General features: G+C 35.6%; 2 protein-coding genes, 1 non-coding gene and 1 pseudogene across 3 annotated transcripts; 1 reads left to right on the top strand and 3 right to left on the bottom strand.

Moving 5' to 3' along the window:
* Window positions 1-4446: 4446 nt before the first annotated feature.
* LOC112775078 (peroxidase 65-like) lies at window positions 4447-6431 on the bottom strand. Its single transcript, XM_025818546.3, has 2 exons — window positions 5712-6431; window positions 4447-5152 (listed from the first exon to the last, which is right to left on the bottom strand). The coding sequence occupies exons 1-2, from the start codon at window positions 6221-6223 to the stop codon at window positions 4684-4686; spliced, it is 981 nt and encodes a 326-aa protein (XP_025674331.1). The 5' UTR covers window positions 6224-6431; the 3' UTR covers window positions 4447-4683.
* A 23439-nt stretch (window positions 6432-29870) lies between these two features.
* LOC112780347 (small nucleolar RNA R71) lies at window positions 29871-29977 on the top strand. The gene has a single exon (XR_003191190.1). It is a non-coding gene; the product is annotated as a small nucleolar RNA R71 (small nucleolar RNA).
* Window positions 29978-32398: 2421 nt separating this feature from the next.
* On the bottom strand, window positions 32399-33130 carry LOC112775661 (putative disease resistance protein RGA1; annotated as a pseudogene).
* Window positions 33131-34160: 1030 nt separating this feature from the next.
* LOC140182371 (putative disease resistance protein RGA1) lies at window positions 34161-34601 on the bottom strand. Its single transcript, XM_072228553.1, has one exon. It carries the CDS (start codon window positions 34599-34601, stop codon window positions 34161-34163), a length of 441 nt encoding a protein of 146 aa, XP_072084654.1.
* Between the last annotated feature and the right edge of the window lie 37488 nt (window positions 34602-72089).

The raw sequence follows: 72089 nt of genomic DNA, 5'->3' as shown, positions 1-72089 counted from the left end.
ATTTTGATATTGCATCTTAAAATTAGGAAGATATTAGTATAGTACCCAAGAGAGCTAAAAAAGAATTATATTTTTTTTTATAAAATTTACTTGCATTCAATGAATAGTTGTAGATAGTAACATATTTGGGTTATAGTTAAAATATAAATTTACTTTTTAATTTAAAATTAAATGTAAAGTATAAACTACTATTGAATGAGTATACAATCTATACATAATAGAAATGGTATCTTAGACTATAGAAGAACAATATTATTTGGTTACGAATGTGAACTCTAAGGAGCTTTATTGGCATTTAAAAGTCTATTTAACTAATATTTTATTGATTTTATTTTTTCAATTTATTTTGATATTGTATCTTAAAACTAGGAAGATACAAGTGTTATGAGAATGTGATTTGATGATTCTCCATATAGCATTCGTACAAATTTAATGATTAAAATAAAATGATACATAGAATGGTTAATATGCATTTTTTTTTTGTTATAAAAAAATTAAATTTGAGTATATGATTAGTTTCTTATGTAATTTGAATATATATATATATTTTTTTTTGTGGATTCTATTAAATAGGTAGAGAGATTCAAGAGACATGTAAAAATTGAATTAGAATAAAATCATTTACTTTTCACTAATTTATTATTTTTTTTATAATTATTATTTTTTATTATTAATAATGATTTTTTTATAGAATGAAAAAATAATATTTGACCTTATATATAATTGATTTTTATTTTTTATTCTTTTTTTAATTTTAAGATTTGTGTAGTTGATGATAATGGTGTATATTACTATTAATTTTTAAAGAGTATTTGTTTTTTCATTTTTAGGTATTATATAATTTTTTTTATAGAAGAATTAAACAAATAAATAAAACAGTCTTAACTGTTATCATGATAAATAATAATTCAAATATTATTTAACAATATAAATTAAATATGATCTTTGAGATTGTATCTTTTTGTTAAGCGCAAGAAGAGAAAATGAATTGTATTTAAATATTATGAAAATAATTTTGTAATCTCATAAAATATTTTTTTTTTCAATAAATACTAGCGGCTCAACAGGCACGACAGCCGCTTCTCTATTATTTTTAAGAAATTAATTTTATTTTTTTGTTAATATATTACATTTTTTAAATTTATTGATAAGTATTTTTTTATTTTAATATTAACGTAATCTTATTTATATCATATTTTGTTGAAATTAAAATTGCTATAAAAAAAATCTTTAAAATATTAAATTATAAAAGCACACAACAAAGAGGTAATATAAAATTGTCATAATTTAAAGTTCTAGATAATATATGAAGTAAAATATTCGATAGAGTAAATTTTTATTTTCAATTATGCTTAAATATACAAAGAGTATTTTCAAAGTAATAATACTTCTATTGTATTTCTTTCATTACTAAATTATATAAAATTTTCACGTTTTTCCTTTTATATTAGTTAGATTAGATAAACAAAATCACTTCAAATATAAATTTTTAGTTTGTTTAATAGTTTTTTATTTTAAATTGTTATCGTTAGTTAGTTTATGGTAATGACTTAATTAATGCAATCTAGCATTATGTTTATATTTTTTAGGATTTCGTTGAAACCAATGAGAGGACTATAGTATCTTTGTTTCTAAACTTATTTAATTTACTACTTTTAACTTAATTCTCTTAAAAAATACCGTAAAAATTTAAAATGGTCATACATATGATAAATTATTTTTATGTTACACTCATTTTTTACTGTTTGATGTTTTATTTTGGGTGAATGCTATCCAACCTCCTCTAAAATAACATGTAATGTGTCACATTATAATTGGTCCTTACTTAACCATAGTTGGGTTATTTTATAATTTATTATCATTTTAAATAAAGTTAGAAAATGGGAGTACTCTCACGCAATTTCCCTTTCTTTATCCCTTAACAACGTGGTTGAATTCCCGTCATCAGTAACTTTGCCGTCCTATTTAATATAGCCGTCCTATTTAATATAACCAACGCCGACGTGGTGGTTATCTCCTATCCTCTCACTTGATCCCTCCTTCTACCGTGGATCACTCTTTACTAACATAAATAATGTTTAGTTTGGTTATTAAATTTTTTTACTAAAACAAATTTTTATTTAATTACACGATAAAACATATGAATGTAAAATATAATATAATATAATATAATAACTCTATTTAGAGTACTTAAAAGTATAATTAAAATTAGGAAAAACATATTTTTTATCGTACATAAATTATTTTAAAAAAATAAATTGTTAAAATTAATAACACAAGTTTAAAATGATAAAATCTAACTTTCTTACAAGTATTTTTTACAGTATTTTTATTTTTTTAATTTTTAATTTATTCGTATTTTATTATTTAATTAATGATTAAATAAATTATTTTTATGAGAAATTATTTTTTTGTATTATCTTAAAGAAGAGACCAATATAACAGTTTAAAAAATAATGTAAAAATAATTTTTAAATAAAAATAGATAATATTAAAATTTTTAAATACAAAAATAAATTATATAGATAGATATTTAAGAGATAAATATAAAATACATGCCTAAAATAAATAAAACAGACAAAAATAATTTTCTATTTCTCAAAAGTACTCCTATTTTGTCTGTTTTATTTATTTTAGGTATGTATATCATATTTATCTCTTAAATATTTATACAATTTATTTTTTAAAATGCTATATTGGTCTCTTCTCTAATATAATACAAAAAATAATTTTTCATAAAAATAATTTGTTTAATTATTAATTAAATAATAAAATACTAATAAATTAAAAATTAAAAAAATAAAAATACTATAAAAAATACGGTAAGATAATTGAATTTTATCATTTTAAATTCCTGTTATTAATTTTAATAATATATTTATTTTTTAAATAATATATGTATGATAAAAAAATATGTTTATTTGTTTGAAGTACAAATTTTATTATTATATTTGTATGTTCATGATTTTAATTATACTTTTAAATACTTTGAATAGATTTATTTTATTATATTATATTTTACATATAAATATATGTTCTATCACGTAATTAAATAAAGATATATTTTTTCAATAAAAAAATTAATAACCAAATTAACCATTAATTATGTGGGTAAGCAATGATCCATGACAAAAAGAGGCGCTGGCTATACTGGGAAAGATGGTGAAGTACGGACAACAGAATTCAACGACTTGACTAAGGGATAATGCACTAAACAAAGAGAGATTGCGTGGGAGGGCAGTAGATGGCGACAGCGTCGGCGCTTCTTGTCACGAACGCGACGGTGCTTGGAAGGACCGAATTTAGGTGATGAAGTGATGAAGAAAGAATGGAGGAGTGGAAATGTGCTTCAATTAACGGGAATGAAGTTTTGATATTTTAAGAAATTATATTATTTCTAATCTCAAATAATAAATTATAAAATAACCTAACTATGGTTAAGTAAGGACCAATTACAATGTGACACGTAACTTACATGTTATTTTAGAGGGAGTTGGGTAACATTTACCTTTATTTTAATATTTAGAGTAGAATAAAATCGAAATTTTCATGACCTAATATCAAATATTCATATACATAAAACTACAAACAGTTGTTTACTTACGATTATAATTTATAAAAAGTTGTTCATGTGTTAGTAAAGAATTGATATGATCTAATTTTATACTTTACGTGTACATCAAAATTTAATACAAGATCCGACTAATAAGTGATTTATGTAATTATATAAATAGTGCGACATGTTTAACTTAATTTTTGGTCTTTTATTTAATGTTTTAAATTTAATTATAAACCAATTTTTAGAATTTTAAAAATTTCGTGGATGACATTATAGTATAGATAAATTTAAAATTTTTTTAATGACATTTATGTTTGTATACTTAATAAAAAATTTACATGATTGATAGATTTTAACTAAATATATATAAAGCACTAATAAAACAGAAGCCAAAAATATATTTATGTTTTTTACATTAATTCTTATAATTTTATATAAGGAAAAAGGTATTATTATTTTTGTGATTTTTACAAATAAATTTATATCCATTGTTTTTCGTAACATTAGGTTAGTTTAAATATAAATTGGTTACCACAATTTGCTGTTTTTTAAAAATTGACACTGCAAAATATTATATAAAATTCGTTTTTTAAAAGATACATTACATAAGAGTTTTTCAAAATAATTTGTTGAATTGAAATTAGAATTATATTTTTTATTTATTAGATTTTTTACAATTATGAATAATAAAAATATGTCTTTATACCAATATACTTGCAGTTAAATGTTATATATTTGTAACAACAACCCGCGCATCGCGCGGGCATTTACCTAGTATAGTTTATGCATTTGGGAAAATCATCAACAGCAACACCAAAGCACAAATATAATATTAGACGGGTATTTGAATATAAAACTGCAATAAAAAAAAAAACATAAAACGGACATTAATCACATAATTAGATCTTAAACATATATATAGGTCATTCAAATTCTTCTTTTGACTAGAACAATGTATTGTCATATCTCGTTTTACATCCTACTAATCAAATTTTTTATATTTTCGACTTTTGTTTCGTACATTCAGTAGACTCATAGTTAAATACGAGTGTATTGAATGTCCAGAAACAAAATGGAATTTACAACAATTGTGGGGCGCGCGAGAAGAAGAAAGAAAAATTGAATTAAGCAGGAATGTGGTTGAACTGGTCACACCTACTCCTGATCTCTCCAGCATTACCAGTCTTGACACCCAAAACAGCAAGCTTCTCCATGGCCTTAGCAAAGTCTCTGAAGAAGGCTTGTTCATTCTTAGCATACTCCTCCACAATGGGCCTTGTTCTTGGGTCGGCACCAAGAAGGTAGTCGCTTCTCAACAAGCCTAGACCCTTGAGAACGTTGCCGAAGTAGGCGTTGTCAAACTTGCTTGGTGATCTTGGATCGTTGAATGCAGACATTGATGGGTCCTTTGTGTAGTTCCAGCACACGTGTCTTAGACCCTCCGCGAACTTAGGGTGGAGGGTTGGGTCTACTTGGGAGGTTGGGCTGAAGTTGAAGATTCTGTTGGCGAATTCCTTGCAGTGTGTGAACCCAATGGTGTGTGCTCCGGTCAATGCCACCATTTCCCTTACTGTGAACTTCCTTGCAGCAAACCTGTTGTTATATATAAACACAATCATTCTTTTTTTCTTTACGAAAACATTGTCAAGATCGTATATTTATTAATTAATATGAAATACGTTGGGAATGAATGACTTCCATGTATATATAAGGTTATTCAAAGATTTGTAAATACAAAAAATTATCTAGTATATTAATTACTATATATTTGTGTATGCATATTTGTTTTTTTATTAAAATTTGAAAAACGATTTAGAAGAGAATGAATTTAGATATATTTTGTTGCATTTTTATATAGTTGTGTTTGTTCTGACATTTATATATAGTATACTTGTTATCAAAATTTTTTAGATCAATAACCGGAAATAATGTTTGGAATGTGAGGAGAAAATACCAAATTGAGTGTAATTTTAATGGTTATAACATAAAATATTTAGTGTGATTCGTTAAAAAATATTTGACTCTAAAATATATGATTATGTGATAATTTGACAACTTTTAAACATCATAATCTTTTATAAAAGTTTATAGGTTGCAAATTCATTACTTGTCTAAATGTTGTAAATAAAACTAATATATATCTGCCTCTTACTTGTTAATTATATCATCCATGGTCATGGTTGGGGTTGGAAGGCTAGCAGGAACTTTAGATGCGTCTGAGTTGAGGCTATCTTTCCGCCCTAACCGGACCGGAAAATAAGGGCCGCCGACCATCTTGATGAGGTCTCGGGTGGCCTGTGCAATGATATCCGAGCAAGACACTACGCCGGGGCATGTCAGCTCCAACAAATTCTTGATCTTGATGACGAGGTCGAAGGCATCGCCGGAGAGGGACAGGTTCAGGTCAGCATCACGCTCTGCATGGGGGGTGTATGCATTTGACGATATAAAGATCGAGGCATCACAGCCGTCTGTGATGCAGTCGTGGAAGAAGAGGCGGAGCACGCCGGCCGCGGTGGCCGGGACCACGCTCTGCTTCGTGAAGACTTGATCCCTCACAATTTTGGCGAAGTCGGGACACGTGGCGTTGTAGTAGTCGGGGTTGAGTTTTGCTGAGGAGAAAGGGACGGAAAGGAAGAGAAGGAAAAGAACGGCGAAAGCCATTATTGGTGGTGAAAATCTACAATCCTTCTTCAAAGAGAAGGAGTTTAATTTTCTCAAGGACACTACTCTCTTCTTGGTTCTCCTCTCTCTTTTTTGGGGGGTTTTGAGTTTTTAGAAAAAGAAAATGGGAAAAGAAATGCGCAAGCCCCGTTTGGGGAGAGGGAAAAGGACCAGGAGGAAAATAGGGTATGGAAGATTTTGCCAAGTTTGGAATAAGAATAAGGGAATAAGAAGGGAGAAGAAATGGTGGTTGAGGTGCTGGAACATGTGAATGGAAGGGAGGGGTTTGAGGATTTAAATTTTTAAATTGCTATTTTTGCATGTGTTGGTTGTTTGGTTTATTTTGTTTAGATAATTATATTCTAGTTTGGTTATTGCACTATTTTTTTTATGAGGGAACAAACAAGAATTTAAACAGAGAGATATCAGAACCCTTTTGAAATGGTAAAGAATGAGTCATGCTAGATTGTTTTTTAACAGTCCACTATATTCTCGCGTGGATGGATATATTTATCCTAATAGTTTTTTTAATGATTATTTAAGTATAATTAATTAGTTTTGATATTTTGGTTCTGATTTGTGAATATTCATCAATCCATGGTTTTTATTTGTAAAATGGTTAATCCCTGTGAGGATAGAAAGCCAAGTACAGAGCATAACACTGAGGATTGTTTGCTTTTGTTAATTGTTATCTCTTGTCGCTTGTTTCCTAGGACTAGGAGTTAATCAAGTCTGCACGTATATTGTTTTCTTAAATAAATTAGAGAAAACATTTTTTTTTCGAGATATCTAAATAATACCTTTTCCTGAAAAAATTAAAATAAAATATACTTTAATCAATTTTATCAAATAATAATAATAGAAAATATAAATATATATTATGATTATAATAATAAATTTCATTACACAATATAAAATATTTTATATTATGTGGTAAAATTTTAAAGATAAACAATATTTATTATTATAATATATATTATTTGAATCAACCAAATCATTATCACTAATTTATATATAATAATTATAATAATTATTGATGAGAATTTTAGTCAAATGAGTTTAAATGTATGATATTTTTATCTTACAGAAAAACTAATGTATATTTTATAAATAATGAGGAAAAAAAATATTATTAAACATAATGTAGGAAAGAATAATTAATGCCATTTTTTTAATAATATTTAACATTATGGTTATAAAATTAAAAAGTCTTCAACCAACTTGGATTAATAGTTAAATAGTTAGTTTATTCGTTTATTTAAGTGAGTGATAGAAATTTAAATTTTGTTAAGTAGTAATTTATTTACTTATAACAATCCTTTAAATAAAACCTTTATTTATAGTGAATTAATCTCTGACATGTTTAGATTGAGAATTATTGAAAAATAAAATTAAAAAGTCTTCTAAAAAATTGTTGTTATCATTTTTAAGATTTGCATATCATTTCTATTTTTTATTATTAACAACGGACATTATTAAACGCAAAAGAATAATGAAATTAACATTATTTATATTCCAAATTATGTAAATATTTGGGATCTACTGGCTAGTCAAGTAAAACAACAAATATTGTATTAATAACAACACTGACAAGAATAACGACAATACTTTACCTAATAATATAGGAAAATATTATATTTGATTATTTGAAACTTAGTAAAATTTATTATATTTTTTTCTTATTTTAAGATATATTATAATGTTATGTTTATAAGAATAATTATGTCATATTTTATAAAATATAAGAATATTAATTATAATATTATCTAAATTTTAATCGAGGTAAGATATAGAATAAATAAATAAAATGATGATGATATATATTAACAGCAGGGGTGGAGCTAGGTACAAAAAAAGAGGGGCAATGGTCCCCCCTAATTTTAATTTTTTTACATGTAAATTATATGTAAATTTCAGTTTAGTCCCCCTTAAAATTTTATTTTAGTCTTATTTTATTGTGTAAATATTTTTTGCCCCCCTCTAATATTTCATCTAGCTCCGCCCCTGATTAACAGTAAATTTTACCAAATTTCAACTAAAAGGAGTAACTAAAATGAGGTTATGAGTTAAGAAATATTTAAAAGTATTGAAAGTGTTGACTAGATTAACATGTTCTGCTAGAATTTTTTCAACTTTAATGAAATTTTTGTGTCTCTAAGTCAACGTTATCTTTAGGATCATTACATCACACAAATTTTAACTCTTATTCATACTAGTATGTATGTTCTCTCTAGTGCTTAGCAAAGAATAAAGGGAGTTGGCATGAATCCGGGAGTGATAATAAAAATGATGATGTGGTATAATCGGAGGAAGAGGATATAAAGAGAGGTATTGATAATTGCATTAATAGTCTCATTGAAAAGCTATTTACTGATAAAGCTATTTCAACAAAAACTATGGAAGAGGCGACATTGTGGGCTATTTGGGGATGATCAGAAGAATTATGGTGATGGAGATCGATCACAATCAATTCTAATTCTTCTTTGATAAGGAGTGGACGTGATGAGGATTGAGAAAGGTTTTTTGTAGTTTTTGAAAGACTATACTCTTTATGTTCAACAGTGGAAAGAAGAAATAAGGATTGAAGATCAATTAATCACCAATCTCTCAATATGAATTTAATTCTAGAGGATCCCAGAATCTTTTAAAATGTTGAAAGTGGCACAAAAGATGGGAGAAAGACTAGGCAAGGTGCCGAAGGTAGGTAGGATTGTTTGATGTAAAGTGGAAGGAAACTTGGATAACGAAAGTGAGAGTAGTGATGGAAGGAAGTCAAACTGTTAAAGACTCCATTAAGCTTGTTGTCCCAAACAAAAATCCAATAGATGTGGTGGTATGGTATAAAAGGTTGGGAATGGTTTGTACGTATTGCGTAAAAATAGGTCATGACCAGAAAATGTGTTTGCGTTTATGGAAGATACAGAAGGAAACAAACTAAGGGAAGACAATATAGGTGAATGAATATTGGCTAACCAAGTTGGCATAAGGGTGGAAGACAAGGAGAAATTGAAGAGCAAAGGGAAGAAGAGAGTCTAATTTGGTCCTCGTCCTATGCATAGAAAGAAGCCACTGCCAAACTGTTTAATAGAAGGCCTTTCGAAGTAGAAAGGAAACTAAGGGAGTGACTGATTATGAAGAATAATAAGATGATAAAGAAATGAGTGAAATTCGAAGGGGATAGTGATAAAAATCTCAAATCAACGCCAATGAGTAGACTTCAATGTTTTCCAAACAAAAACAAATAGCAATAAAGTCCTTATTGAAAATCAAATGAACATTGCTAGTTAAAAAGCATACAATGGTAAAGCTTATGTCTAGTGAATTCAATATGATCATGATAGGAGAATTGACACTCTATTTTGAGCTGTAAATTAAACAAACTCCTCAAAGTATCTTCATGTACCAAGAAAAATATGGAAAGGAGTTGATAAAGAAGTTTGAAATGGAAAATGCAAAGCTTATGGGCACTCCTATGCATCCAAACATAAAGATGTTGAAGGATGAACATGACAAAGATGTATGTGAATAAGATTCAGTATAGAAGGATGATTGGATCTTTGATGTATTTAACCTCATCAAGGCCTAACATCATTCAAAGTGGAATATGTTACTTCCTAGGCAAATCCCTCAACGCTTTGTGTAGCAAGAAGTAAGCTACAATTGCTCTTTCTACTGCCGAGGCAGAATATATAGTAGTTTCCCTCTATTGCTCCCAGGTTCTATGGTTGAAAATTCAACTAATTGATTATAAGATTAAGGTTGAAAATATTCCCCTTATGTGCAACAACATGAGTGTCATTAATATTTTCAAAAATCCAGTTTTGCACTCTTATATTAAACATATAAAAGTGAAATATCACTCAATATGTGAATATGTACAAAAAAATATTGATGTTCAGTTCGTTAAATCAGATGATCAATTAGCTGATATTTTCACTAAACTCTTAGCTAAAGATAGATTTTGTAAATTAAGAACTGCTTTGAGAATTTTAAGTGTTTTTGATATATTTTAATTGAACTGATAAGATTTTTTGAGTTTTTGTCTCTCAGGTCAAGATAAGATTTTCTGGGCAAATGATGAATAAGTTCATTTTTCAACCTGTCACCTTTATATCTTTTTTGAATTATTACGTGATCTCTGAATTTATTTAAATAATATTTTTAAATTGTATTAAAATAGATTTTATTCAAAGTATTTTCAGCATTAATCATCTTATTTATTCTAAATTTTTTTCTATTTTAAAAGAATTTTATTTTTGCATCAGTTATTAATGCTTCTAACCTTTCACACGTCATTCCGCTACCATTGTTGATGGTTGTATCTTTTTTTATTTTCCTCTTTGATGACAAAAGGAAAAAAAAATTAAAAGGATTAAACTTTTACGGCTTATGCCTTATAGATATTTTTTGGTATCTCTTGTTTTGATATTGGTTTTATTTGCTTTGATATGTCTTATTTTTTCTGCTCTAGTTTCTTATATTATAAGCACCATATTTTGTTATGTTATTTTAGTATATGGTCAAGTACCACAGTTTTGTGTTCTGACTCTTGATTGATGGATGCTCATAAATAGGGAGAGTTTGCTGAAATTCAAAAAAGTCATTCATACACTCTTTTCTTAATTTAAGTTTAATCATGTTTATCAATAAGGAGGAAATTGTTGAGTTAAGAATTGATTTGATACCTTATGATGACAAATATAATTAACTATTTCCTATTATAATTAACTATTATGATGAGAAATGTAGGAATCAATCAAGGATGACCAAACTAACAAGAGAAATTGTGCAAATCACTATCATTAAGAGGAATATCATTGAAGATATCAAGCCAAACTTGGAAATATATTATTTTGAGTGTTTGGACACCTGCTAAAGATTATCAAAATAAAGAAGGAAAATATTTCTACGAGGGTCGCACAGCCTATCCTCCTTGCATTCTTCGATGGTCGCTGCCGTCAACGGGAGTTAACGCCGCCAGAACACCAAACAGCGCTACTCGTGAGTACCTTCCTGCATTTACCCAAGTGTCGCCACCTCTATTGCATGTCGCCGTCGGCCCCTCTTTGAAGACGCATCTAGTCGTCCGGCCTTGAACCCTCTGCCTCAACACACGCCACGGCTGAAGTCTTCCAGCATCATGGAGTCACTAGCAAGCCCGCTGCTGTTTGGCCTCTGCCTCCCCACCCAGTGCTGCTCCTTGTCTTGCGTTTGAGCCCGCCACGCAGCGTGTCTTCCCTCCGGCGCCAGCGCTGCATAAGAGGTAAGTGGTTCTTCAAGGTTTTCATTAATTGCTGGTACTGGGTTTCATTTGTGAGTACTTCATAGGGTTTGAGATTGAACAACATGGTTCCCTGAGTCTGTGGTTTCTTTTAGAAAAGGAAAAATGGTGAATTAATTTGTATGTGTCTACATCTCCGGGTTGAAAATGATTTGAATGTGGTCAACGTATAATTGGGTTTTGATAATTTCTGGTAGTTACTGCACTGTAAATTAAGAGTGATGTTTTGTACTGCTGAGTTAAAAGGAAACGGAAAAAAGGAAAGTATTATTTTAATCGAAGCTATTGAACATTACTTCAGATGTGTCTTCAGAGTGATGGAGTGTGATGATTTATATTGCCGAGTAAGAGTTAATTTTCATGGCTATTTCTCGTTTCAACTAATATGTATGGTTGTCACTGATTGGTGTTTTTTTTTCTATACGTGAGGTGTTATTGATGTGAATATGGTTAATGGATGTTGCTTTCGAATGATTATATGTAGAAAATCAATTAATCCTTGGACCTTTGATTGTGTTGATTAAGCAAGAAGAAGTAGTTGGATGTTGGAATTTTTTCTTGCTGAGTTGATCGGTTTATGGTCTATCGAACAACAGGTGCAATTGTATGTGTAGATCCTATATAAACTTGGTGTGTCTTCTGATCAGATTTAGTTTTTAGGCGCCGTTCCATAGTTCAAATTAGTTGTGGATTATGAAAAATTGTTTTTATTTTGTTGATTTTGCCTGAAATTAGAATCAAAGCTCCTATGTTGCCTGCTGTCCATGCCCATATTATCGTTGATTTGATACGTCATAATCATCTCATTGAAGAATGTTTCAACACGACCTTAACTACATTAGTGTATCCATCGTAACCCTTTTTCTTTTTATGATAGATTCTATTACTAAACTTTTCTATATATAGGTGGTTTCTAGAAAAAAAAAACACTCCTTCTTGTCTTTGAACATTAATAAATTCCATTATCTAAGTTTTCTTTTATTATGTTTGCATTCTGGCACAATTGCTATTATCTGGTGAAGTATTATATTGTAGTTCTCCTTTATCTGAACTCTAATAATATAATTTCCATGATTGTAATTCTAATTCTGGTCATATTAATGTGCGCGCCTATATGTTACTTGTGCCTTTAGTGTTATAGTAATTCTTTGATTAATAGAGGTGGTTATTAAATTGCTTTATGTCTTCTAATCGTTGTACTTGAGACCTAGTTAATTTAGAAAAAACAACAGCTGAAACATGGTGTTTTTGTGGCTGAATTGTATTTTGTTGATAATGTTGCGCTTAACTTTATTTCATCCTGTTCTTGTACTGCTGACTTAGTTGAGTTTGGAGAATAAAAGACAACTTTGTACCTGGACATAATTTTTGGCCTGTTGCCAGAAATCACCTTCAAAACATGGAAAAGCCGGTATTACATCATTCAAAAATTTGTGTTTTTATTCTAATTTAGCATTTTGTTTGTTTCTAAAGATCTTGTTTTATGTTGATAGAAATTATTAAAGACAAGGTGCTCATCATGCTACATCGCGGATTTGTTCAAAGATCTAGAAACAAACCAGGCCCAAACAAAGCTAGATGAGATAGAAGCAATGGGTTTTGGTTTCCTGAAGCTCCCGAAGTGGCCTGTTAAACAAAGCATAATGGTGATGTTGGCCAAGGCCTACGACACTGAAACGAGCACCCTGACTGTAGATTATGGAAACATCCGCATTGGTCCCAAGCTATTCTAGTGTGTTTTCAGAATCCCGCCCGGTGGTGAGTATACCTTTCTGTGTTACACAGCATTCAATTGGTTAAAATGGTTTCGGTCTCTAAGGTTTTTCCTTTTTTCTACCTTTTCCACTGATCATTTTATACTATTTTATACACATCTATGTTGTAGTTGACGATTTCCCACTGTTCGATAGTGGGAATGCTACCCATGTCTCAAAAGAAAGAAGATTTCACCGGTTGAAAACCATACAACTAAGGCGTTTTGTCAACTAGTGTGCTATGGATATTGAAGATGACAGGATGGAGTTCAGGGGGCATTTCATCCTGCTCGTGCTGAAGATGTTTCTGTGTCCGACCGTGCAACACATCATCTCGCCATGGCACAATGATACAATTCTTGATGTATCTGATCCGGGGAGATACCGTTGGTTGTTGCATATTTTCAAATCGTTAGAACAGGCAATCAGGAAGTACCAACGTAAAAAGAACAAGTCCTGTGAGGGTTGTATGTTCGCTTTACTGGTAACCTTTTAAATTCAAAATGGTATTTAATCTGACTAACCCTTGCATCCCAAAAATTAAGTTGTGTCTACAATATCTCTAGGTCTTGTACTTTCAGAAGCTAAAGCATGGTAAACTCGAGAATTGTCAAGAACCTGAGCCGTGGCTTTCTGCATGAACTTCTGAGGAGCTCAGCGCTATGGCATCAACTGTTCAACCCGAGGTATTCATTGAAACAATGCTAACAGTTTCCTATATCATGTAGAATTTTTTTTTATTTTTTTAGTTTTTATTTATGTGTTCATATGAGGTATTTATAATGCGAACGTCGTTTTCTCTTGTAATTAACTGCACGTTCCCTTCAGAAGACTTGACATTTGTGGTTGTGCCTTGAATTATTAATTACTCCAATTTGTCGAAAATGGGTGTGTCTTCTATTTTAACCGTGCTTTGATGTGTTCTTGCTGGATGTATCTTTAGCTGTATGTATCTTCTGATCAGTTGATGGTCCAAATAGAATTGCAGCGACACCGGTGGGAACGACGGTGGGGTCGTCGAAGGTCCCGCAAGAGAGGTCATAATGGACGTAGGTCCTGAAAGAGAAGATGCAGACCGCACAATAAGACCTGTAGGATCCACAAAAGTAAGTTAAGATTACCATTTAAAGAACCTTTTAGTTACATGTTTTAAACATAAATCAAGAAAACAGTACAGTTTATTTTTAAACTTTTATTGCTAATACCATGTTTAATATTCCTTGAAGAGATGTATATATTTAAGTTGTGTTGTTAGTGTGATTTGAAGGCACTTCGTACTTCTTGGGTATGAATAGTTTGGTGTTGTGAATTCATGAATTTGATCACAGAGGGGGTGTTAGAAACGGATCAATGCACACGGATGCACATGCAGTTGCATCGGACGGTGAAGACGATGACGACGATCCCATTGCAAAGAGACTGTGCCAAAAATTTGATTGGACAAGGACACCTAAATCTCGTATGACAAAAGGGGAGACCAACATGACCAGTGAAAGAGACAAAACAGAGAAACCAAAAGTGAGTAAAATGTTGCGTTTTAAGAATTTGTAAGTTGCATGTTTCCAAGTTAGAACACGAGCACGAGTCAACTTATGTTTAAACAAGTTATTGGTGATGCCATGTTTTAAAAAACCTTCATGATATGCTGTATTAGTTTATCTTGCGTTCATTGTGTGGTTTGAAAGCACTTCGAGGTTTTTGTGTTCCACTAGTTTGATGTTGCGTTCAGGGATTCGACAACAAAGGGGAGTTAGTAGCTCCACAGTGCGCACAAATGCTCCTTCATTTGCATCCAACAAGGATGACGATGATGAGCAAGAAACTCCACAGCAAAATGCAGTGGAGAAAAACACCTCAGCATCACAGGACAGAAGGGGACACCGCCACAACCTGCCAGCCAGAAACAACAAAGCAACCAACCGAGACGGATGATCTTGAACCAAAAACTCCGTCAACAGCATTGGTTCAGTATTCAGGAATTGATGAATATTCTAGTGAACTTTTTGACAGGCGAGTGAATACTAAATAACTTTGCTTCCGGTAATAGTATGCATGGTTTTTGTTATCGCCTCCTTAAAATTCATAAAGGTTGACCACCTTACAGAGTTATTTTTGAAACAGAAATCCTGACATCTTATCATAGGGAGATTCGGAGTGCGAAATCTATGGGCAGATATCAAACAGCGTTACGGCTCGAAACCCATTAGCGTCGATCCAATCTAAACCATTATTCCAAAAGGTTCTTCTTGCCGCACACCTAGTCCACAGTGCCCCTCATTCTCACTTATGATGATGCAGATCTTCGTAACACCCACACCATCCCCAGGGCCCTTTTATCCGTTACTTCGGGGATGAAAACTCACTGAGTGGGATGAACAATGAATCAGAGGGTGGGGTATGGACACATCTCTTGATAGCCATCAAATAGTAGCGTCGTATGAGCGTAGACCACACCTAGTGCTGGTAAGGAAGGACTTGTGCACGCTGAGACCACGTGCTTGACTCAATAACAATGTATGTAACCCAAATTCATGTTACTCCAATTTGTTTTGATCTCATATTTTGGAAACATTTATATTTTACAAGATGGTTATGTAGGTCGTGCACTGGATGTGTTGCGCATTCAATGTCTCAGGGTTAAACCGACTCACGCATGACTTCTACTGTATGTGTCCGGGGATTCTAGTAAGGATACGTTTATATGAATCATTTATGTACGTTAAAACTTATGAACACTTGCAAATTCATCTTTAGACAGGAAATGGTATTAGTTCCAAAAAATCTTATGCACTTTGAGGACGGGCCAAATCCAGTGTAGGGTAGGATTGGGTGAACATTTTGGTGTCGATACAAAGTATTTTGATAAGGTAGCAGTTTCAAAGAGAAAATGGGTAAGTCTGTTTGCCATATGATAAGTTACTAATATCGTTACACCCAAACAATGGATATGTATTTTTCTTTATAAGTGCACGTAATCTGCCTAGTTACAATTGTATATTGTTGTAGTGATTTTTCCTTGTATGTATGACCCATCACTAGTGGGTGTATGCATTTGATGTATCCGGAAAAGGACTGTTCGTACTAGATAATTTAAACACTAAATCACATGATACAACACGGATGAGGCTAGATGCATATGCGGTTACCATGATATCTTATCACTCTGTTGCTCTATTTAACCCTTGTTATTGTATTCCGTTTAAACTTTGAATGTGTGTCAGGCGAGGCTCATTGAAGACATGGCACATGTGGCCCTCCCCACTTATAAGCCCACTCAAAAAGGGCTACCTTGCACATATGCCTTTGTTCCAATACAACCAAATGGGTGAGTCCCCCTCAAAATCTTGCAATATCTTAATTGTTAGTGTCATTGAGTTGCATACTGGTTCTCCTAATACATTCTGTTGTTTCCATTCACATAGTTTTGATTATGGTGTGTACACAATAAAATTAATAGAGTATTGGACTAAAGGCAGGATACTGAATGACTGGGATTATGTGAGCTTCTAAATTCTATATCTAACTAACTGATTTTTTGAAACACACGTCACTGTCTATATCTAAATGCATTCATTCAACATTGATTTTCACATGCAGGACACCATCAAGTTATATAGGTTGGAAATAATGCTAGAAATCATTATGTGTCATAAAAATTCAGCCATTGGAGGTGCTTTGAATGCCTTTGACAGCCGTCCTCGACCTGCTTTGCACCGCAACCAACCAAGGAACAAATGTAAGGAGGTTATGACACTGTTCACAGCACCTGACATAAAGAGCATGCTTCAGCAAGCTACAGGATCGCTGAAGAAAAAGACCATCAATAGGAGCTAAACATGAGAATAAAAAGGCTGTTTATTACATTCTTGTTTACCTAGGCCAGGAATACCCACTCGTTCTTATCTATATTTTGTTGGGACTAGATATTTTCCATGTCTTACACAAAGTCACTGTTTGTTTTGGGTTCTTATATTGTTAGCAGGTACTTGTTCTTGGACCCTTGTTGAACTTTGTTGGTTAATTCAACGAGAATACATGTACTATGGATATGAATCTTGTCTTTCGGAGATTGATTTGTGATAATTTTGTGCACAGGTTAAACACTTGCTACGTTTTGAAGTATTTTTTCCAGTGGTTAAACATGTTGAGGTTTCAAGGTGTTATTTCTGGATGTATCTACTTATGTTAGTCGTGTATTGTTAGTCATGTATTGTTCACAAGTGTCTGAAAATGGATGTATCTTCTGTTGAAAGTGTTTTGATATGGATGTGTTTTCTGCTAGAGGTGTCTATGTTAGTCCTGTATTGTTCGCATGTGTCTGAAAATGGAAGTGTCTTCTTCTGAAATTGTCTTGATATGGATGTGTCTTTTACTGGAGGTGTCTATATCAGTCCTATGTTGTTCGTAGGTGTTTAAAAATAGGTGTCTTCCGCTGGAAGTGTCTTGATATTGATGTGTCTTCTGTTGGAGATGTCTATGTTAGTTCTGTATTGTTTGCAGGTGTCTAAAAACAGATGTGTCTTCTGATAGAATTGTCTTTAACCGATGTGTCTTTCGAGTTTCCGCTTAGCTATGGATGTGTCTTCTGAGGGACGTGTTTCTTTTTGCCGTGACTTCTTCGGAGGTATCTATAGTTTAATGTGTCTTCTGATAAAGGTATCTCCTTTCAATGTGTCTTTCGTGTTTTCATTTAATCATGGATGTGTCTTTCGAAGGGCGTGTCTATTTTCGTCGTGTCTTCTTCAGAGGTGTTTATATATGTATGTGTCTTCTGCTGGAGGTGTCTTAGACTAATGTGTCCTTCGACATGAGTTGTTTATTTGGTTCGTGTCTTATGTGTATGTGTCTTTTTACAGAAGCATCTTCCATCGGATATATGTTTTGTTTCACGTTGCTTTTGTGGGCTTCTATGTCACTGGATGTGCATTGTAACAGAGGTTTCATTTTTTTATCTTTTTTTTTTTCATTTTCAATAGAATCAAGGTTTCAAACTTAGAAAGCTTATAACATTATAATCATATCATATCAGTGGATCAAAAACCTCAATAAGTAATGATATAAACTCAACTTAAAATTGTTTATTACATAAAAAACCTGAATACTTTGTTAAAGACAAGTGGAAAAAAATCAAAAATAAAAAAAAAGAGAAATCTCCTTACAAATCTATAATCAAAAGTCTTCTAAGTATTTCGAAACGAGTTTAACAAAGACATGAACCCACCATGTTCCTGTTATTCATTCGCTCTCACAGCAGAACCCACCACTAGATTTGGATTGATTGCTTCATTATTTTCCTAAAAAAATCACCACGCATAAAAAAATAGTTTCAACTTTATCCATCAAGTCATGTTAACAAGTGGTTCGAAACTAACCAAATAGTAAAGACATACCGGTGCATTCTTCTTCTTTCTTCACTTGGATTTCTTGATCGAGGTGTCCAGTTCAAATCCAAGTCTCTTCACTCTCGACCGACCCTTCGTTGCCACCTTTGAAGGACCTTGAATGTCAGATGCACCACGAGCGGGGTCACACTGTAACACTATGCTGTTCTGTATAGTGGGAACACTTTTAAACCCCAATTTGGCACGATAATCAAACAACTTAGCTGTTAACTCGTCAAAACCCGAATGTAACATGGCCGCTTCTTCTTCACATGTCACGAAATCCTGGGCAACATTAAAGAAGTGTGAACACAATCCTCTGAATAAGTTGTGGCTTTCATTGAATCGCTTCTCGTCGTGGCTGCTCTTGATGAAAGTGTGTTTGTGTTGTACATTCTTTCTCCATTGAGGGAGAACATAGCAAGATGGTACTCTGTCTACTCTGTAATAAAAGAACACAGCAAGGCAGTGGCAACAAAGAATACCTCTTAATTTAAACATGTTGCACTCGCACCGAACGTTATGTCGATGGGTCAAACTCGATACTGTTCGTGCAGTACCTAGGCTCCCCATAAAGAATGTATTGCTCGTCCACAGTCGCCCGAACCAAATCTCCCTCTTGAGTCACACCACAGACTAAACAATTCCCTTTTTTCTTGAATTTCTGTTGTATTTCCCTAAACATAGAGATTGTGTACTCACGCTGAAACTGTCTTTCAATTGTAAAGCTGGATGAACAGGGGACAACTCCTTTAGAGTGTGCAGCATTGTCCTCCAATTCCTTTTTCTCTTTGTTCCCAAGCACATTGTTTACTCATGCACGAACTGAGCCAATCTACTCTTACAATGCAAGAACCCGTCGTAAAAAAGCGTGCATACTCTCACTCCTCTGGGTACTTATCATACTAGCCTAAAATTCACCTCTAAAATAGACTCGAACCCACATTCGATGATCGTCATAAAGGTCTACAAAAAACAAAAGAAAAGGCAAAAACAACCATCATGAACACTTGGCTACATCACAACACACATCTACAGACTTAGTGAACCAAGTAGACATCGACCTTCCAAACAGAGACATCACATAAAGTATCTAAATAGGTTATAAATCATCCGATGACAACGGGACCTAAATTCGAGCACAATAAAGACAAAAGCAGCACAAGAAATCTACTCTCAAAAAAGAACATACAAGCACAATACAAAATGAACATGATACCCATCTATTATGCTCTAGGTTGAACTCAGCAATGAATTGAGCCCAATCCTTCTTGAAAGATTCCACAGACTGGGCATTCCAAACAGTGCCAGTTATTTTAGCATGTATTTCTCTGTACCGAGCATATCCTCCGAGCTTATGCAGTATCTTCTTCAATATGTGTCATATGCACTATCAGTGGCAAGTATTTGGAAGGACATTCATAATAGCACAAAACACGGACTTGCATTTGTCCATGATGATGGCCTGTGGGGGAGATCCCATGCAATTCAGTCATTGCTTAAGGATCCACTCAAAACTACGTATTTTCTCATTCTCCAAGAAAGCACACCCGAGCAGAGCGGACTCCTATGATAGTTGACACCAACAAAAGATGAAAATGGTAGTCCATGCCTGCAATAAATCCAGCCAAAAGTAAGAACTTGCAATAGTGTCAAAGCAATAAAACTTTCAATTGAGGCAGAAAAACAAACATACTTATTTTTACTGTAAGTTATATCAAATAATACTATGTCTCTATAATATTTGTAGGATGTCCTACACCTTGCATCGACCTAGAGTGCACTCCTAAACTTGTTAGCTGCGTCCACATCTACTGCATAAAAGAAATTTGGGTTGATCTCTTTCATTCACATGAAATAGCTCATCATTTTCTTGACATCCACATTTTTCGTCAGCATAGTGTAGATTGCTTGTAATGAAATTTCTCACATCCTTTTCTAAGTAACCCAAATTTGATGACCCACCAACCTCGTTTGCCAGTGTGAGGTAAGTCTTGTTGGGTCGTATGCTAGCCTCATCGTTGTCCTGAATCACACACTTGGCATGCATGGTCAGTTCCCTGTACTCGTGGTAATGCATATCTTGCTTGGCAGAACACGGGTGGGTATACTTCAATTCTAATTTGGACACCATCCAATTATCCTTCTACCTATCAAACATCACGTACATCCTTGCTCTGCATCTGGCAGTTGTTATTTTCCTTACCCGAGATGCTACCTTCACTTGAGACTCCTGATAACCTTCACAATTGTAATGTATCGATTGGTTAATGGGTATCATTGATTCCTTCCTTGACTTGTCAAAGTTGGTATTCCTAATCCTAGTCACGAACCCTAGTTTCTTTGCATAATTAGAATAGAACTCTTGTGCCCACTACAACGAAACAAATCACAATCCTACGTACGGAATTTTCTCTATTGGAATTTTGGTGTGATCTGCCAACTGCAGATCCATTCAAACAACACGACATTCATCACCGAACACACTTATTCATAGAATATATTTCGGACCAAATGACTCAATTCCGATGCATCCTCCTCTAACTCAATAACGTCTACAAATTCTTTCCCCTGAAATAAAAAACCAAGAACATAGCACAAAAAAAAAAAGATAACCATCCACTATTCAACACTCATAAAAACTCTTCCGACATACACTTATTCATTCATAACACCAATTAATAAACAAACAAAAGTACACTGATTAAAAACATAACTATCGATATTAATATCTAGAAAATAAAAATCTAATCAAAGTTGCAAATATCAAAGCAACATGGTAAAGAAAAAATAATTAAAAAACCACATCATATGTCGAAATTGTAGCATCATGCGAGCATAAAAGAAAGAATATCCACACCAATTCTAATTCAATGAACAAAAAACCACAATCCTTCCAAAAAAGAGTGTCACTGTCAATACCCCAAAAATTAAATAAAAAACACGTTGCAAAGAAACATGACCAATTATACTACTATACATAATTTACCTTGTCTACACGTTGAGTTTCCTCTTCACTCAGAGACGGGACATTGGCATCAGTGGAATTAGAATGATCATCCACATCATATGAAGTGTCATACATTTCTTCTTCACAACTTGATGGATCCATCAATGCCATGTGGAATAATCGCCTTCAACGGGGACACATACATCTTTCTCCTATGGAGTTGGAATACTATTTGTCAACGAGTGGGGCTGTTGACGTTGCCAGCGGTATGTGAGGGATGTTCACGTTGCTCCTATGAAGGTGGAAGGCTATGGCTGAACGAAAGTGGAACGTCATGGCTCACTGTGCATCCACGACAACGAAGACACCTACGGTGGGGTTGGGGCGCATTATCAGTGCGTAGGATGAGTTTTTCTTTTACAGGAATGGTGGTGCCACAAAATGGGATTGGCGGGAGGGGGCAGTCACCGTCGAATGGTAATTGTGGCGTCCCGGTGACTAAAAAAGTTCCAGGACAGAGATATGGCTGGCGAGGAGTAAGAGGATTAAGGTTGCGTGAGGGTTGCGTGACGCCTTCAAGATTGATGTGATTACTACTCATGCACGGTTACAAATCCTAATTCTTTCAAAATTATACTTAATGGACTCCACTACATTCCTAATTGAGATTAAAAAATAATAATTAATTATTGTTGGTAAAAATTGGCAAATATCTATCTTGGCACCCTATACTTATGTCATATTTTATAAAATATAAGAATATTAATTATAATATTATCTAAATTTTAATAGAGGTCAAGATGTAGTTAATTATAAAATAAATAAATAAAATATGATGATATTAACCGTAAATTTTACCAAATCTCAACTAAAAGGAGTAACCAAAATGTGATTATGAGTTAAGAAATATTTAAAAGTATCGGAAGTGTCGACTAGATTAACATATTCTGTTAGGATTTTTTTAACCTTAACAGAGTTTTTGTGCCTCTAGGTCAATGTTATCTTTAGGATCATTACATCACACAACTTTCAACTCTTATTCACACTAGTACGTATGTTCTCTTTGGTGCTTAGCAAAGAATAAAGGGAGTTGGCATGGTTCTGAATCGGGGAGTGATAATGAAAGTGATGATGTGGTACAATCGGAGGAAGCAGACATAAAGAGAGGTGTTGATAATTGCATTAATAGTCTCATTGAAAAGTTGTTTACTGATAAAGCTTTTTCAACAAAAATTATGGAAGGGGCGACATTGCGGCTATTTGGGGATGATAAGAAGGATTAGGGTGATGGAGATCGATCACAATCAATTCCAATTCTTCTTTGATAAGGAGTGGATGTGATGAGGATTGAGAAAGGTTCTTCATGGCTTTTGAAGTACTATACTCTCCATGTTCAACAGTGGAAAGAAGAAATAAGGATTAAAGATCAATTAATCACCAATCTCTCAATATGGATTCAATTCTGGGGGTTCCTAGAATCGTTTAAAATGTTGGAGGTGGCACGAAAGATGGGGGAAAGACTAAGCAAAGTGCCGAAGGTAGGTAGGATTGTTTGATATAAAGTGGAAGGAAACTTCGATGACGAAAGTGAGAATAGTGATGGAAGGAAGTCAAACTATTAAAGACTCTCTTAAGATTTTTGTCCCAAACAAAAATAGAATAGATGTGGTGGTGCGGTATGAAAGGTTGGAAACGATTTGTACGTATTGCGCAAAAATAGTCCATGAACAAAAAATATGTTTGCGTTTATGGAAGATACAGAAGGAAACAAACTAAGGGAGGACAAAATAGGCGAATGAATATAGGCTAACCAAGTTGACATAAGGGTCGAAGACAAGGAGAAATTGAAGAGCAAAGGGAAGAAGAGAGTCCAATTTGGTCCTCCTATGCGTAGAAAGAAGCCACAGCCAAACTGTTTAATAGAAGGCCTTTCAAAGTGGAAAGGAAACTAGGAGAGTGACTGATTATGGAGAATAACAAGATGATAAGAAAATGAGTGGGGTTCGGAGGGGACAGTGATAAAAATCTCAAATCTAAGCCAATCAGTAGACTTTAATGCTTTCAAACAAAAATAAATAGCAGCAAAGTCCTTATTGAAAATTAAATGAACACTGCTAGTTAAAAACCATAAAATGGCAAAGCTTATGTCTAATGAATTCAATACGAGCATTATGGGAGAATTGACACTCTATCTTGAGCTGCAAATTAAACAAACTACTTAAGGTATCTTCGTGCACCAAGAAAAATATGGAAAGGAGCTGGTCAAGAAGTTTGGTTTGAAAATGCAAAGCCTATAGACACTCCTATGCATCCAAACATAAAGATGTTGAAGGATAAACATGACAAAAATGTTAATAAGACTCGATATAGAGGAATGATTGGATCTTTGATGTATTTAACCTCATCAAAGCTTGACATCATTCAAAGTGGAATATGTTGCTTCCTAGGCAAACCCTTCAATGCTTGTGTAGTAAGAAGTAAGCTACAGTTTCTCTTTCAACTGCTGAGGCGGAATATATAGTAGTTTCCTTCTGCTGCTCCTAGGTTCTATGGTTGAAAACTCAACTAATTTATTATAAGATTAAGGCTGAAAATATTTTCCTTATGTGCAATAACATGAGTGTCATTAACGTTTCCAAAAATTCAGTTTTGCACTCTTGTATTAAATATATTGAAGTGAAATATCACTTAATACGTGAATATGTACAAAAAAATTATTGATGTTTAGTTTGTTAAATCAGATGATCAATTAGCTGATATTTTCACTAAAATCTTAGCTAAAGATAGATTTTGTAAATTAAGAACTGCTTTGAGAATTTTAAGTGCTTTTGAAATATTTTAATTAAACTGATGAGATTTTGAGTTGTTTTCTCTTATGTCGAGACAAGATTTTCTGGGCAAATGATGAACAAGTTCATTTTTCAACCTGCCTTCTTTATATTTTTTTTTGAATTATTATGTGATCTCTGCATTTATTTGAAAAATATTTTTAAATTGCATTAAAATAGATTTTATTCAAAGTATTTTCAGTATTAATCATCTTATTTATTCTAAAATTTTTTCTATTTTAAAGGGATTTTATTCTTACATTAGTTGTTAATGCCTTTAGCCTTTCACACATCATTTTGCTACTGCTGATGGTTGTATCTTTTTTAATTTTCCTCCTTGATGACAAAAGGAAAAAAAATTAAAGGGATTAAATTTTTAGGCTTATGCCTTATAGATGTTTTTTTGGTATCTTCTGTATGTTTTGATATTGGTTTTATTAACTTTGATATGTCTTATTTTTTCTGCTATAGTATCTTATATTATAAGCACCATGTTTTGTTATGTTATTTTAGTATATGGTCAGGTACCACAATTTTGTGTTCTTACTCTTGATTGATGGATGCTCATAAATAGAGAGAGTTTGCTGAAATTCAAAAAAGCCATTCATACATTTCTCTTTAATTTAAATTTAATCATGTTTGTCAATAAGAAAGAGATTGTTGAGTTAAGAATTGATTTGATACCTTATGACAAATGTAATTAACTATTTCCTATTATAATTAACTATTATGATGATTTATGCAAGAATCAATCAAGGATGACCAAACTAGCAAGAGAGGTTATGCAAATCAGCATCATTAAGAGGAATATCATTGAAGATATCAAGCCAAACTTGAAAATATATTATCATGAGTATTTGGATATCTGCTAAACATTATCAAGATAAAGAAGGAAAATATTTCTACTTCAATGTCAATGGAATCAACTCATAAATGGTGTAATGGCTAGTTGATGAATTAGGAATGATTCCAACATTAAAGAAAGCAATCAAGCTCTATAAAAGAAAATTTTATCCAAGAAAGAGGCAACATTTTTCATGCATATTATAGATCACACAAACAACCTTTGACTCCTTGTTATTTGAGTGTGTTCTGAGTTCTCTTTTTTTCTAGATTCAAGTTTACTTTGAGAGATATAAAAGACAAAGAGAGTAGTGCATACAAAGGTATTTTAATCTTTGTTTGAGTGTTTTGAGTTCGAAAAGTGTACTAGTTTAGAGTGCACTTAGTTCTCCTTAACTAAATTGGGTTAGCACCTAAGTGAGTGACTAAACTTGGGATAGTTTAGGTGAAGAAACAAGAGTATGAGTCTCTTGGTATTGGAGTTTGTAATCTATATTGATTATAGTAGAAATTTTACAATTATTGTAGTGAAGACTAGACGTAGATCAAATTGCACTTCGTGGCCAAACCAGGATATATTGAGGCATCACTCTTCTCTTTCTCTATTCTCTGCATTTTCTCTTCTGCACTACAAGACGAGAAAAAAATCGAAAATAATCTCCTAAAACTAGAATTCTGCAAATTTGTTTATTAAGTGATAAAGGTGGTTTCTTGATTCAACTCCCTTTTCAACTCACTTGGGAACCTTCAATTTGTGTGATAAAAATATTTGAATGTTAATTTTATACATGGATAAATTATATGATCCTTACTCAAGTAAAAAAGTTCTTGATGTGTTGCGAATGAAGTTTCTATCTTTACAATGTTCTCGTTGATAACAAGTGAATATAGATTCAATATGCAAATAACAGTGGATGAATATTGAACATATTTAAGAACATAGAAAAATATATACCTTGATAATAAATTTGGATTGAAAACATATACAAACATATTGCCTGCCTCATACTTAGATTTATCTCACTATCCATTTTTAAAAAAGTGGTTATTCCCTATTCAAATTCAAATAATTTTTATTAAAACATCTTATGCACATCACTCTTAAACTTAAAATTTGTTATATCAACTATAATGCTTAAAAAAAAGAAAGAAAATATAAAAAAAGACACCATCCATGAGATAAGAAAAGTAAAAGACATAATGATTTTCTCATGTTCCAACTTCAGAAACACCATATATTATTTACAATAAGAAAGAATGCTCATGAGTTACTTTACCTTATTTCCATAACTCAAGTAAAAGTTTTTTTTATCTATTTTTTCCCTAAATCCGAATTGTATCTTTCTTATTTTCTTTTACAAAACAAAAAAGACCATTTCTATTTTGATATAAATTATTCCTAGTTTTCATAGTGTATAAAACCAACAATGACACCATATATTAGACAAACAATCTACTTAATTTATGAAGAGATAAACCACTTGATTTCGTTACTATTGATAATGTTTTTATCTATTTGTAATGCAATTGAATTAGGTTGGTTTTGTACTCATCCACTTAATTAAGGCCTTGAATTTAATATTCTTCAAATGTTGGTGGTGGTCTAAAAACACACACAATACATACATAAATTCACTTCAAAATTTAAATGAAGATCATATTTTTGGATGACTTCTGTATCTTGTATCGTATTCTCTAAACTAGAGAAGAATATAATGATGCATTATCAAGGAAAGAAAAAGATAAAACATGTATATTCAAGCCTTGTCTTAAAATTTGCTCAAATTGTTTGCTATTTATAAGATATCGAGATTGAGATAAAGTGTGTAAAATATTACCATTTATTATTCACAATGTTTAAAAAAGATATTAGTAATTTTTAGGGTTAAGTACGATTTTGGTCCCTAACGTAAAGGCCAAAAATTTATTTCGTCTCTGGCCTTTTTTTGCTACAAATTGGTCCCAAAGGTTCCAGTTTATTTTAAAATCGTCCTTCGGACGATTTTACCCCTTAGTTCGTTAGTGTCCGTTACACCCATTTTAACAGATAATAATAATAATAATAATAATAATAATAATAATAATAATAATAATAATAATAATAATAATAATAATAATAAGGAAAACAATAAATATATAAATAATGAAACTAAATAAGGGTTCAGTGTGTGGAGTGTTCAACGCCAGCGTCTTCTTTAGAAGCTCAACGGAGAGCAACAGTGCTACGGTTCAAGAGACAGTGTCCATGGCTTCCCAGAGTTTAAGAGTTGCACGATTTCGTTCACCTGCGAAGGAGTTGCTATGCGGACATGGCAAGAGGCCAATTTTGCGAACTTCATCCATGAAGGATAACCTAGGATGAAGATTTTGGGGCTGCGTATACTATGAGGTATGATGTTGTTCCTCGTTTGCAATTCTGGGTCTGTAAATTTGGGGGGTTTTCATATGTCTTTGTGGCTTCTATTAGGTTCAGGATGGCTGTGATTTTTTCGATGGGCAGATCTGGAACCTGGAGGTGCTCAGCAGGAGATTGAAATTGCAAGAACCAGGAGGAAGATTACAAACTTAAAATCAAGATTGAAAGATGTGGAGTGGAAGCTTAGGATTGTTGCTGCTTTATGTATTGCTGGCTCGGTTGGGTTTTTATTCTTGTTGCTGTAGAATCCATATAAGTTATAGCAACCATATGGAATGCACCTAAATTATACATGATTAGGTAGGAAATTTTAGGAGATTTGTTGTGCTGTAGAGTTAAAGTTTGAGGATAATTTGTGATGTTACAATTGTTTAATGGTGTATCATGTGTGAACCTGTTTGAATTAATGAATGAAAGTGATGTTTAATGTTGTATATGATGTGAATTTGGTTAATGGTGAGCCATGTGTGATGTTTTAATTTTTTTAGAGAGCCTTATGTGATTTAGGAGCCAGGATCAACTTGATGCCATTATCATTGATGCATAAGCTCTATATTAAAGAGATAAAACCCACTAGAATCACGTTGTAATGTGCTAACCGTTCTTTAAAATTTCCCTTAGGTGTGGTTGAAAACTTACTGGTGAAGGTGGGGAGATTCATCTTTCCTGTGGACTTTGTCATATTGGACATAGAAGAGGATGCCAATGCCTTAATTATACTAGGGAGGCCATTCCTTGCTACAGCAAGGGCGTTGATTAATGTTCAGAAAGGCGAATTAACCTTGAGGGTGAATGTTGAACAAATTGTGTTCAATGTGTTTAAAACTCTGTAACACCCGAATGATTTTGCGGACATGGAATCACGAAACTGCTTGGGTCCTTCAGCTTTTTAGAGAGATTTTTCTGAATTATTGCACTGCATTCTTTTGTAAGGACTACCGTCTCATTCTCCTTCCAGTTTCTTTTCCTAGAAATCAGTTTCTTCATGAATTTTGCATATAATGGCATCTGTTCAAGAGCTTCAGCAAAGGGAATATTGATTTGGAGTTTTTTGAAAACCTCCAGGAACTTGGAAAATTGTTGATCTTTGGCTTCTTTGTGTAATCTCTGAGGATATGGAATTCTTGGTTTATATTCAGACACTGAAACCTTTTCTTTAGGTGTACTTTTGGACGGTAGAATTTGTGGCTATTGAGGAGAGAGTCGAATGCTGTCTTATGACTTGTTTTCACCTTCTGGAATTTTGTCTCTGTTGTCAATAACGTGTGCGTCCTTCTCTGCCAACCCCACTTCCTTTCCACTTCTCAAGCTAATGGCTTTGCACTCTTCCTTTTGAATTATGAATTGTATCACTGGGGAGAACATTTGTGTATTTCTCCAATTGTTGAGCAATTTGGTCCACTTGCACTTCTAAATTCCTAATTGAAGCACCTTGATTCTTGAAATTTGTTCTTGTTTCTTCCCTGAAGCTCCTAGTTTCTTGTATGAATGCAGTTATGCTCTGAGATAGCTTTTCTAGGGCAATTTCCAAGTTAGAAAGCCTTTTGGTATTTTTCTGGGTTTGTTGTGAGTTGGATGGTGATTGGTGGAAATGGTTCATAGAAGGGTTACTGGTGTTGTGGTGATTGAAAGAATTTTGGTTATTGAATTGGTTGGGATGGTGGGTGTTATTAAACTGGGTTGTTCTCTGGTTTTGGTTTTTTCACCCAAAGTTTGGGTGATTTCTCCATCCAGGATTAAAAGAATTAGAGTAAGGGTCATTTTGAGGATGTCTTGGAGGATTGCACATGTAATTCACTTGCTCTAGAGTTGATTGTCCGTACTCTATCCCTTCACCTGGAGAAAATCCATTACTGATACCATAAGAGTTCTCTTGAGAGCTTACTACTGAAACTTGCATTCCTCCTAGGGATTGAGTAATTACATTTAATTGCTGGGATGTTGCACTGATTTGCTGGGCCATGATTTTATTCTAAGCTAAAATGGTATCCAAAGTATCCAGCTCCATGACTCTTTTCTTGCTGACCTTTCAGAGGAGTAGAGATATTGATTATTGGCCACCATTTCAATCAATTCTTGTGCTTCCTCAGTAGTCTTCTTCATATATAAGGATCCTCCTGTTGAGGTGTCTAGTGCCATCCGTGAGGTAGGGGTGATTCCATCATAAAATATCTGGAGTTGGACCCAATCAGTAAACATATTATCAGGACATTTTATGAGCATCTCTTTAAACCTCTCCCAAGCTTTATATAGGAATTCTTCTTCTTGCTGTCTGAAGGTTTGAACATCAGTTCTGAGCTTGCTGACCCTCTGAGGCAGGAATAATTTGTTTAGAAACTTAGTGACCAAATCCTTCTATGTGGCTATGCTCTCCTTGCCTTGATTCTCTAGCCACTGTTTGGCCCAATCCCTTACAGCAAATGGGAAGAGCAGCAAACGATACACTTCAGATGAGACACTATTTGTCTTGACTGTATCACAAATTTGCAAAAAGTTAGAAATAAACAAATTTGGATCCTCCTGTGAGCTTCCACTGAATTGGCAGCTTTGTTGAACCAATGTGACCAGCTGTGGCTTCAATTCAAAATTATTGGCTCGTATAGTAGATGTAATGATACTGCTTCCACAACTATCTAGATTAGGATTAATGTAAGATCCGAGAGTTCTTTCATGTGGGTTGACATTATTATTCACGTTCTCTGCCATTTGTGGCTCAGGAAATTCTTCCTCAACCACTTCTTCAGTCTCTTCTTCAACTCTTTGATTTCTAGCTTGTTGTCTCTACCGTCGAAGAGTTCTTTTAATCTCAGGATCGTACTGAAACAGTTCCTTATTCCTGTTATTCTGCATAGACAAAAACAATACGGAAATCAAATTGGAACTCCCTTCACAATAACGAAGGGAATTCCCGGGGGGAAATAAAACAAAAACAGTAAATAAACAGAATTAAAAAGGTCTAATCTAGGTAATCAATTGATTGGTAGTTTGTTAACCAAAATTAATTCCCGATAACAGCGCCAAAAACTTAATGCAAATTTTACAATCCACAAAATACCGGCAAGTGCTTCGGGTCAAATCAAGTAGTGACCTCAGGTGAGTGAGGGTCGATTCCACGAGGATTAATGGACTACACAAGCAAAATCAATTGATTAATCTAGTCAGACTAGGAAATTTGGGTTTTGAGAGCTTTTGAGCATAAACAGAAACTAAACAAGGTAAAAACAGAAGCGGACAATGAGTAAGAAAGTGATGTATAATTGAGATAGCTAAGGTTTCAGAGATATTAGTCGTCTGAATCAATACTTTTTGATTTCTATTCTAATCATGCAACGATTCTTTTATGGCAAATCATTAGTAATTAAACCCCAATCCCTTGGTGATTCAATTTTTCTTTAATATAATTAAACGCTAATCCCTTAGTCACTTAACCTAGAAAAGAGTTGAAGAACGTTTCTGATTTATAAAGCTACACATTCATAAGAGTTTAACCTAGTTGATTCTATGTCACTTATCAATCTAGTTTCAAAACTTACAAATGATGAGAATCGATTTTCAAGCTTAATTTAGTCAATCAATTTTCCAAGAGATTGAGAAAATCCAAGTTGGAGAAGAATTGTTTCTCGACATATTCAAACCCTTTGAGATGAAGAATGATAATCGTTTCTTGAAGAGGAATCAATTGCATAAATTAGAAATAGAAAAAGTTATTGCATTGATCCATAGATTAACAGATCTCTTAACCTTAACTTAGGAGAATTAGAAACTCATGCTTGTTCTTGAAATCCTTATGAAATTAAAATTGCAAAGTGACAAAGTAGTGAAGAGGTCAGAACCCTCTTCCCTTAAATACTAACCTAAAAGATAACTGAATTCGAAATTCAAATTTCAAAAATAAATTAAAATTAAACAGAATCAAATCTTTTCCTAATTATTTTTCACCGAGAAGATCTTTTCCTTGATTGCTTGTGATCTTGAATAACTGTCCTCATTAATGAGCTTGTGATTAATCTTTTAAAGAGTTGAGGAGTTGAAGAATAAAAGGCCATTAATTTAAATTCTAGAATAGGCAGCAAGGCCCATGTAATACGTGGGCTGTTCCACGTTATACGTGACTTGAAAGTGTGATCCTGGAGTGTCATTTATGGGCTCACGTACAATGTGAAGTGGGCTGCATTGTACGTGAGCCAATTCCCTTAAGTTGCCTTTGTTCCTTGCCCTAAAGTAGTACATGGGAAATTCCACGTATTACGTGAAATCCAACCTGTGCGTACGCACAGGTGTGTGTATGCATATTTTGCCAAATTCTTCTATGTTGTGTGTACGCATGCATGTGTGCGTACACACATCTTCTGCGTAGTACGTGAAACTGCCTACATACTACGTGAAATGTTTAATGATAGTCATTTGTATGTACGCACAGGTGTGTGTGTACGCATACTCCCTTTTCCTCCTTTCATGTAGTACACCTTTTTGTTTACGTACAACGCCCAGGATCCCTTTTTGCTTTCCAGAGCTTTCTGTTCCAGGGAGCTTTTTGTTTCCATCTTCTATTCTGTTCCAGAAAGCCTTCTGTTTGCATGCTTTCCATTATATTTCTTTGTGTTTTCCTTCTGAAGCTTCCTGTAATCAATCAATTCAACTAATCAAAGTAATGTTTATTAAAGAAAATTCTTAACAAAACACTTGAAAACAAGAGAGAAAAATACTAAAGATGCATATGCATCAGTCTTTTAGTTTATTTAGCTTGCCACTTGTGCTTTCCTTGCTATCCCCTACCACAAAATTTGATAAGTATTGCATTGAAGTCAATTTCTCTAATCCTGTTGGCATCATGTTTTTAAAGGTTTTACATCCTTCAATATCAAGACACCTCAAATTGATCAAGTTTATAATGATTTTTGCAGGGAAAACAAGTTCACGATATCCCTTTAATTTTAATGTTTGTAAGCAAACAAGATTGCCAACCGATTTGGGTAATCTTCTTAGATAACTATAATATAGCAGATCAAGATATCTTAAATGCTTGAATTTATCAATTGACTTTGGCAACTCAGTTATGGAAGACCATGACAAATTCAAAGTACGCAAGTATTTGAAGTTTTGTATGGAAGTCGTGTTGATCATTGATATACCTGCCTCGTTGCAACAAATGATTGTTTGCAATTTACTTGCATCAAACATGTCCAATGAAAAAATGTTCCTAGTTTCAGATGCCACATGCATGGGATTTCGAACAATTCATTTTTCCTCAACATGTAAGTAACTATCATTTCCAGCAACCACCGTTGCATGATCATGCATTAAGTCATGCATTTTGAAAGATGCAATATCACCACATATATCCATTGATGCTTCTTGAAAAAAGGATCCTATCAACAGAATCTTGACAAATTGATTGCCCATATTTTCCACAAACTGCCTTTCAACATAACTTGCAAGGTAACCTTGAGCCATCCACAACTGAATCAATTCATCTTTTCAGATTATCGAATCCTTTGGATATAGACAACAATATGCAAAACATTGTCTTAATTCAAGTGACAAGTTTCGGTAAATCAAATTTAACATTGGTAAGATACTCTCCTCTTCTCAGCATTAACCTCCAAATATCACCATTCAAAAGACTGGACCATTGATCTACTTCTTCAATCCTTATTTGTAAGAAGCCTTCAATTGTTTTGATTGCCAAAGGTACTCCTTGACACTTCTTTGCAATTTTCTCTCCAATTGTTTGGAATTCATATCTTCACAAAAAATCAGCTTCTTTAGCAAAGTCCACGATTGCTCATTTGTCAAACCTGTCAAATCATACGGAGTGTTTATACCCATTGTTCGAGAAATCGACTTACTACGGGCTGTTACTAATAACTTACTGCCTTGACCTCCACACATCAAATGAGTTCTTAAATTACTCCACTTTAAGGGCCCGTTTGGAAAACTCTAGAAGGAGCTTTTTTTAACTTTTGACTTATGAAAAGTAGTAGTATTAATGTCGGGTGCAATTTTCAAAACCAAATTGCAACTTTCTAAGAAGCTATTTTGGAGCTTATAGAGAAGTTAAAAAAAATGACTTCTCTCATAATACTTCTACTTTTCATTACATTTCTTTAAAATAAGGATTTTTAGAGTTAAAAATCCAAACACAAAATAACTTATTTATAAGTTACTTTTAACAGAGTTATTTATTGTTTAAGTTATTTTATCAAAAGGAACTTAATTAAGTTAGTTACCCAAACTGGGCCTAAATGATCTTGACTCCACACATCATCAAGTACAAGCAAATACTTTTTTCCATTTAGTTCTTCTCACAACTTCTGTTGTAGGACCTCTATTGAGTCACCCCCTGCATCATTCTTCAAGGACTATAACATCTTCAAAATAGTTTTCGCCTCAAAATCTTCTGAAACATACACCCACATATATTTCTAAAACATGTCCTGCTCCTGAGTAGCATTGTACACTAACTGAGCAAGGGCTGTCTTGCCTAAACCCCCATACCAATAATAACAACCAAAGAAACACTCTGATCTGGATGGGTTTGCTTCAGCGAGTTAACAATGTCACTCTTATTCTCTTCCCTCCCAATTATCTCTGAATGCAAAACAAAAGAACTTGTTTCCCTCCAAGCACTCTCATCTTGCTTAAGTATTACCAGACTCCGATTCAGATTCAACTTAGACATATCTTCAGCAACAGAATTAAAGTCCCTCCAAATATTTTCAATCTTATGGGCTAACTTAGCACGAAAAACAATTGGATTATGAGATATGCTATAGAAACCACACACCTTACTCATTATTCTACTGGCACCATTAGCTTTGTGGCACAAGTCTTCGATGAACACATCATCAAGCAAGTCATTAGAATCATGGAGGACTTGTTTGAACATTTTGATGGACTTCTTTGTCATCGAGCAAGTCACCATTGATTCTGATGACTTGTTTGTCATCAAGTAAGTAATCAGAATCAAGCAACAGTAGTATCTTGGCCTTGTCTCAGCTCAGCATCAGAAAGCACGACCTTGATGGACTCCAGAGTGTCCTTCAGTTTGTCAAGGTCTTCCATGACTCCATAGATCCTCCCAGTTTCACGAAAGGCAACAGAAGCAATCTTGTTGATGACGGAAGTAGCAACACCGTAAGGGATTTGTTCAACCATCACTCACTCAACTGCCAAAGGAAAGAGTTGAAAGCAAAATGAATGTTTGTTGCAAGAAAGAAAGACAAGTGTTTGTAGGAAGTTGCTGCAGCAAGTGGACGGTGAAATTCACCGAATGCAGTTTATAAGGGAAATAGTACCTAATAGTGAAAATGTTCCAGAAAAAGCTTAGCAATTTTCTCTGGGAGGTTTGAATCTGGAGAAGGTTTGAATCTTTAAGGTTGGTCGGTGAAATTTCACTTTTTAATTTACAAATGAAAGTCAGGTTAGTGCATTGCACCATTATGGTCTCTTTCTCTCTCATTCATCTATCTCTTTCAGAAACCCACATCCCCACCACCACAATTCTCTCTGAAGCTCTTCAACAACTTTAAAGAACTAAAGCTATCATCTCTGGCAACAACTGAAGTATAAGAATGCCAAAAAGACTAAAAATTAGAGAAATTTATCGTAATAGATACATATTGTTAATTATTTCAGTCACTCTAATTATGTAAGTTATTGTTATTAATTTTTTAATTTAATAAAATTATATTAGAGATTAATATTATTAACAATAATTAAATGATAGTTAAAATATTATTAACAATGTGATATATGAAACTATTAAATATGTATTTATTTATTTTGTTAATGAATAATGTTTCCGATATTGTTAGAAAATATAGTTAGTATTATATGGATTTTTGTTAAATAAATTTTTGAATATTTTAGAGCATTTAATATGTTAATTGTTTTTATAAATATAGATATAGTTAGGTGTTTTAATAATTGTTGTTAGACATTTGATTGGTAAGTAATAAATTGTTATTAGATAGTTTATTAATATATTTATGATATTGTAATTATAATTATGTTTTAAATATTTGGATATAATAAAAAAAATATTTGGATATAATAGTTATTGTTATTAATATAATAATAGTAGATAAATTGTTACGATACCCGCAAAGTTGTTAAGGAATAATTGATAAATTTATTGAGTTAACTAATAATTATGAACACTAAAATTGGTATTTTTAAGAAGTTATTTATTCTTAATAATAAATTTAATGTTAAATATTAATACAGTGACATTGGAATTATTTAAATATTTAATTAATATATTTATTGTGGTATAATAAGTGTTTAAATTTTTTGATATAATAATTATTGTTGTTATAATTATAATAATAGTAGTTAAAATATTAATATATGGTGGTATTGATCCATGTCGTGTGCTTTTAATGAATAATTAAATTTAGAATAGTTATTAATGGTTATTAAGAGTTATTAATAGTTTTAATACTGAATTTGAAATTATATTAATAAGTTAGTTATTAATAATAAGAATTTTATTATTAATATGTTAGAGTTGTTAAGTTATTAATCTTTTTAGTTATATAAATAGTTAGTTTTTAAATTTTGTTAGTTAATTAGTTATATATTTATTAGTATATTTATTATATTTAGGTTTTTATGGATATTTTTTATTGATGTGAAATTTGGCCGGTTATGTAGGGTTTACGGATGTTGACCTGTACACACTATTTGCCGTCTGATCCGTACAATTCTATTGTGGAGGGGCATATATCAGAGATTGATTTTTTTTCACGTTTTTCAGATTGGAGTAATCCAGTGTCAGGGAGCATTGGTCAATGCATTGATCGAAAGATGGCATCCGAATACACATACATTTCACCTTCTGGTTGGTGAGTGTACCATCACATTAGAAGACATGGCTATGATACTTGGCCTTCCAATGAATGGTCTTCCAATGACAGGAGTGACAGTAAGTAGTTTAGATGCCCTAGAAGCTGATGTTTGGATCAGTTTGGGGTGACACCTAGAAAGGCGGATTGCAGAAGTAGTTTTATAAAGTTGACATGGATACGAAATTTGAAAGACTATTTAGTGTTGAATGATGAAATTGGAATTCAAAGGTACGTAAGGTGTCACATCATGTTATTATTCAGGACGATCTTGTTTTGAGACAAGTTTGGGGCAGTGATGAGTCAATATTTGATGAGATATTTTAACTTGATTTGGACGGATTTCATCATATAAACTCATACTTAAGCACCAAAATAGCATACTTTTGTGTTTGATCCCTAAATTAGACTTAAATGTGAAAACATGCATTTTTGTGCTTAAATTAGTGATTTTAATCTCACTTTTATTCCATTAGACGCCGTGATGTGTTTTGTGAATGATTTCAGGTCAATTAAGCATGAATGGCTAGGCAAAAGTGGAAGGAAGCATGTACAAAGGGAGAACACATGAAGAAAATAAGGAGGAAGCACACTGGAGTGTTCGTATGCACAAGAAGGAATTCAGTATGTGTGCGTGCGCACAACCCTCTGTGCGTACGCACAAGTGAACATTCAGCGAAGTGTGCGTACGCACAGGTCCCTGCACGTAGATTCATTAATGAAACACATGATCCGTGAATTTTGGGGGCTTTTGGCCCAATTTTGGAAGGCTTGATGCTGAATGGGAGTGCTATATGAAGGGAAAATGACCACATATGAAGGAAGAAGCTTACATTAGGTTTTAGTTAGTTTTCATTAGTAGTAGGAAGCTTCCATAGGAGTAGGAGTAGTGTAGATAGCAAATTCTCTCCTAGAGTTTTACTTAATTTTCATTGTAGCATTTTATAGCAAGATTTGGTTTTGGATTTTTACTCATCTTTATTGTAAGTACTCTTGATCTTCTTTTTAATTACATACACTACTTTTGCTTTTATTTTCTTATGGTTCAAGTTACTTTGTTTATATATGCAATTTTGGTATCTTGAAGTTTTGATTGATGAATTTAGTGTTTTATTATTTATATTTGCTTGATTTCTTGTTTATTATTGATATTGTGAATAGTTTAGTTATAGTTTTCATTTTTCTTTACAATTTCTCATGTTTTGGTTATATGCCCACCAAGTGTTTGTGAAAATGCTACTTGGTAATTTTGAGTAGATTTTCACACCTTAGCTTGGAATTTGAGTTCCTAGGATACTAGAGTCATAATGTCCGACATTTAGTGGTAATTCTTGGTTAGTTAGTTGACTCTTGTTTCCATTGACGCTAGCTTTTTACCAATTAATTTGGTAAGTTAGCTAGGACTTATGGATCAAGGTCAATTATGCTTGCTTGACCTACTCCTCGATGTTAGGGGTTAACTAAGCGAGATTGACTCATCATAATTATCATAGTTGTGGTTATGACGATGATAGGATTCCTTAGATTCTCATTTCTAAGTCAAGGGTCTTTTATGCATACATAGCATTTTCACTAAGTTTTGATCTTATCTCTTTTTGAATTGAATTAATTTCAATTTTGATAATTTCTTAGTTCTTTGATTTCTTAATTCTTTTAATCTTTCGTTCTTTAATTGCAAAACCCCTTTGTCATCACAACCGAAAGTGTGACACTTTAATTGCATCTCGAGGGAGACGATTCGAGGTTTAATTACTCTCAGTTTATGTTTTGTATTTGAAAAATCAAACTTTTATGGCTGGGATTTAATTGCCGGTTTGAGACTATAGTTACAACGCCAATCTTATTTTGAAATAAAATTCCTAACCCGCTTTAGGCCTTTCTATCAAGTTTTTTGCGCCGTTGCCGGGGATGCAATTGGTGTTATATTTTTTGTTGTTGTGAATATGTCAATAGTGTAAATAGCTTACTTTTTGGTTATTTGGCTGTTTTTGCTAGTAATTAGGATTTTGTTTCTTTTGGTCATTTGATGTCTTTTGCTCTTATTTTTCACTTTCTCTATGAGTTATCACCCTTGTTGCTTGGAGCCTGGTTTTGAGTATTTTGTAGGGTATGATGAATTCAAGTTAGTATTGCATCATGGAGTGGGAGGATCAATTTAGAGAGAAACCATTTGTGGATGAGCAACACTCATGGCAATCACCTCCTCTATACTACAACGAGTCAAACCCTCCCCTATGTGAATATCAAACCCAAAGATATGAAAGATACCCCATACACAACCCTTAACCACCAAACCTTCAAGCACCACACCCTCCACCTCCATGGAATCACAATGCTTATACACCTTGTCATTAACCATATGAACCATCACCTCTTTATACACCACATCAATACCTGATGAGCTGATATTTTATACGCTTTTTGGCATCATTTTCTTATAGTTTTTAGTGTATTTTGTTTAGTTTTTATTAAGTTTTTATAGGTTTTAGTGTTAAATTAAAATTTTTGGATTCAAATTTGAGTTTTTGTGTTTTTGGACAATTTCAGGTAATTTCTGGCTGAAATTGAGGAGCTGGAGCAAAAGGCTGATTCAGAGACAAAGAAAGCACTGCAGATGTTGTCCGGATCTAACCTTCTTGCATTCAGAAGCACTTTTCTGGAGCTACAGAAGTCCAAGCGGAGCGTTCTTAACGGTTATGGAATGCTGACTTCCAGAGCTTTCCAGCAATATATAATAGTCCATATTTTGCTTCGGATTAGAAGGCCCAAAACCGGCGTCAACGCTAGCTTCCTGCCCCCTTCCTAGCGTCCAGCGCCCAAAGAGCAGAGACTGGCGTCCAAACGCCCAAAGGGGACCCCCTAGCCAGCGTTTCACGCCCTAGAGGTCCCCTAGCACGTGGAGCTCATCAAAGTTCAGCCCAAACACTCACCAAGTGGGTCCCAGAAGTGGATTTTAGCACTAAATAGACTGTTTTACCCTTACTAGTCATCTGTTTAGTATTTAAAGTGTATTTTTCAAAATCATTAGAGACATCACGCATACTATACACTATTTTTGAGTTTTACTTTGTATTTTACATTAGTATGAGTTTCTAAACCTCCTAGGTTGAGAGGAGGAGCCCTGCTGAGTCCTATGAATTAATAAAAGTTTTATTGTTTCTTCTTCGATCCGTGTTTGATTTATTTCTAAGTGTATACTCGCTTTTCAACATGGTGAATAGGATGATCAGTGATAATCAGCTCTGTTCATCATACTAAGATGAACGTGCCTGACAAACACCCGCGTCTACTTGGGTTCGTGTTAATACGTGACTGGAAAGCACGAGCTAACAGCTATGTTTATACATCTCTCAAACGGCTAATCCACGATTTCGTTGGGGACTTCTCGAGACACCAATTCAGCCAATTTCCAAGGAGATTAGGGTCTCCGTGGTATAGGCTAGAATCCAAAGAAGCAGCATTCTCTGATCCGGAAGATTCGATATTGTCTGTGGCGTTTTGAGTAGGATCGCCAGGAGAATGAACTGCTAGAGCTTCACCCTTCGTCAGATTGGATGACCATGGCCAATAGCGTTCAATCTGTAGCAGAGGAGATCAATGACCACGGCCCATGGCTTTGATCTCATACAGCCTGCCATAGAAGAAATCACTCATAAGCAGAGAAGACAGTAATACCAGAGTTAATTCAGAAAGGTTAAGCAACTCCAATCCTCAATTATATCCATTTTACTGATTTCATTCCAATAATCCATTTACTTATTCCACTTAATTTACAGAGTATCTTTATTAGTTATATGTCTTCATAGTTTCAGATCTCACAAATCCAATAACCTTCTGATTTGCCTGACTAAGACCTGCAAGATAACCATAGCTTGCTTCAAACCACAATCCTCGTGGGATCGACCGATCGACCATGACTCACTCACGTATTACTTGGACGACCTAGTACACTTGCTGGTACAGCTATACGACGGTGTGGGAATTTGTGCCACCAAGTTTTTGGCGCCGTTGCTGTGGATTATTGAGTTTGGACAAACTAACGGATTGTCTTTCTCCCTAGATTAGGTAATTTATTTTATTTTATTTTATTTTAATTGAGTCTTTTATTTTTATTTTCTTCTTCTTCAATTTTTTGAAAAAATCAAAAATCTTTTTCAAAAATATTTTTGTTTTCTTTGTTTAATTTTTGTTCTTGGTTTGAGTCTTTTTGCTTGTGTCCTGGTAATTTTCTAAATTTTTGAGTCTTACATGTTCTTGTTCTTCAATTCCAAAAATTTTAAAACTTTACCAAAAATCTTTATCTTTTTTGTCACCCTCTTCTTTTATTTGAGTCTTTATCCTTGTTCTTGTTTGGTTAAATTTTCGAAATTTTGAGTCCTTTTTCTAAAAAAAATTTTAAAATTAGTGTCTTTTTGTTTGAAGCTTGTTTCAATCTTTAAGTTTGGTGTCTTCTTGTTTATTTTCTTTAATTTTTCAAAAATTTATGTTTGATTTTCTAAATATTTTAAGTTTGGTGTTCTTTGTGTGTTCATGTATTCTTTAAATTTCTTAAGTCTTGTTCTTTGTGTTCTTGTTAGTCTTTAAAGTGTTCTTGTGTTTTTCTTTTGTTTTGATCTTAAAATTTTTAAGTTTGGTGTTCCTTTGTATTTTTCTCCAAAATTTTCGAAAATAAGGTGCACTAGATCTAAAAATTTTAAGTCTTGTGTCTTTTATTTGTTTTTCTCTTTCCTCATTAAATTCAAAAATAAAAAAATATATTTTCTATTTTTATTTTTTATTAATTTTTGAAATTATAACTAAAAATTCATATTTTAATATTTTAATTTTTATCTTATCTTATCTTATCTTAGTCTTCAATTTTCAAAATAAAATCTTTTCAAAATAAAAAATCATATCTTTTTCAAAATCTTATCTTATCTTATTTCAAAATTAAAATTTCAACTTTCAAAATTTCAAAATTTAATTTTAAAATTTCAAATTTCAATTTTCAAAATTAAAACTTTTCAAAAATCAAATCTTTTTTCAAATCTCAATCTTATTCTGTTGACTTTTTCAAAGATTCAAAATTTAAGATTTCAAAAATTTAAAAATTCAAATTTCAAACATCAAAATTTAAAATTTAAAATTCAAAATTCAAAATTCAATTTTTAAAAATTCAAATTTCAAATTTTAAAATAAAATCTTTTTCAAAATCAAATTTCAAATCTTTATCTTATCTTGTTTCAATTTCAAAAATTTAGAATTTAAAATTTCAAATTTTAAAATTCAAATTTCAAAAATTAAATTTCAAAATTTAAATTTTAAAATTTAATTTTCAAATTTAAAATTTAAATTTTTTTAATTTTAAAACTTATCTTTTCTTAACTTCCTTATCTTATCTTTTATATCTTCTTTTAAATTTTAAAATCAAATCTTTTTCAAATATTTTTAATTTCTTATATTATCTTTTCTTATCTTTTTTTAATTTCAAATTTTTAAATTCAAACCTTTTCTTAATTATTTATCTATTCTCTCTCTTCTTTTTCAAAACTTACTAACTAATTCCTCTCTCTTCTAATTTTCGAAATTTCTTAATTATTTCTTTTATTTTCAAATTAGTTTTCCATTTTTATTTTATTTAATTATTGAATTTTAGAAAAAAATTAAATATTTTAATTATTGTTTATCTTCTCTACTTCTATTCATTCTATCCTCTTTCTCCTTTCTCTTCTTCTACCTTTCTTCGTCATGAACCCAAATGGGAATGAAGAGTTCAGAAGAATTTTGGGATCTTATACAAATTTCACTGCTGACTTCTATAAAAGAAGTATTAGCATACCTCACATTAGAGCAAGTAGCTTTGAACTAAACCCTCAACTTATTACCATAGTGCAATAAAACTACCAGTTTTTTGGACTTCCATAGGAAGAACCTACAGAATTCTTAACAGATTTCATAAAGATTATTGATATAGTACACAAAGAGGGAGTAGACCAAGATGTCTATAGATTATTGCTCTTTCCTTTTACTGTAAAGGATCAAGCAAAGAGGTGGTTAGATAACTAGCCCAGATCTAGTTTGAAAACTTGGAAACAGTTAGTAGACAAGTTTTTGAACCAATACTTCTCTCCAAGAAAGATGACCCAGCTGAGGCTGGACATCCAAGGCTTCAAACAAGGAGATAATAAATCTCTTTATGATGCTTGGGAGAGATATAGGAGGATGTTAAGAAAATGTCCCACTGAAATGTTTTTAGAATGGGTACAGTTAGACATCTTCTACTATGGACTTTCAGACATGGATAGAATATCTTTGGACCACTCTGCTGGTGGTTCCATACACATGAGAAAGACCATTGAAGAAGCTCAAGAGCTTATTGAGACAGTTGCCATCAATCAGCATCTGTACTTAGCTACTGAGACTTCTATGAAAAGAGAGGTTAAAGCAGTATCTACTGAATCTAACCCTCCAGAGCGGGATGTCCCATTGACGCAGCAACTGCAAGCCCTTGCCCAACAACTATTGGAAATGCAAGAGGCTTGCGAGAAACTCAGGCTTCTAACAGGAATGTAGAAGCGTAGCTAAGTCAAACAAGGCGACAGTTATCTAAGCAAATAACAGAAGAATGCCAGGCTATTCAACTGAGAAGTGGGAAATCCTTAAATACCCAACCTCTGTACAATAAGAAGGAAAAAAAAACAACTAACAGAAGCCCTATGCCAGGCTATTCACTCTTGGCGTTGAATGCCAGGAAAGGGCAGAGACTGGGCATTCAAATGCCCAAGGAGGCAGCACCCTTGGCGTTGAACGCTCACAAGGGGATGATGCCCCTGGCATCAAACGCCAGGAAGGGGGCAGCAATATGGGCGTTGAACGCCGAAGCAAAGGAGGCCAGTCACGTACTGATAACAACCCTCCTAAGCAAGCTAGTAACCCCCCTTCCAACACACACGACACTCAGCCTTCATCAACCAAGATTGATGAGTATAAGGCTAAGATGCCATTTCCTCAAAGACTCTGTCAAGAGGAAAAAAATAAATAGTTTGCCCACTTTGCGGGTTATCTCAGAACATTAGAGATCAAGATCCCTTTTGCAGAGGCTCTTGAATAGATACCTTCTTATGCTAAGTTCATGAAGGACATTTTGAGTCATAAGAAGGATTGGAGGGAAGTAGAGACAGTAGCTCTTACTAAGGAGTGCAATACAGTCATTCAGAGGAACCTTCCTCAGAAACTGTAGAGACACCCTAACACTCTTCTCAGAGCTACATAAGTGAATCCAAGAGAAGAGTGTCTTGCCCTCATTAGTACTAAGGAGGCCGAACCTCAGGAGCATGCTACTGAGGGACTTAAGGCAATCACGGACCAGAAGGATCATGAGAATGCCATTGAGCACGCCCTTACAACGGAGAAGAAACCTTGAGTTGAATCTTCTCTGGGTGTGCAAGAGGAGTCTGTGATAACCACAGAGCACCCCCTTGCAGAGGTAAAAGGGCCTCAAAAGTTGCCTTTCTCAGGCGTGCAGAAAGAACTGGCAGATGAGCAGCTGGCTCATTTCCCAGCAGCCCTTAAGGAGCTGCAAGTCAATATCTCTTCTACAGAGATATTGGAAAAGAAGACTCCCTACACGGCCTATCTAAAATGTATTCTTTTTGAAAAGAAGGACCTAATAGGAGATGAAATAGAGGTACTTACTAAGAAGTACAGTATCCTAATTTTGAATGAGCTGCTAAGGAAGATGCTAGATCCAGGGAACTTTCAGATCCTATGGCCTTCTGGAAAGATCATTTTTGACAAAGCCCTGTATGATCTTGGCTTAAGTTTAAATTTGATACATTCCATTGAGGTAGAGGCCGAATCTGGAGAGACTGGGAAGGCATTGAACGCCAGTGAGGAAGCCCTCACTGGCCGTTCAACATCCATCCTGGCAGCAAAGCTGGTGTTGAACGCCAGCCAGGGAGCACTGGCTGGGCGTTCAACGCCCAAACACCCAGGAACTCTAGCGCTGAACGCCAGTGAGGAACCCCTCACCGTGCATTCAATGCCGAAACTGGCAGGCAGCCTGGCGCTGAACGCCAGTGAGGAACCCCTCACTGGGCGTTCAACACCCAGACACCCAGGGAAGCTGGTGTTCAACGCCCAAAAGGATAGAAGAACTGGTGTTTAACGCCAGTAAAGGTGCACAGCATGGGCGTTCAACGCCCAAAGAGCTATCAGAGCTGGCGTTGAACGCCAGGAAAAGCACACCCCCTGAGTGCTCAAAACCCACTCAAGAAATCCCTATCCAAGAACTAAAGGAAGCTAAGGCTCATATAGAGACCATAGAGGTTCCTTTGCATGCACTTCTACAGTGCATGAGTTCTGATGAACACTCATCTTCGAATGAGGATGAAGACACTAGGGAGGAGCAAGTTGCTCGATACCTAGGAGCTCTTATGAAGCTGAATGCCAAACTATTTGGTACAAAGCCTTTGGAGGAAGAAACTCCATTGCTTTCCAAAGAACTCCATGCTTTGGTTCAGCAAAAGCTACCTCAGAAGCCTCCAAATCCTGGACAATTCCTGATTCCTTGCACCATAGGCACCATGACCTTTAGGAAGGTTCTGTGTTACCTATGATCAAGTATAAACCTTTGAGAAGGTTCTGTAATGGAGAAGTTGAAAATCCAAGAGGCACAATAAACAAGGATTACCTTGCGTAAGGACTGGATGGTCTTCAACGTTATGGACCCTCGATTACCCTATGACAAGGGAGGCACTTGCATAAAGGATTCAGCATCCAAGCCTCCTCTCTTGGATGGAACTAATTCAACCCCTCCTAAGACCAAACGTAAGTTTGATGTTGGATGTACACTATCTACTAAGGAGGAAGGCCCCAAAAGGAAGATACTTAGGTGCTGAAAAAATAAAAATATCCCTACTGAAGGCTTTTCACCATGGAAGAGAAATGTGACAAAAAGGACACCAACATATTGCTGCAAGCCCAACCCTGCCTCAGGTAGTGAACAAAATCCTATCTCTTGAGCATATTACGCCATTCTATGAGAGAACAGGAAGGAGGCTCCCAGTAAGGAGTAAGGATTTATTCCTCTATGACTATCTTCCTCCTTAAAAAAGTGCTTGTTGGGAGGCAACCCAACTTTAATTAATTTTATTTTCCTTAATTTTGTTTTTCTTTAAGGTTCATGATCATGTGCATCAATCAGAACAATGACAGAATTATTCAGCAGAGAAAATAGAACACTCTGGATGGAGTGTTGCTGAAATTGAACGCCAGCCAGGGAGCAGCCCCTGGGCGTTCAAACGCTAGTGCAGAGAAGCAGGGAATCTGAATTTCCTAGCCTCTCAGGACTAGTAGGTCCCACAGAAGCTCCACCTACCCCACCTTCTTCTACCATATTCTTCCCCATTGTTCATATTTGCTTGAGGACGAGCAAAACTCTTAAGTTTGGTGTTGCAAAAGCTTTGCTTTTTTACTTCTACCACTCCTAAGTATGGCACCAAACTAGAGAGCATTTACCCCCACAAGAAGAGGATGGAGCAAACTAGAGAGCATGCACATGAGCCTGTGCAGCCGCCTCAACAAAGACAAAGGAGTGACATTGAAGAGATCAAGCATTACATTGGATCCTCAAGGAGGAGCACTAGCCACCACCATTAAAGGTGGATTCGTTCTCTTTTGCTTCCTTTCCTTTTATTATTTTTCTGTTTTTTGTCTGTTTATTTATCTGTTCTATTTTTCTAGTTGCATGATCATTTGCATTGATGTCTTAAATTTGTAAAATGTTTCATATATCTCTCACCTTGCTTAAATGAAAATTTTATTTGGAAAGAATTGAGAGATACATGAATTTCAAGTTTAAAATAAGAATAATTTAATTATGTTGATGTGGTGGCATTGCTTTTATTTTCTGAATGTATGAAATAAACAGTGCATATTTGAATTTAAAATTTTAGAATGTTGGCTCTTGAAAGAATAAGGAAAAAAGAAAAATATTATTGATAATCTGAAAAATCTAGAAATTGATTCTTGAAGCGAGAAAAAGCAGCAAAAAGAAAAAGAAAAAGCATGTTGCAAAAGAAAAAAAATCAAATGCATGCGAAAAAGAAAGAAAAAAAAATGGCAAAAAAGAAAAAAATAAAAAGCAGAAAAATCCATTACTGCCCAAAAATGCAGGAAAAGGAGGGCAGATTGAAAAAGCCAGTAACCCTTTAAACCAAAAGGTAAAGGTAAAAAGATGCAAGGCTTTGAGCATTAATGGATACGAGGACCTAAAGGAATAAAATTTTGGCGTAAGCGGCTCAACCAAGCTGTCCCTAACCATGTGCTTGTGGCGTGAAGGTGTCAAGTGAAAAGCTTGATACTGAGCGGTTAAAGTCGTGGTCCAAAGCAAAAAGAGTATGCTTAAGAAATCTGGACACATCTATCTGGGGACTCTAGCAAAGTTGAGTCACAATCTGAAAAGGTTCACCTAGTGAAAGTGTCTGTGGCATTATTGTATCCGGTGGTAATACTGGAAAACAAGGTGCTTAGGGTCACGGCCAAGACTCTGAAAGCTGTGTTCAAGAATAAAAAAGAGCTTAACTAGGAGAGTCAATAATATCATCTGGATTCTAAAGTTTCTAAAGATGCCATCCATTCTGAGTTTCAATGGATAGTGAGATGCCAAAACTATTCAGAAGCAAAAAGCTACAAAGTTCCGCATATCTAATTGAAACTGAGCTTCATTGAAAACTTAGAAATTTATTGTATCTTAATTTTCTTTTTATCCTACTGTGTTTTGGGTTGCTTGGGGACAAGCAACATTTTAAGTTTGGTGTTGTGATGAACCGATATTTTATACACTTTTTGGCATCATTTTCATATAGTTTTTAGTATGTTTTGTTTAGTTTTTACTAAGTTTTTATAGGTTTTAGTGTTAAATTAACATTTTTGGATTCTACTATGAGTTTTTGTGTTTTTGGACAATTTCAGGTAATTTCTGGCTGAAATTGAGGAGCTGAAGCAAAAGGCTGATTCAGAGACAGAGAAAGCACTGCAGATGCTGTCCGGATCTGACCTCCTGGTATTCGGAAGCACTTTTTCTAGTGCTACAGAAGTCCAAATGGAGCATTCTCAACGGCTATGGAAAGGTGACTTTCAGAGCTTTCCAGAAATATATAATAGTCCATACTTTGCTTCGGATTAGAAGGCCTAAAATGGGCGTTCAACGCCAGCTTCCTACCCCTTTCCTAGCGTCCAGCGCCCAAAGAGTAGAGACCCGCGTCCAAACGCCCAAAGAGAACCCCCTAGCCAGTGTTTCACGCCCTAGAGGTTCCCTAGCATGTTTATCTCATCAAAGCTCAGCCCAAACACTCACCAAGTGGGCCCCATAAGTGGATTTTAGCACTAAATAGACTATTTTACCCTTACTAGTCATCTGTTTAGTATTTAAAGTGTATTTTTCATAATCATTAGAGACATCACGCATACTATACACTATTTTTTGAGTTTTACTTTGTATTTTACATCAGTATGAGTTTCTAAACCTCCTAGGTTGAGGGGAGGAGCCCTGTTGAGTCCTATGAATTAATAAAAGTATTACTGTTTCTTTTTCGATCCGTGTTTGATTTATTTATAAGATGTATACTCGCTCTTCAACATGGTGAATAGGATGACAGTGACAATCAGCTCTGTTCATCATACTAAGACAAATGTGACTGACAAACACCTGCGTCTACTCGGGTTCGTGTGAATATGTGACTCAAAAGCACGAGCCAACAACTATGTTTATACATCTCTCAGACGGCTAATCCACGACTTCGTTCGAGACTTCTCGAGACACCAGTTCAGCTAATTTCCGGGGAGATTAGGGTCTCCGTGGTATACCCTAGAATCCAAAGAAGCAGCATTCTCTAATCCAGAAGATTCGACCTTGGCTGTGGCATTTTGAGTAGGGTCGTCAGGAGAATGAACTACTAGAGCTTCACCCTTCGTCAGATTGGATGACCACGGCCGATGGCGTTCAATCTGTAGTAGAGTTGATCAATGACCACGGCCCATGGCTTTGATCATATACAGCCTGCCATAGAAGAAATCACTCACAAGCAGAGAAGACAGTAATACGAGAGTGAATTCAGAAAAGGCTAAGCAACTCCAATCCTCAATTATATCCATTTTAATGATTTCATTCCAATAATCCATTTGCTAATTCCACTTAATTTATAGAGTATCTTTATTAGTTATATGTCTTCATAGTTTCAGATCTCACAAATCCAATAACCTTCTGATCTGCCTGACTAAGACCTGCAAGATAACCATAGCTTGCTTCAAACCACAATCCTCGTGGGATCGACCCTGACTCGCTCAGGTATTACTTGGACGACCCAGTGTACTTGCTGGTACAACTGTACGAAGGTGTGGGGATTCGTACCACCAATACCCTCACCCACATAACACATCTTCCCACTATACAACCTTTCTCCCAACCCTTGAACCTTCTCTTTCATCCAATTGTGAAGTTCTCCAACCTTTGCCCCAAGAACAACAAGACCTTCAAGCATTCTTCCAAGAGCAAGAAAGGTTCTGAAAGAAGCAAGGGGAGTTCATAGCTACTATACCTAAAGCGGTGAACCGCTTAGCCTTGCTACACTCAAGCAATCAAGACATCTTCCTTGAGGAAGGTGGAAGATCAAGTAAGGAGTATAGTGAGGAGAAGAATGTGGGATCTCAAAGAGAAGAAGAGAAGCTAAGGCTTGAGTCACAAGAGGAGGAAGGTAGAACTAGTGAACCGGAAGAGGTAAATGGAGAATTGAGGGATTTTGATCAAGAAGTGGATTGCATCATCAATGATTTTTTGTCCATCTTGGTCAACCCCCTCAATGATCTTGAGGAACTTTCCCCTTTAGAGTTCGAGAGAGATAGGGAAGAGCTTGAAAAGGGTGGTGAGGAAGAGGTGATCACCCAAGAAGTGGGAGCTTTCATGCAAGAGTTTACAAGAGTGATTCCAACCCAAGGGCAATTTGAGTGGGTAACAATATCTTCAATGAGCTTCATAGACCCATACCAATATGCTCTATTGGAAACGGATCACCAACTTAAGGTGCTTCTTAGAGTGTTAAATGGTGAAGGATTGGATGTTGGTTGCCAAAGGAGTTCAAGGCATAAATGGTGGAAGGTCCAATTAGGAGGAGTCGAACATTCAAGTGGATGCTTCAAAGGTGATTTGGGAGGTTGTTCATCCAAGTGCAAGAACAAGAATCAACAAGGGGATGACCAAGAGACAAGAGTGTGGGATCCGGGTATAAGTTTCAACGATCAACACTTGTGGATCCTAAGCACCAACTTGGAGTTGCCTAAGAGTTTGACGCGCTTCATTTGGGACCCCGGAGGAGCTTTGAAGAGCAAACATAGGTGGCAACTCAAGGATGAGTGGAAGCATAAGCCTCCTTGATGTGAGCTTCAACCAAAAGTCCAACCTGAGGACATTAAACCAAAGTGCTAGGTGGGAGACACCCCACTATGGTAATATCCTTCCAACCTTTCTTACTTTTAGTTTTTGTTTATTGAATTTTGTCTCTTTGATTAACTTAGTTTGATTGCATTCTAAGCTTAATTTAGTTGAATTTTATGTTTGATAATGTGTTTTTGAAGAATGATGTGTTTTGAGCTTGAGAACCTTTGATTGATATCATGGTTGGTGCCTTAGAGGCATTAAAAATGTTGCAGAAACAGAGCATTGTGCGTGCGCACACAACCCCGAAATTTCACCATCTGTGCGTACACCACAGCCCTGTGCGTACACACACACACACGATGACACAGGCTCTGCCAGCAGCGCTTGCACACACTGTGTGTTCGCACCCCAGCACATTTTCATTCTGTGCGTACACATGCCTCTTTGTGTGCACGCACACATGGTCATTTTGCCCTGTTCAAAAAAAAAAAAAAACCTCTGTGCGTGCGCACAGCCTTATGCGTATGCACACATAATAACACCCTCTCTGCCTGGAGCGCTCGCACACCCTGTGCGTGGCGTCCCCTCTTTTTCTTCCTTGTGTGCATATGCGCCTTCCACTCCTAACCCCCTTTCTTCTTTCCTTCTTCTTCCATCTCTTTTTTTTTCTTTCTCCTTCTTCTACTCTCTTTACTCTTTTCTGTTTTGTTTGTTTGCTTGTTTAATTTTCGTTTTCTTTATTTACCTTTGGTAATCTAGCTTAAGTTTTGCTTAATTGTTTGTTTGTTGAATTGCAAGTGTTCAAATTTTTATTTGTAGGTTGTTGAAACTTGAATTTTGGTTTGAAATAGTTGAATTTGTGCACTGCATACCATGTGTTTGACATAATGCCTGAATGAATTTTTTGTTTAATGCATATGTTGTAGCTACCATATGTGTTAGACTGTATCCTAGTTTGGCATTCTAATTAGGAATTGTGCACTTTTGAATGATTATCATGTTATTTTGGATTGGAATTTTAATAATGTACTTGTTATTGCTTTGAGTTGCTAGCACCAAATTGATATGAAAAGTGACATTTGACTTCATATTTGGTAAAATTTTTAACAAGTACATATTGAATTTAGTGAATTGAATTGAATTGCTTGTTCATCATAGTTTTTAAGTCAATATAATCACATAACAAGGTATTTGTTCCTTGTTAATGCTTTGCATTTTTGAGTTGAGTTGACTTGATTCTTATCAAGACTTGTCACTTTTTGTAACAAGCACCTTATACATGTGATTATGTCATTATTCCTATGGATGAATGAGTAATTTTCTTTTCATCATCGCATTGGTTACTGTTTGGTGTGCTATTTTATATCAATTTTGCTCTTTCACTTGCACAACTTCAATATCCAATAATTCCTACATTCAATTCACTCTTGTTGTAGTTGCCTAAGTTTGCTTGTATTTAATTGATGCTCATTCATTGGTTGCATCTTAGGCCATTTAATTGAGAAACTCATACTTACTTTTTGATTGTGTGGATGCCATTTTAACTGGCCGTTGTGTGTGTTCCAACCGCGTGCTTAATTGGAATGCACACATGGCTAATTTTTTCATCATGCCACACCACTATGCAGACTTCCTCAATTAAATGCTTGTTTGTTTCCTTGTAGGGTATATGTATTTGCTCCCCCCTTCACCCTTTTTGTGCCACTTGCCCTATGATTCCTAATTATACTTTATTCATTCTTTTTGAGGATGAGGCATAAAGGCAAGGAGCCGGGAGAGGAGGAGGATGCCGAGGATGGAGATGTCGAGAATGCATTGAACTTGGCAATTTCCATGCAACCCGAGCCCCCACATTCGTCAGCTGAAGGCGGAGTACTTAGAATTTCTTCTCACCAGATTGTGTTCGTGCACGGAGGACCGTGCAACGCTTAAGTGTGGAGGAGGATTCACCATTTTCGGGGCGTAAATTTTCTTTTCCGAACACTTTGCACTTTATTTTTGTTTTCTTTTACTATGTTTCTTGTAGATATTTGGAGTGTTTTTAATTATTGCATTGCATTTTCTTCTAGTACATATATCTTAGACTATTCATAGTTTATATCTATTTCATTTTGCATCTTTTGCATGGTATATATTTTATAGATAGAAGTTGTGATTGGATGATGCGAATAGTATAACACCTAGTTCAATTTTGGTCCTAATTGTTCATGTTAATTTTTGCGATGTTGAAAATTAGGAAAAGAACTAGGAAAATTTTGAAAATTTCATCCATCACATCATACATACATATAGGAAATAATTTTGGTGAAAAACAACAAAGATTTCCAAGAATTTTATTTTTAGGGCATGCTATTGAATTGATTTGGAGAAATCCTTTTTAAACTTACTTGAATGATTTTTGTGGAACATAGAAGAGATATAGAACAAACAACTTTGTGAGTTGTTGAGCCTATAATGTGTGGTTGCACATTATAACCACAAATTTTGTTCATTGTGTGCTATGCTCCTTCTATGATGGTAATCTTGGTTTTGCTTGATTCTTTATTTCCAATAGTTAATGTTTGAATGCATTGAGCATGATTGAGGCCATTTTTTAATTAAAGCTCACTAACCCATATAGCCATACCCTTGCATCTACCATTGTTAACCCCCCTTTGAGCCTTATTTACCCACATTGTTTTCAACATTACCACATTACAACCTTAAGCGGAAAACCATAATTTACCTTAATTTGTATCTTTGATTAGCTTAGGTTAAGGTGTGTGTTTTATTTAAGTGTGGGGAGAAATTTTGGGAAACATTGGTAGTGAATAAAAATGTTTGTTTTGGGTATTTCATTGAAATATTTTGGAAAATGGGTGTATTCATGTATGAACTATTAAAACATATGCATTTATCTTGATTGAAAAAAAATTCAAAAGGGGACAAAAGTCACCCCAAAGAGAAAAGAAATGAATAAGGAATGCATATGTGATGCAAATGAAAGAGTATACATGAATGTGTGTAAAAAGTGAGAATGGGAAGGTTAGGATTGCATGTCTTTGTTGTTGGATTGATAAAGGTTGAGTTGGATACTTAAACTAATCAAGGATTCAATCTTAGTCCACTTAGCCATATTTATCCTACCTTAGCCCTAACCCCATTACAACCCTATGAAGTCCTCATGATAATTGCATTCATGCATCACATGGTTGTTGATTGTTAGATGAAAAGTAAATCCTTGAAAGCATGATTAGGAGGAGACTTGAGTGAATTGACCCTAAACACCAAGCGATTAGAGTGCATACACACCTAGTGAGGGTTCGATCACTCAATTCTATGTCTCCACCTCTCTTATCATGTATTCTTGTAAGTTGCTTTGTTTTGATGAGTTGAATCAATTCTTTAGATTTTGAATACATTGAGCTACTTCTTTACTTAGCCCTATATGTCTATACTCTTGCTTGGGAATTTGATTGTTTGTTTTTACCAACTTAATAGGAAATTATAGATAGATAGATAGGTATAGATAGTATATAATATACTTGCATGCATATAGATAGTTGTATTCAATAAGTTGTTATCCCTTTGATTATTCTCCTTTGTTTGGTTTAGCATAAGGACATGCTATTGTTTAAGTGTGGAGGAATTGATGAGTCCATATTTGATAATATATTTTGACTTAATTTGGATGGATTTCATCATATAAACTCACACTTAAGCACCAAAATAGCATACTTTTGTGTTTGATCCCTAAATTAGACTTCAATGTGAAAACATGCATTTTTGTGCTTAAATTAGTGATTTTAACCTTACTTTTATTTCATTAGATGCCGTGATGTGTTTTTTGAGTGATTTTCGGTCAATTAGGCATGAATGGCTAGGCAAAAGTGGAAGGAAGCATGTACAAAGGGAGAACACATGAAGAAAACAAGGAGGAAGCACACTGGAGTGTGCATGCGCACAATCTTATGTGCGTACGCACAAGAAGGAATTCAGTATGTGTGCGTGTGCACAACTCTCTGTGCGTATGCACACATCTGTCCGTACGCACAAGTCCCTGCACGTGGATTCATTAATGAAACACGCGATCCGCAAATTTTGGGGGCTTTTGGCCCAATTTTGGAAGGCTTAATGCTGAATGGGAGTGCTATATGAAGGGGAAATGACCACATATGAAGGAAGAAGCTTACATTAGGTTTTAGTTAGTTTTCATTAGTAGTAGGAAGCTTCCATAAGAGTAGGAGTAGTGTAGATAGCAAATTCTCTCCTAGGATTTTACTTAATTTCCATTGTAGCATTTATAGCAAACTTTGGTTTTGAATTTTTACTCATCTTTATTGTAAGTACTCTTGATCTTCTCTTTAATTACACTACTTTTGCTTTTATTTTCTTATGGTTCAAGTTACTTTATTTATATATGCAATTTGGTATCTTGAAATTTTGATTTATGAATTTAGTGTTTTATGGTTTATATTTCCTTGATTGCTTATTTATTGTTGATATTGTGAATAGTTTTGTTATAGTTTTCATTTTCCTTTACAATTTCTCATGTTTTGGTTATATACCCACCAAGTGTTTGTGAAAATGCCACTTGGTAATTTTGAGTAGATTTTCACACCTTGACTTGGGATTTGAGTTCCTAGGATACTAGAGTCATAATGTCCGACATTTAGTGGTAATTCTTGGGTAGTTAGTTGACTCTTGTTTCCATTGACGCTAGCTTTTTACCAATTAATTTGGTAAGTTAGCTAGGATTCCTTGGATTCTCATTCCTAAGTCAAGGCTCTTTTATGCATACATAGCATTTTTACTAAGTTTTGATCTTATCTCCTTTTGACTTGCATTAATTTCAATTTTGATCATTTCTTAGTTCTTTGATTTCTTAGTTCTTTTAGTCTTTCGCTCTTTAATTGCAAAATCCCTTTGTCATCACAACCAAAAGTGTGACACTTCAATTGCATCCCGAGGAAGAACGACCCGAGGTATAATTACTCTCGGTTTATGTTTTGTATTTGAAAAATCAAACTTTGATGGTTGGCATTTAATTGCCGGTTTGGGACTATACTTACAATGCCAATCTTATTTTGAGATAAAATTCCTAACCCGATTTAGGCCTTTCTATCAGGCAGCGGTGCACTGGAAATTTTTACCTTTGCTGCGGGATTTTGCTAGTATCGGTGAATTCAGTTAGGGATCGACTTGGCTGTCGCACTTGTATTTTTTGTACAAATATGTCCCATCTACCTGGGCAACTAGTTTGCAATGTCTGAATGCTCTAATGAAATGATAATAACTCCCAAAAACTCGATGTAATCCTGGATATCAGTGATGCCTAGGCATCTTAGGCTAGTTTCCCAAGCATTTTCATTAGTTTTTACTTGGTTTTATGTACTTTCTTAGGCAATAAGCAAGCATTTGGATGAGTAATGTATGTATGTCTTGATTCAATCAAACATTTTTAATTATGAGCATTTTTATAAGATTAATGCAAGAATTACTTGATAAAATGAATAGTGCATTATCTTGTGATTTTGGCAAGGCTTTGATGCATTTATTTGGTTGATGATAGGTAAGGAGAAGCAAAGCAAAGAAAAGGAAGAAGAAGAGGCCATAGCATTAGTGGCCAAAGTTAGCCCACTAACGCTATGGTTAACGTTGCAAAGGAGGAGAAGGCAACGTTAGTGACCAAAGTTGGCTCACTAACGCTGGCATTAATGTTGGCTCAAGGAGAAGGGAAGCAACGTTATTGGCCAAAGTTGGCTCATTAACGTTGCCAAGGATGAGAAGCAACATTGGTGGCCCAAAGTTAGCCTACAAATGTTGTTATACAAAATATGGTGCCAACGTTAGTGTGCTAACGTTACTTCAACTTAGCACACTAACGTCTTCGACAAATGCTCAAGTTGGAAGCTGGAAATTTGCTAGTGTGCATACGCATGGGGCATTGTGCGTACGCACAAGGCATGATGCGTACGCACAACAGGAAGAGCGTTAGTGCACTAACGTTGGTGACTAACGCCAGTGGCAACGGTCCAATGAATTATGCATGCAACGTTAGCCATCGTTAGTGCATTAACGTTGGTGACTAACGCCAGTACCAGCTTCAGTATCAATGGCACCCATGCAAGTTTGTGAACGTTAGTGAGCTAACGCCTGGGCTAACTTCAGAGAGAGCCACTCCTAACTGCTTCAACTAAGGCCAAAGCCCACATCCAAAGACTTGAAGATTGATCTTGAAAGTGTATATTATAGGATATTTTTTGAACTAGAAAAGAGGCTGGGAAGCAGGGACCCTAATTGGAAAACCCCTGAGTCATTTTCTTTCTTTTGTACTTAGTTACTTTCATGTACTTTTCTTTATTTTTGGAGATTTTCTGAGCAATGATGAACTAAACCCCACATCATTAGGGGGAGGAGCTCTATTGTAATTCTAATGAATGAATGTAATTCTTCTTCTTCTCAATCCGCTTGTTGTAGCTAAGAGATAACTTCTATGTTTATTTTGATCTATTCACTTCGGAAGGGGGCTTAGATCTATTAAATTTCTATGTAAGCCTCGGAAGGGGAATCAGAGAAATTAGTTTGGAGCTCTATCTCTTACAACTCTTTTGATCAATACATTCAGGAGGAATTGAGATCTTGAGAACTTGTGTGGCTTATGGATAAGAGAAATGCACTTAACCTCTTCTCATGACAATTAGATCAAGGAATTAGTAAATTGATTGTGTTTAGAGAAATTGGGTTGCCAAGGAATTGAGACTCAATTAATTACAATCCGCCATAGATCTACTTCATATGATTGAGAATGAAGTTGAGACCCATTAATTCATGATGGATTATGATATCTCCAATCCCTAATGAATCTTTCTCTCTGTTATTCTTCACTTTGCTTACTTTGAGTTTCCTTTAATTGCTTTGATTTACTACTTTCTTTAATTCCCAGCACCCAAGACCCTTTTACATTTCATGCTATTTACTTTCCATCGCCATTTACATTCTTGCCTTTACTTTCTTGCCATTTAAGTTTCAGCTCATTTAAGTTTCTTGTCATTTAAGTTTCATTTCTTTAATTTCTTGCCATTTAAGTTTCCGCAATTTACATTCTATTGATTAAATTTCACCAAAATCACCAAGTGTTAGCTTGACTAGACAAATCACCTCACTAAGGTTGCTTAATCCATCAATCCCTGTGGGATTGACCTTATTTTCGTGAGTTTTTACTTGACGATTCGGTACACTTGTCGAAGGGATTTGTGCTGTGCACATTCCCGGTCATCAAGTTTTTAGTGCTGTTGCCAGGGATTGAGTTAGATTGACAATGATTAAGTAGGTGATAGTCTCGATTAAACATTTTTCTTTTGTTTTCCTTCAAGCATACTAACTGTTTGACACATTGTGTCTACTAACCCTAACACTCACTCTAGCACCAGAGTGCTTATTTGCTTTTTGTTTGTCTTTGTGTTGTGTATGCTAGGGGGAAGAAGAGGTGCATCTACGTCCTTTGATTCTGAACCGGAAAGAACCTTCCTGAGGCTTAGAAGAGAGGCAAGAAGGAAGGGAGTAATTGGAGAAGAAGATTCAGAAGAAGGAGTCCAAGTGATGGAGGATAACCTACACAATCCACCTGAGGAGGTTGCCAACAACAATGGCCAACCTGCAAGGAGGGTGTTAGCTTCCTATACCATCCCTAACCCAAGGAATTGTGGGAGCAACATTCTTACTCCCAATGTTCATGCGCACAACTTTGAGCTTAAACCACAGCTCATTACATTGGTTCAGAACAATTGCCAGTATAGAGGAAGTGCTTCAGAGGACCCAAATCAACATCTCTCTATTTTCTTGAGGATATATGACACTGTCAAGACTAATGGAGTACACCCAGACATCTACAAGCTATTGCTCTTTCCCTTCTCTCTAAGGGACAAAGCCACTCAATGGTTAGAAACCTTCCCAAAGAAAAACATCACCAACTGGGATGACTTGGTTAGCAAGTTCTTGGCTAAATTCTACCCTCCTCATAGAATCATCAAGCTAAAAACTGAAGTGTAAACTTTCAGACAACTAGAGGGAGAGTCCTTATATGAGGCTTGGGAAAGGTACAAGGCATTAATCAGAAAATGTCCTTTGGACATGTTTAGTGAATGGGTGAAGCTCAAGAATTTCTATGAAGGATTGACCATGAAAGCAAGAAAGGCTTTGGACTACTCTTTAGGAGGGTCACTCCAAATGATGAAAACTCCAGAGGAGGCCCATGATCTCATAGATATGGTGGCCAACAACCAATACTTTTACTCCTCAGAGAGGCAAGCAACCCCAAAGAGAGGTGTCTATGAGCTTGAAGTTGTGGATGCTATCCTAGCCCAGAACAAGCTAATGCATGGTGCACGAATTGTAAATCACACTTTTTACAACTCGTACCACTAACCAGCAAGTGCACTGGGTCGTCCAAGTAATACCTTACGCGAGTAAGGGTCGATCCTACGGAGATTGTCGGCTTGAAGCAAGCTATGGTTATTTTGTATTTCTTAGTCAGGAAATCAATTATAATTATTAGTTTGGATTGCGAAAAACAAAAGAGCATGAATTAAATACTTTTTATGCAGTAATGGAGAATATGTTAGAGTTTTGGAGATGCTTTGTCTTCTGAATCTCTGCTTTCCCCATGTCTTCTTCTTCACGCACGCAAGGTTCCTCCTATGGCAAGCTGTGTGTTGGTGGATCACCGTTGTCAACGGCTACCATCCATCCTCTCAGTGAAAATGGTCCGGGTGCACTGTCACCTTATAGCTAATCATCTGTCGGTTCTCACTCATGCTGGAATAGGATCTATTGATCCTTTTGCGTCTGTCACTACGCCCAACCCTTGTGAGTTTGAAGCTCGTTACAGTCATCCAATCCCTGAATCCTACTCGGAATACCACAGACAAAGTTTAGACTTTTCGAAGGTGGTTGTCAGTCACGCGTTCATAGTTTGGGAATGGTGATGAGTGTCACGGATCATCCCTTCCATCATATTGAAGTGCGAATGAACATCTTAGATAGAAACAAGCGTGTTTGAATAGAAAACAGAAATAATTGCATTAATTCATTGGGACACAACAGAGCTCCTCACCCCCAACAATGGAGTTTAGAGACTCATGCCGTCAAAGAGTACAAAGTTCAGATCTAAAAATGTCATGAGGTCTAAAATAAATCTCTAAAAGTTGTTTAAATACTAAACTAGTAACCTAGGTTTACAGAAAATGAGTAAACTAAAATAGATAGTGCAGAAATCCACTTCTGGGGCCCACTTGGTGTGTGCTGGGGGCTGAGACTTGAGCTTTACACGTGCCTAGGCTGTTTCTAGAGTTAAACGCCAGGTTGTAACCTGTTTCTGGCGTTTAACGCCAGAATGCAACATAGAACTGGCGTTGAACGCCAGTGTACGTCGTCTATCCTTAAGCAAAGTATGGACTATTATATATTGCTGGAAAGCCCTGGATGTCTAATTTCCAACGCATTTAAGAGCACGCCAATTGGAATCCTGTAGCTCCAAAAAATCCATTCCGAGTGCAGGGAGGTCAGAATCCAACAGCATCAGCAGTCATTTTTCAGCCTGAATAAGATTTTTGCTCAGCTCCCTCAATTTCAGCCAGAAAATACCTGAAATTACAGAAAAACACACAAACTCATAGTAAAGTCTAGAAATATGAATTTTGCCTAGAAACTAATAAAAATATACTAAAAACTAACAAAAACATACTAAAAACTACATGAAATTAACCCCAAAAGCGTATAAAATATCCGCTCATCACAACACCAAATTTAAACTGTTGCTTGTCCCCAAGCAACTAGACAAATAAAATAGGATAAAAAGAAATCAAGAAGCAATAATATCTCAGAGTTTTAAGTGAAGCTCAGATTCTAATTAGATGAGCGGGACTAGTAGCTTTTTGCTTCCGAACAGTTTCGGCATCTCACTTTATCCTTTGAAATTCAGAATGATTGGCATCCATAGGAACTCAGAATTCAGATAGTATTATTGATTCTCCTAGTTTAGTTTGTTGATTCTTGAACACAGCTACTTCATGAGTCTTGGCCGTGGCCCTAAGCACTTTGTTTTCCAGTATTACCACCGGATACATCAATGCCACAGACACATAACTAGGTGAACCTTTTCAGATTGTGACTTAGCTTTGCTAAAGTCCCCAATTAGAGGTGTCCAGAGTTCTTAAGCACACTTTTTTGCTTTGGATCACGACTTTAACCACTCAGTCTCAAGCTTTTCACTTGGACCTGCATGCCACAAGCACATGGTTAGGGATAGCTTGGTTCAGCCGCTTAGGCCAAGATTTTATTCCTTTAGGCCCTCCTATCCACTGATGCTCAAAGCCTTGGATCCTTTTTATTACCCTTGCCTTTTGGTTTTGAGGGCTAGTGGCTTTTTCTGCTTGCTTTTTTTTTTCACTGCTTTTTCTTGCTTCAAGAATCAATTTTATGATTTTTCAGATTATCAATAACATTTTTCTTGTTCATCATTCTTTCAGGAGCCAACAATTTTAACATTCATAAAATTTAATATAAAAAATATGCACTGTTCAGGTATTCATTCAGAAGACAAAAAGCATTGCCACCACATATAAATAATTAGAATTTTCCTTATTAAAAACTCGAGAAAAAAATTATTGCCTCTTTATTCTAAAAATCTGCTATTTTATTCATGTTTGATGATGATGAGAAAAATAAATTATAGCTTAATTGGAAATAAAATCAAAATAGAGATATTAATTACTACTACTCATGTATGACTTCTAAGGTAAATTTCTAATGAGAATAATTATCACAGAGTTAAGGCTAAGATTAGAACTCAACAACCTTGAATTTGGGAGGTGGATGCCTCTTTAGTCTGTGGAGTGCTTGGCCCTTCAAGAGATAGCTTCTGGCACTTCAGTTCCTTCAGTTCACGCCCTTGCTCTTCTTGTTCCCTAAGCAGTTTGCAGAGCATGCTGTTTTGATTTTGCTGTTCTTCCTTCAATTGATCTACAGTTTCTTGTAACTTGGTGACAGATACTTCTAGGCGTTCCCAGTATTCAATTTGAGGAATTTTCGGGAGGAACTCCTGTGCTCTCCTCTTGATGGGGTCGTCCTGCACTTGTTGTCCTTCCATAGACTTTTTGGTGATTGGTTGCTCAATTGAGATATACTCATCTACTCCCATTTTTATCCCAACATCTTTATATAACAGAGAGACCAAGCTTGGATAAGCCAATTTGGCATCTTTGGAGTTCTTGTTTGTAATTTTGTAAAGCTCACAAGCAATCAGCTGATGAACTTCCACTTCTTTTTCCAGCATAATGCAATGAATCATCACTGCTCTTCTGATGGTGACCTCAGAGCGGTTGCTAGTGGGCAGTATAGAGCGCCCAATGAAGTCCAGCCAGCCTCTGGCAACTGGTTTGAGATCTCCTCTTTTGAGTTGGTTTGGAGCACCCTTTGTGTTGGTTGTCCATTTGGCTCCAGGGAGGCATATGTCCTCTCGGATTTTGTCCAAGCTCAGGTTTGGTCTCATCATTCTCCTATTAAAGGAGTCTGGGTCATCTTGCAGTTGAGGTAGCTTGAAGATCTCCCTTATTTTGTCAGGATGGGTGTGAACAATCTTCCCTCTGAACAGAGTTCTATAGTCATAGAATGCGGTTTCCACTATTCTCTGCCTGTCCGTCTACCACAGATTTGCGTAGAATTCCTGAACCATGTTTCTTCTCACCTTTGTTTCAGGATTAGCTAGGACTTCCCAGCTCCTGTTTCGAATTTGCCCCTGGATCTCTGGATATTCGTCTTCTTTCAGATCAAATTTAACTTCCAGGATCACTGACCTTAGACCCATTATTTTGTAGTAATGGTCTGAATGTTCTTTGGTTAAGAACTTCCCTTGATTCCAAAGTGGTTTTAGAATATTCTCTTTCTTGCCTCTTGAGTTGGTTTGTTTTCCCCTAGGGGCCATGATCTTAGTGGGTATTGGCTTAGTGATCACGGATAAACACACCAAACTTAGAGGTTTGCTTGTCCTCAAGCAAAAGAAAGGAAATAAGAGGGATATGAGGAGAGCCAAGTCCAAATTGTGAAGGTGAGGGGGGGGGGGAGGCCAAACTAGGATTTAAAGGGAAGGGGGTGGGTTTCAAAAATTTTGAAGAAGATATGATAGAAGATATGATTTGTAAAAGATAAGTATGATAGGAAAAGGAGGCACTTTAAAATTTAAAAGATATGAATAATATGAAAGATATTTGAAAAAGATAGCTTTGTTTGGAAAAAGATATTGTGAAGATTTGAAAAAGATATTGATAAGTTGAAAAAAAAAATTTGAGAAGGAAAAGAGATAGATTTATTTTGAAAAATATTTGAAAAGAAGTTGAAGAGGATTTAAAAAAAAGGTTTATGTTTAGAATTAAGATACATTTGATATCTTTGAAAAAGGATTTGAAAAATTAGGATTTGTAATATGTTTATGCAAGAAATCATGAATTGAAAATGAAAAATGGAAAAAATTTGAAGTGAAAATGAAATTACCTACTCCCCACAATCCTGGTGTTAAACGCCCAACTGCTGCATGTTTTGGGCATTTAACGCCCAGTTAGTGCTTGGTCTGGGCGTTTAACGCCCAGCTGTTGCTTCTAGCTGGAGTTAAACGCCAGAAACTCCTTTGTCACTGGGCGTTTTTTCTGAACGCACAAGATGCTGTAAATCTGGCGTTAAACGCTCAGAAGCTGCTTTTTTCTGGCGTTTAACGCCCAGATGGCTATCTCTACTGGCGTTAAACACCCAGTAGATGCTCTTTTTGGGCGTTTAACGCCCAAAACAGCTCTTACTAGCTTTTTCGCACCAGTGAGCTGCTTTTTGCTGTTTTGTATTCTGAATCCTTCTGCAATCCTGTGAACTTATGTAATTGATTCTTTACCTTGAAGATTATTTATATTGAACCTGTATAATAATAAAAAAATTAAATAAGAAAAAGTTTTGCTAATGGCTGGGTTGCCTCCCAGCAAGCGCTTCTTTGTTGTCTTTAGCTGGACTTTGCTGAGCTTTTAATCTAGCCTCAGCCTTGAGCACTCTTGCTCAACATTGCCTTCAAGATAATGCTTGATTCTCTATCCATTAACAATGAACTTCTTATTAGAATCAATGTCTTGAAGCTCCACATAGCCATATGGTGACACACTTATAATCACATATGGTCCCCTCCACCGGGATTCCAGTTTCCCGGGGAATAGCCTGAGCCTAGAGTTAAACAGCAGAACCTTCTGTCCTGGTTCAAAGACTCTAGATGATAGTTTTCTGTCATGCCACCTCTTTACTTTCTCTGTGTAGATCTTGGCATTTTCAAAAGCAGTGAGTTTGAATTCCTCTAGCTCATTCAGCTAGAGCAATCTTTTTTCTCCGGCTAAATTGGCATCAAAGTTTAGGAATCTGGTTGCCCAGTAGGCCTTATGTTCCAGTTCCACGGGCAGATGACAGGCCTTACCATACACAAGCTGGTATAGAGAGGTCCCTATAGGAGTCTTGAATGCTGTTCTGTAAGCCCACAAAGCATCATCCAAGCTTCTCGCCCAATCCTTTCTACGGGTACTTACAGTCCGTTCCAGGATTCTTTTTAGTTTTCTATTAGAGACTTCAGCTTGCCCATTTGTCTGTGGATGATATGGAGTTGCCACCTTGTGGCTAATTCCATACCGGGCCATAGCAGAGTAAAGCTGTTTGTTGCAGAAGTGAGTGCCCCCATCACTAATTAGTGCTCTAGGGACACCAAACCTGCTGAAGATATGTTTCTAGAGGAACTTCAGCACTGTCTTAGTATCATTAGTGGGTGTGGCAATGGCCTCTACCCATTTGGATACATAGTCGACTGCAACCAGAATATAAGTGTTTGAGTATGATGGTGGGAAAGGCCCCATGAAGTCAATACCCCATACATCAAACAACTCAATCTCCAAGATTCCTTGTTGAGGTATGGCGTAACCATGAGGCAGATTACCAGCTCTTTGGCAACTGTCACAGTTACGTACAAACTCTCGGAAATCTCTATAGAGGGTAGGCCAGTAGAAGCCACATTGAAGGACCTTGGTGGCTGTTCGCTCACCTCCGAAATGGCCTCCATATTGTGACCCATGGCAATGCCATAAGATCTTCTGTGCTTCTTCTCTAGGCACACACCTTTGGATTATTCTGTCTGCACATCTCTTAAAGAGATAGGGTTCATCCCACAAGTAGTACTTTGCATCAATAATTAATTTTTTCTTTTGTTGCCTGCTGTACTCCTTGGGTATGAACCTTGCAGCTTTATAGTTTGCAATGTCTGCAAACCATGGCGTTTCTTGAATGGCGAACAAATGCTCATCAGGAAAGGTTTCAGAGATCTCAATAGAGGGAAAGGACGCCCCTTCTACTGGCTCTATCCGGGACAAATGATCAGCCACTTGGTTTTCTGTCCCCTTTCTTATTTCTATATCAAACTCTTGCAGAAGCAACACCCATCTTATGAGCCTGGGTTTTGAATCTTGCTTTGTAAGTAGATATTTAAGAGCAGCATGATCAGTGTACACAATCACTTTTGATCTTACTAAGTATGATCTAAACTTGTCAATGGCATAAACCACTGCAAGCAATTCTTTTTCTGTGGTTGTGTAATTTTTCTGGGCATCATTTAAAACACGGCTAGCATAATAAATGACATGAAGAAGCTTGTCATGCCTCTGCCCCAATACTGCACCAATGGCATGGTCATTGGCATCACACATTAATTCAAATGGTAATGTCCAGTCTGGTGCAGAAATAACTGGTGCTGTGACCAGCTTAGCTTTCAGGGTTTCAAACGCCTGCAGGCACTCTGTGTCAAAAACAAATGGTGTGTCAGCAGCTAGTAGGTTGCTCAGAGGTTTTGCAATTTTCGAAAAATCCTTTATAAACCTCTTATAGAATTTTGCATGCCCCAGAAAGCTTCTGATTGCCTTAACATTGGCAGGTGGTGGTAACTTTTCAATTACCTCTACCTTAGCTTGATTCACCTCTATTCCCTTGTTCAAAATCTTGTGCCCAAGGACAATCCCTTCAGTCACCATAAAGTGACATTTTTCCCAGTTTAAAACCAGGTTAGTCTCTTGGCATCTTTTTAGAACCAGTGTCAGGTGATCAAGACAGGAGCTAAATGAGTCTCCATATACTGAGAAGTCATCCATGAAGACTTCTAGAAATTTTTCCACCATATCAGAGAAAATAGAGACCATGCATCTCTGAAAGGTTGCAGGTGCATTACACAGCCCAAATGGCATCCTTCTGTAGGCAAATACTCCAGATGGACATGTGAATGCTGTTTTCTCTTGATCCTAGGGATCTACTGCAATTTGGTTATAGCCTGAATAGCCATCCAAAAAGCAGTAATAATCATGACCTGCTAGTCTTTCTAGCATCTGGTCTATGAATGGTAAAGGAAAATGATCCTTTCTGGTGGCTGTATTGAGCCTTCTATAGTTAATACACATGCGCCACCCTGTAACTGTTCTTGTAGGAACCAGTTCGTTTTTTTCATTATGAACCACTGTCATGCCTCCCTTTTTGGGGATAACTTGGACAGGGCTCACCCAGGGGCTATCAGAAATAGGATAAATAATCCCAGCCTCCAGTAGTTTGGTGACCTCTTTCTGCACCACTTCCTTCATGGCTGGATTTAGCCACCTCTGTGGTTGAACCACTGGCTTAGCATCATCCTCCAATAGGATCTTGTGCATGCATCTAGCTGGGCTTATGCCCTTAAGGTCACTTATGGACCACCCAAGAGTTGTCTTGTGTGTCCTTAGCACTTGAAGTAGTGCTTCCTCTTCCTGTGGATTTAAAGCAGAGCTTATGATCATCGGAAAAGTGTCACCTTCTCCCAGAAATGCATATTTCAGGGATGGTGGTAATGGTTTGAGCTCGGATTTTGGAGGTTTTTCCTCTTCCTGAGGAATTTCCAGAGGCTCTTTTATCTCCTCTGAATCCTCCAAATCAGGCTGAGCATCTTTAAAGATGTCTTCTAGCTCTGATTCGAGACTCTCAGCCATGTTGATCTCCTCTACCAAAGAGTCAATAAGATCAATTTTCATGCAGTCTTTTGGTGTGTCTAGATGCTGCATGGCTTTGACAGCATTTAACTTGAACTCATCCTCATTGACCCTCAGGGTTACTTCCCCCTTTTGGACATCAATGAGAGTTCGTCCAGTTGCTAGGAAAGGTCTTCCTAGAATGAGAGTAGCACTCTTGTGCTCCTCCATTTCCAGCACTACAAAGTCAGTGGGAAAGGCGAATGGCCCAACCCTGACAATCATGTCTTCAATCACGCCTGATGGGTATTTAATGGAGCCATCAGCAAGTTGGAGACATATCCTGGTTGGTTTGACTTCTTCAGTTAAACCAAGCTTTCTGATAGTGGATGCAGGTATTAGGTTGATGCTTGCCCCAAGATCACATAAAGCTGTCTTGGTGTAATCACCCTCTAATATGCATGGTATCATAAACTCCCAGGATCTTTAAGCTTTTCTGGGAAGCTTTTCAGAATGACTGCACTGCATTCCTCAGTGAGGAGAACTCTTTCAATTTCTCTCCAATCCTTCTTATGACTCAAGATCTCTTTCATGAACTTGGCATAAGAGGGTATTTGCTCAAGTGCCTCTGCAAACAGAATCTTTATTTCAAGAGTCCTGAGGTAGTTTGTAAAGCGAGCAAATTGCTTATCCTGCTCCTCTTGGCAAAGTTTTTGAGGATAAGGCATCTTGGCTTTGTATTCCTCAACCTTGGTTGCTGTAGGTTTTTTTCCTACAGAAGTGGTTGGAGAAGCCTTTTTAGAGGGGTTGTTATCAGCACTTGTGTGTGTCTGATCCCTCACTGGCGTTTGAATGCCAGGGTTGGAAGCTTGATTGATGTTGGACGCCAACTTCTTTCTTGTTTCTGGCATTTGAACGCCAGAACTGAGCTTCCATTGGGCGTTTGACGCCAGCTCCTTGCCTGTTCCTGGCGTTTGAACGCCAGAACTGTGCGTGGGTTGGGTGTTTAACGCCAGCTTTACATCCTTTTCTGGCGTTTGAACGCTAGAGTTATTCCTCTCTGGGCTCTTAGTATCCTCAGAGGGATTTTGGATAGTATTTTGCTAATCCTCTGTCAGTTGTTCTTTTCTTGGCTTTCTGCTGCTCTGAAGTGAGGTATTTAATGTTTTTCCACTTCTATGAATGGTAATGGAAAGAAGAAAAAGTTATGTTTTTCCAACACCAAACTTAAAACTTTGCTCGTCCCCGAGTAAAAATAGAAGAATGGAGAAGAAGAATAAAAAAATAGAGAGAGGGAGAAGGAGAGAGAAGGCTCGGCCTTGTGGGGTGGAGAACGTATGAGAGGTGTGTGTATGAAGGCTAATAGAGAAGGATATTTATAGGTGTGGGTAGGGCTTGGGTTTGGCCATAGGATGGGTTTGGGTGGGAGTTATGATGGTTTGGGGAAACGAAATGGATGTGATTAGGCTAGGGTTTTTTGGAGAAGTGTGTATGGAAAAATGTGAAAGTAGGTGAGGTAGGTAGGGTAGGTGAAGATTCTGTGGGACCCACAAGTCCTGAGAGACTAGGGAATTCCAGATTCCCTGCTTTTCTGCACTGGCATTTGAACGCCCAGGGACTGCTCCCTGACTGGCGTTCAACGCTAGCAATGCTTCCCTCTTGGGGCGTTGAACGCCCAGGAGGGCTGCCTCACTGCCGTTCAACTTTAACACTCTTTCCGGAGTGTTCTGTTTTCACTGTTGTGAATTCTGTCTCTTGACTAATGCACATGATCATGACTCTAGGACTGAAGAAAAAACAAAATGAAAATAAAATAAATATGGTTGAGTAAAGTTGGGTTGCCTCCCAACAAGCGCTTTTTTAAAGTCACTAGCTTGACTTTTAGCTCCTTACAGAGGTTAGTATGGGCTCAGATTTTCGGCCCTGATAGTGAATTTTCTTCCTATCCTCTCATGAATGAGCTCTACATGCTCTAAAGATAGGACAGGGTTCACTGTATGTGGTAGGACAGGATTCTTAGTGAAGACAACTCTCATGCCAAGTGAGAAGCCTTCAGTTGGGAATTTCTTGTCCCTCCAGCCTTTAGGTACTTTCTTCTTAGTACCTTTGTGCTTAGAGCTTGTTGAGGGCTATCCAACACCAAACTTAGAATTGATGTCTGGGGGCACTGCAGAGCTCTGCACAGAAAGAGAGGGTTGGCACACTAGGTGTTGCATTGTTATCTCTCTTTTAGAGGGAGAATTAGGATAAGGCATCTTGAATATGATGTGATCCTCCCCTAACTTTAGGGTCAGTTCTCCCTTAGCCACATCAATGATAGCATTAGTTGTGGCTAGGAAAGGTATTCCAAGGATGACACAGTCATCCTCATCCTCTCCTATGTCCAAGACAATGAAGTTTGCAGGGATGTAGTGGTTTTCAACTTTAACCAAGACATCCTTCACTAAGCCATATGGCTTCTTCATGGTCTTGTCTGCCATCTCTAATGAGATGTATACAGCTTGTACCTCAAGGATTTCCAACTTCTCCATTACAGTGAGTGGCATGAGGTTTATGCTTGACCCTAGGTCACACAGAGCCTTTTCAAAGGTCATAGTGCCTATGGTGCAAGGAATCAGAAAGTGTCATCTGGAAGCTTTTGAGGTAGCTCTTACTGAACCAAAGCATGGAGTTCTTTGGTAAGCAGTGGAGGTTTTTCCAACAGAGGTTTTGTACAAAATAAATTGGCATTTAACTTCATTAGAGCTCCTAGGAAACGAGCAACTTGATCTTCCCTAGTGTCTTCGTTCTCACTTGAGGATGAGTAGCCATTAGAACTCATGCACTGCAGAAGTGCATTCAAAGGAACCTCAATTGTCTTTATGATTTCCTTTGGTTCTGGGCTAGAGGGTTCTTGAGTGGGATTTAAGCACTCAAAGGGTGTGCTTTGGTTGGCATTCAACGCCAACTCTGTTAGCTTATTGGGCGTTGAACGCCTTTGTTATCCACCCTGACTGGCGTTAAACGCCAGTCCCTCTAGCATTCTGGGCATTGAACGCCCAGCAGGGATGTCCTTGCTGGTGTTCGACGCCAACTTCCCTGGGCTGGTGGGCATCGAACACCCAGTAAGGGGTTCCTCACTGGCATTCAGGGCCAGAATGGGTGCCTGGTTGGGCGTTGAATGCCCAGTGAGGGGTTCCTCACTGGCGTTCAACACCAGAAAGCCTTCCTGTTTGGGCGTTGAACGCCCATCCAGTGCTCCCTGGCTAGCGTTCAATGCCAGCTTGTCTGCCAGGATGGGCGTTAAACACTCAGTGAGGGCTTCCTCACTGGCGTTTAATGCCAGGCTTGCTGCCATTGTGGGCGTTGAACACCCAGTGCAGGCTTCTTCACTGGCGTTCAACGCCTTCCCATTCTCCTCCAATTCCGCCTCAACCTCCATGGTTATGGCCTTGCACTCTTCACTAGGATTAACCTCAGTATTACTGGGAAGAGTGTCAGGAGGGATCTGAGGGATTCTTTTGCTCAGTTGACTAACTTGTACGTCAAAATTTCTAATGGAGGACCTTGTTTCATTATTGAAACTATGGGTGGTCTTAGTGAGGCTGGAAACCATAATGGCTAAGTCAGAAAGGCTCTGCTTAGAGGTTTCCATATTCCCTTGAGAAGATGGGAATGGTGGTCTGTTATTGAACCTATTCTGGTTCGTACCACTTTGATTAAAACATTGCTGAGGTTTCTGCTGATCCTTCCATGAGAGGTTAGGATAGTTCCTCCATGAAGGGTTGTAAGTGTTTTCATAGGGTTCTCCCATGTAATTCACCTCCTCCATGGTGGGTTGATCAGGATTATAAGCTTCTTCTTCAAGAGAAGCTTCCTGATTACTGCGAGATGCAGTTTGCATCCCAGTGAGATGTTGAGAGATCATGTTGACCTATTGGGTTAAGATCTTATTTTGAGCCAGGATGGCATTCAGAGTCTCAACTTCATGAACTCTTTTCTTCTGAGAGGTACCATGGTTTACAGGGTTTCTTTCAGAAGTGTACATGAACTGGTTGTTAGCAACCATTTCAATGAGTTCTCTTGCTTCTGCAGGCATTTTCTTCAAGTGGAGAGATCCACCTGCAGAGCTGTCCAATGAAATTTTGGACATCTCATACAAACCATCATAGAACATGCCTATGAGGGACCACTCTAAGAGCGTGTCAGGAGGATATCTCCTGATCAGTTGCTTGTATCTTTCCCAAGCTTCATAGAGGGATTCACCTTCTTTTGTCTGACAGTTTGAACTTCCACTCTAATCTTGCTAATCTTTTGGGGAGGAAAGAACTTAGCCAGAAAAGCATTAACTAGCTTTTTCCAAGAGTCAAGACTCTCTCTAGGCTGGGCATCCAACCAGAACTTAGCTCTATCTCTTAAAGCAAAGGGAAAGAGCATAAGCTTATAGACTTCAGGATCTACTCCATTAGTCTTTACAGTATCACAGATCTGTAAGAATTCTGCTAAGAATTGATGTAGATCTTCTAGTGGAAGTCCATGAAATTTGCAGTTTTGCTGCAGAAGAGAGACTAACTGAGTCTTAAACTCAAAATTGTTAGCTCCAATGGAGGTATAGCAATGCTTCTTCCATAAAAGTCAGAGGTAGGCATGGTGAAGTCACCAAAGACCTTTCTAGGCTCCTCTTGAGGTTTAGCCATGTCCTCCTGTTCTTGTTCAAAACTTTCTGAGAGATCTCTTCCAGAGTGTTGTGCTTTAGCTTGTTGTAAATGCCTCCTTAGAGTCTTCTCAGGTTCAAGATCAGGAGTCAAGAGGGGTTCTTTATCCCTGTTCCTGGTCATAAACAAGAAGAAAAGAAAAGAAAGAAAAGAAGAAGACTTTCAATAGACAAGAAGCTCATCCTTAAAGTCAAAAGTAAAGAAGGAAGAAGAAGATAGAAAATAAAAATAAAAATAAATAAAAGATAAAAGAAAAATACCTTGAAAATAGTAGATAAGAGTAAATAAAAGAAGATAGAATAAAAGAGAGGATGGAAAATGAAAAGAAAATCACAAGAAAACTTTTTGTGCTACTTGGATCAAAGAGTTTCCAGTTAGATGTGAAGAATAAAGGAAAGAAAATAAAGAAGTTGAGATAGAAGAAGATAAAGAAGTAGAGTTGAATAATATAGATGTGAGAAGAAGAGCAGTATAAATAGAAAAAATAAATAAGAATATTTTTATTTTTATTTATTAATTAATTAATTTTATTAATTTAAAAAGATTTGAATTTTTAATTGTTGAATTTTCGAAAATAGAGGAGAGAAGAGAAAAAGAAATTTTCGAAAATTAAGAGAGATGAGAGTTAGTCAGGTAGTTTTGAAAACGAAGAGAGAGAAGAAGAGAAGTAGTTTTCGAAAATTAAGAAGAGAAGAGAGTTAGTTAGGAAGTTTTCAAAAAGATGAGAGAGAAGATAAGATATTAATTAAGAAAAGATAAAAATAAAAAAATAAAAGATAAGATTAGAAAAGATTTGAATTTTAAAAATAAGATAAGAAATTAAATAGTTTTGAAAAAGATGTGATTTGAATTTTGAAAGAGATAAGATAAGATTTTTAAATTTGAAATTTGAAAAAGATAAGATAAAATTTTTGAATTTTGAAAAAGATATGATAAGATTTGAAAAAGATATGATTTTTATTTTTGAAAAATTTGATTTTTGAAAACTTGACAACTAAGATATGATAAGATAAAAATTTAAAATTGAAATATGATTTTTATGTTAATTTTCGAAAATTTATGGTTAGAATGAAGTTAGAAAAGATATTTTTTTGATTTTTTTTGAATTTATTGATGAAAGAGAAAAACACACAAAAGACACAAGACTTAAAATTTTTAGATTTAGTGCACCCAATTTTCGAAAATTTGGAGGGAAAATACCAAGGAACACAAAACTTAAAAATTTTAAAATAAAAACACATACAAGACTCAAGAACACTTTGAATACTCACAAGAACACAAAGAACAAAATTTAAAGACTCAAGGGACACAAGAACATAAAAAGAAACACCAAACTTAAAATTTTTGAAAACCAAACAAAATTTTCGAAAACTTAAAGAAAAATAACAAGAAAACACCAAACTTAAAGACTTAACACAAGAATTA

This window comes from Arachis hypogaea, chromosome 19 (genome assembly GCF_003086295.3).
Source record: "Arachis hypogaea cultivar Tifrunner chromosome 19, arahy.Tifrunner.gnm2.J5K5, whole genome shotgun sequence".
Classification (NCBI taxonomy): domain Eukaryota; kingdom Viridiplantae; phylum Streptophyta; class Magnoliopsida; order Fabales; family Fabaceae; genus Arachis; species Arachis hypogaea.
This window is presented reverse-complemented; position numbering and strand designations above follow the sequence as displayed.

Excerpts from the sequence above, each read along its gene's own strand:
- LOC140182371 (XM_072228553.1), bottom strand. The coding sequence starts at position 34,601 with ATGGTGACTTGCTCGATGACAAAGAAGTCCATCAAAATGTTCAAACAA.
- LOC112775078 (XM_025818546.3), bottom strand. The coding sequence starts at position 6,223 with ATGGCTTTCGCCGTTCTTTTCCTTCTCTTCCTTTCCGTCCCTTTCTCC. Across the intron at positions 5,153-5,711 it reads ATGGATGATATAATTAACAA|GTTTGCTGCAAGGAAGTTCA; the intron begins GTAAGAGGCAGA and ends ATATAACAACAG.